At 45.6% G+C, this 71213-nt stretch overlaps 2 protein-coding genes and 1 long non-coding RNA gene across 6 annotated transcripts; 1 reads left to right on the top strand and 2 right to left on the bottom strand.

Annotated features, from left to right (window-relative positions):
- Positions 1 to 16867: 16867 nt before the first annotated feature.
- Positions 16868 to 23954, top strand: LOC135446454 (uncharacterized). The gene is made up of 3 exons (XR_010439816.1): positions 16868 to 17005; positions 21757 to 21870; positions 23641 to 23954. It is a non-coding gene; the product is annotated as an uncharacterized LOC135446454 (long non-coding RNA).
- A 5214-nt stretch (positions 23955 to 29168) lies between these two features.
- POU3F3 (POU class 3 homeobox 3) lies at positions 29169 to 32611 on the bottom strand. Its single transcript, XM_064710224.1, has one exon. It carries the CDS (start codon positions 32578 to 32580, stop codon positions 31261 to 31263), a length of 1320 nt encoding a protein of 439 aa, XP_064566294.1. The 5' UTR covers positions 32581 to 32611; the 3' UTR covers positions 29169 to 31260.
- A 3799-nt stretch (positions 32612 to 36410) lies between these two features.
- LOC135446514 (insulinoma-associated protein 1) lies at positions 36411 to 45566 on the bottom strand. 4 transcript variants are annotated; one of them, XM_064710362.1, is made up of 5 exons: positions 44202 to 44408; positions 42644 to 42761; positions 40109 to 40175; positions 39952 to 40018; positions 36411 to 37908 (listed from the first exon to the last, which is right to left on the bottom strand). In XM_064710362.1, the coding sequence occupies exons 4-5, from the start codon at positions 39965 to 39967 to the stop codon at positions 37622 to 37624; spliced, it is 303 nt and encodes a 100-aa protein (XP_064566432.1). In that variant the 5' UTR covers positions 39968 to 40018; positions 40109 to 40175; positions 42644 to 42761; positions 44202 to 44408; the 3' UTR covers positions 36411 to 37621. The 4 variants fall into 4 exon arrangements, 1 of the variants encoding a protein (XP_064566432.1); XR_010439832.1 differs by lacking the exon at positions 36411 to 37908 and adding an exon at positions 38110 to 38867; XR_010439831.1 differs by lacking the exons at positions 36411 to 37908; positions 44202 to 44408 and adding an exon at positions 45346 to 45566 and having other exon boundaries at positions 39680 to 40018.
- Positions 45567 to 71213: the final 25647 nt, after the last annotated feature.

Consider the following 71213-nt stretch of genomic DNA (forward strand, 5'->3'; position numbering starts at 1 on the left):
GGACACAGCAAGCTAAGTATGTCACTGAAGCCAATAAGAAATCCCAGTAAGAGGAGTTTTGCCCCACATCAGAGCTGCAGTTAAATGTGCCTTCGAATGTCAGCTTCTACACAAAGCTGTCCTGTCTTCAGCTATCTTACTTGCATATTTGAAGGCAGGTGGCTTGTTTCTTTTTCCTTTGGGATGAGGTTCATAATGATACCACTCTTAGCTAATAACCAGTTGAATATGAGCCCCAGAAGTGGGACTCAAGCTCTATCTCAGCAGACTGTGCAATAATGCAGAGATAGTGGTTTCATCAGAAGGATAGAGGTGAGACTGGCAATAGTGACGAGAGAGTGCTTCTGTTTTCTCTGCTGTCTGGGTAACTATGCAGCAGAACGCACAGACTGTAGAGCCAGAGGTAGCAGAAAGGAGTGCCATGAGTGGTGCAGGTAATAAGTATTCCCACTGAGAATGAGAGGCTCTGAACCCTTAAGTTTGGCCCTCCCTATCTACACACAATGTTAAAACAGTGCCTCGCCTTTGCTCTATTTAGCTCTGCAGCTATAGACTGACTCCTTGACTGCACTGCTGCTCACTTCAGAGCAAAGTAGAATGTAGTCCTCTTCCTTGCTACCTCCTCTTTTTCAGTGAGAGTCTCCTTAAGGGACCTTCAAAATCAAGAGAACTGAAAACTTTTGTTTCCCAAAGCATTCAAGCTGCCAGGCAATTACACAAAGAGCAGACAGTGGCTGTCATGTTTGAAAGGAAGTGGCTGAGAACACTGAGACGCAGAGTATATGAGACTATGCTGACATGGTCTTTTGCAGATGGAGGTGAGCCTGTTTTGTCCTTTTTCCAAGCCAGATGGGGAACTGCTTTACTGTAAGCTGATCCTGAGTAATGAAACTACACTCCTTCATGTTCAAAAGCTTCTAGTTAGCACCATGTGCCCCCAAAAGCAAGCAGGAGGGCTCTCTGTTGCTGCCAAAACCCAGAATAGTCCTACATTGCGGACTTGTGTACCTTTGAGGCAAACCCCATAGGTTCTGACTCAACAGAGTATGAGGTAGGGAGGCCCAGCTTGTGGAAGGAAATAGGAATTGTTTAACTATGTAACTGTAGCAGGGCCAGTTCAAAATGTAAAACAAGTAGGCTGTTGCTTTTTCTGCCACATGTTGCAAAAAAAACCTCCAAACCTAACCCAAAGCAAACAAAAACATGACAGCACTACTTTGCTTCCAACAGAGACCAGGAAAATGAGGCACAAGCCTGTGTCTTGGGGTAGCAGTTGGTGCCTCTTATGCTTTATTTCTCTGGCAAAAGCGAGAGTCTTGCTCTTCTGAATCCTTAGGACCTGCTCCAGGCTTTGTCCTTCCTTTCACTGTACCTTAGCACTTTCTGCTACATAGGAAAGCAGGCCCCAAACTCCTCTGCCTGCAGGAGAGTTACACACTCCTTTTTACTTGAGCTTGCTGTGGGTGGCAGTGGCTGGACTCATACAGCGGAACTGTACTGGGCACCTAAGGAAGTAACAACAGCAACATGCATGCCTTAGAGACACCTAATTCAGATTGGCAGGATTTTCTGTGTGACCCTCAGTATGCCCCTACATTTTGCCTGAGTTGTATTTTAGGCACATAAGAGACTGTTTGGGATTGTGCTCAGGTTCATCTTAGGGCGCCTTGAAGTTCTACCCACTTACCTGCAAAAAGGAGATTTTATGCCTCCTCCTCTCTTGGTGAGGGAGGCAAGGAAGAGGGGAGTATTCTGTGTTGTTTGTCCCTGCAAAAGTTCCACAGACTTCAACAACTTTCTATTCTATGGCCGCATGTGCTTGTGTCTCACTGCAGATCACTTTCAATGACACAGTTTTAATAAGTTGTATGACTGCTGCAAAGGCTGAAATGCGACCTTCACCTTTTTTATTCGGGTGCTACTCTGACTAGCATGCAGCATCTCTTTACATCAGACCTGAATCTGGTAATACAGGAAGAGTATTGTATAATCAAGAAAGTTTTTCTCTCACAATATAGAATGACTGGCATTTAATCTCTTCCCTTGCTATTCTGTCATGTTCCTCTTTGTTCTATTCTATATTGGTCCATACACACACTGGGTTCAGTGAAGATTCCCATATTCAGCCTCACTTACTTTTGTTTAGATGCATGCCTAAAGATATTGGAGAAGAAGTGTGGTGGACTGTATTTATAATTACAGCTCAGATATTTATCCATTCAAAAATAACACAATAAAATTTTGAGCAAAAATAATATTCAGTATTTTTCCAAGAGAGTCTATTGTTTTTCAGCAGTCACATGCCAGTGAAAATTCCACACATTATCTTTCTCATGAGTTCAGAGGGCAGTTACCAAGTGAAATTTCCACCTGTAGGCACTGATTTAGTCTTCTTTTTATGATTCCTCTTCCAGATTTGTAAGAACATTTAATTAGGCTTCTTATAGATTTCTTTGGCAATTTTTGAATATATATATCTATCTCCTTCTTGATTACCATCCCCTTTAACTCACTGGATATCCCAAATTGCAAGCTTTGCATGGAATCAGTTGCCTTTGGCTATGTTTGGTATTATGTTACCTTCTGTTCAGTTAACGGTGTGGAGATAGACCATAAGCACTGGAAAAACCTCAAAGCTCTTTTCTGCTGTTTTGAAATTGAGAAAGCAGAAACATAATTGCTTTTATTGGATCACAATCCTGAATAGCAAAAGACTTTTTAAACATCTGCCCTTCCTTTGATTGGCTTTACATCTTCTCTCTTTTTTGTCTACTGTTCATTATTCTGCATTTTATTCACTAATGAAAAATTCTATCCATGACAATATTTTCATATGCTGTAAGATGACTGTGATTCAATGCATTTAATCTGATCTAGCCCTACAGAAACCCTTAATAGAATGTGACAATATATGTTAATTCTGTGAGGTTTGTATTTCCTTCTTGCTTGTGTAATATCTGATCTGTCCTGCCTACAATCTCAGGGCAATCTCCTGCAACTCTGACTTTTAGCAGAGCCAGAGTCTAACTCCCAGCATGTATTTGCAACACCTATTGAAGTCGAACAGCACCATGTAGCTATGTGGAAAGTAAATTTTGCTTTCTTTGTCATTGAAGCCCTTCTCCCATGCAGATCTGTGACAAATCAGCACTGACTTTCATTCTGCCAAGATCAGGTGTCAGAATTATTACATTTTACATGGGATTCTCTCTGATGGGAGAACTTGCATGTGTTTCCAGGTGCTGATCTCCTGCTCGCTCTTTATCGCTAACTGAATGACTTGATATGTCTCTCTCCTTTCTTACTTTTTTAATACCACTGTCAAATACCTATCATGACATTGCTATGCATTCCTAGGGAAATGTAGCAGCCAGAAATAATGCTCATCCCTGAGTGGAATGGAATAATCCATTCATTCTGCAGGGAATAGCTACCCTATTCAATAATAATATTGAAATTAAGAAATCACATTCGGTCTTTTAACATGGGAAGACAATACAAATAATTGGGGAATTTCCTAATGAGTCTGTTATTAAAACAGTATCTAGAGGAAACCTGAGCACTCAGACAACTGAAATGTGTCCTTTTCTTTTTTTCCTGGTTTGAGCATAATGCCTGACATCAATACCACAAGTATTTTCAGTGCTACCTGGGAATAAGAGGAAATGAAGGCAGGAGACTTTTGAAAAATCACTTCTGATTTTGCTCATTTAAGAGCTACGTATTTCAAAAGAAATGAGGGCCAAACTTCCAAGTGCCAATAGTCCCCTGTTGGATCCAGATTTTCAGAAAGATTCCATTCTCATTTACACTTCTCAATAGAGCATTTTTCCACAAGCGCTCAGCAGCCAGCAATTCTTTCTGGCCAGGAAGCCATTGAGAAAGCTGGCCTTTTTTTTTCTTTTTCTTTTTTTTTTACCCTTCTGTGCCTAAAAGGGAATGGGGAGCTCTTTTGTGAATAAGGTTCTTCAGACAAGTTATGCTTGATGAGCCTGGCTCTGAGGGAAGAAGTGAAGTACAACTTTCCTCTCTGAAGCCTCCAGAGGCTGTGGGCGCTAGAAAGACCCAGTCTACTGATGGGCAGAGGTAGTTCTGAGAGAGCTAGCTTGGAGACTGGAAGCAATGGAGAAACACCCATAATTCCTGCTGGAGCTTCGCAGTATGTGAGGGAACAAGTATTTCCATGAATACCAGAATTATTCCGGGAGCCTAGTTTCCAATGGAGTTAGTGTTTCATGGCTGACTGACATTTTAAATGAATTATACTATTGCTGCACTGTGAATTCTGCCCTTATCAGGCACTGGAGAATCCATGGGGGAGAGAAGCCTTGGCTGTGGAGTGGATTCCCTTATATCTAATAAGGTATAAGCTCTGACTGAAGCTTTCCTTCACATACATCCATTCTCTTTCCCAGGTGGATTCTCTCTGTGTCAAACGAGAACCAAGCGTGGGCTGCAGCCTTTCCATCAGTAGAAAAACTCTTCAGTTTTCTGTATTCGCAAAAACTTACCAACTTGATTATCTCTGGAACCTCTGCCTTTCTGCCAGGTTCAGCTACAATTACCCAATGGGTACAAAAGTACAAAAGTTTTTAGGCAACTGTGTGTGCACATACACACACAGAGCAATTAAATGAGCTGTGCTTCCTCATGGAGCCAGGCTAGAAACACCCACTGATAAACTCTAAATGACTGAAGTCTGCTGTGTCTCTGAGTGAGTTGGGCAGGCTGTAATAAAGGGCTGAGTGGAAAGAGAAATAAATTATTCTGTATCTCCTGTCCTGTATGGCAATCAGGCACGTCTCCCTCCTCTGCTAGCCATAGGGTCTCCCCATCAGCTGGGACCACTGCTCAGCCCCTTTGGCACGGAGCGCACTGCGGGGGCAGTCAGGGGGCTGGAAGTGTTCCTGGCTGGTCTGCCAGTGTGAAGGATTGGCAGTGTTTCTTGCAGTTTCCTTTCCCATGAGCAACTAGCAGCAATCAAATACAATCTAGCTGTTATTATTTGCCGTTAGTTTCTTTGATTGTGATTTGGAAATACGTTGCTAAGGAAAGCAAAAACCGTGGTTAACTGATTGATAGAAAATAAGAGTCATAGAAAACATCTGGAGAGCCAGATGAGTACAAGTCATTGTTTGGTTTAATACCCTTATAATATTTGCTGCAAACAGCCAAGCTGAAGGGTGGATTCTTCATCATTTTTATTATGTGCTTATTCCAAAATATTAGAGAATGGGCTTTGGCAGCAATGTTTGATTTGTGCCCTTTTGCCCAGATACTACCGTGTTTGGCTTCCTGAGTCTGTGTAAAGCCAAATTATCAGAACATAATATCAAAATATAAGAATGGTCATACTGGATAATACCAACATCTCTCTAGACTATTGCTTCTGATGGTGACAAATAGCAGACATTTAGGAAAAATTACAAAGCCAAAAAATGCAGACATTTTTCACCAACACTCTTGTATCTTCTAGCCATTAGCAGCTAGAGAGCAAGCTGAGCCAGAAGGACTACCTTTGTGGTTAAGATGCATGGATGGATGCATGGATGGATTTTTTTATTTCTGCTTGATTGCTCCTTCTTGGCCTTTAAATGTAAAAATAGGTAGTTACATTCTGCCTAGGAAAATATGCTGAGGGAAATCCTGCAGCTGGAAACTTTTGGGGCCACCCGTAGGAATTAAATTTCATCAAGCTGCAGTGGCATGTCTTAGCTAAAGTAGGAGAGAGAGTCAGCCTCTCTGAACTTCTGATCTTTGCCCTTCAGCTTAACCATACCTTTGTTGAGCAGAGGAAAGCAGGGTGGGGGAATGGGGTGGGGGCTGGGGGTTGAAGCTGACTGCAGATGTCCAGAGCCTCCCTTCAGGTGGGCTGGAAGAGATAAGACCAGCGCAGCACCTGGCTGACCATCCAGCCCTTCAGCTGCAGCCTTGGGAGCTAACACCCTGGCTGAAACATGCTCTTCAAACCCCTTTGAGGAAAGAGGTGTCTGAGTAGACAGAGGTAGTTGACTGAAATGTGGTTAATGGCCAACTTACTTCAAGTTTTCACAGGTCCATTTCCATGCTGATCACAGTTATTTAACAGCTGTGATTTACACATGCTGTGGATTTTTCTAAGAACCCTCTGTGGGCCCAGGAGGACAGAAAAATATTAGCACATTTCTGATTTTACAGATACTGAGAGTTAAAATCACTATTCTGAAGTTCAAAGTGAACTGGTAACTAGACCAGATATAGAAACTACTCACTCCTAAGACTCTGTTTTCAATGGCTAGCCAGCACTTCCTTTCACTTAATTTACTGTTGAACCTAGAGGCATAACTCAGAGATCCATATACCAAGGGGACTGTTTCCTCACAGAACTTTATTCAATATTTATAGCATGTGCTTATTATGGTGATTGTATACAAAATTACATTGTTTTGACTCTTTGTATGGTATTTTAACTAACAGGAATTGTTGCATTACCAAAAAAAAACCAGGAGAGGGAAGGGAAGGGAAGGGAAGGGAAGGGAAGGGAAGGGAAGGGAAGGGAAGGGAAGGGAAGGGAAGGGAAGGGAAGGGAAGGGAAGGAGGAAGGGAAGGGAAGGGAAGGGAAGGGAAGGGAAGGAAGGGAAGGGAAGGGAAGGGAAGGGAAGGGAAGGGAAGGGAAGGGAAGGGAAGGGAAGGAAGGGAAGGGAAGGGAAGGGAAGGGAAGGGAAGGGAAGGGAAGGGAAGGGAAGGGAAGGGAAGGGAAGGGAAGGGAAATCCTTGAATGTGTTTTGTCTCCCCAAGTCAAGTGGCGACCTTGCTTCTTCAGGTTCCCTTACAATTACATGAGTTGTTTCCTTACCTGTTTATCCTTGTTATGAAACCACTCATATTCTAAGTAGTTTTTTAATGGTTTATCATGAGCAAAATATTAGCTTGTCAGAAGTGGTTGCTGAGTTTGTTGAGCCTGTGGCTCAGGAATGCTGATATCTGAGGAAGTTCTGTGAGCAGAGAACATCCATGAGGGCATCCACTGCAGTCTTTTTTAATTCTCTGGAGGCAATTCCTGCCCTTTCTCACATCACATTCATTTCTAACCAAAACTGATGTGGTTCTAAAGCCACCCCTGAAGAATCATCCTCCAGGGATATGGAGTAGCCCGTGCCCTCTGCTACTCCATTAGACCTTGCTATTACCTGTGAAAGGGTTTTCCAGCAAACCTTCACTAAAATAATGCCAGCAGAACCACCTCAGTGGAACTGTTTTGATGAACAAAATAATAAACCAGCAAAAGGACTTTTTTCCCTGATATTTTTCTGTCCACCTCAGGCAATTGTTCTCCTGCTTCTGACAGACAAAGAAGGATGGCAAAACTTTCTGTGTAGACAAGAAATCCTGAGGGGTGTGGAACAGAATATTCACTGTTGGTTGTGGTTGCTGCTCAGTTTTCTGTCTGGGCTGCCTTATTGCATGGGGGAATTTACTTTCAGAACTGGAAATTAATGGAGATTTTGGGTTGATGCCATTATATTTTTTAATTTTCCCTTCTTAATGTGGCTTATTTAAAGAGAGCACTAGGGTTTAGCACTGACTGGTACTATAGGAAATAAAAACAAGGCAAAAAATAAGAGTGCTTTAAGGAAGATCAACAGATAGCCAAAAGGCTGGAAATGTTTGACCATTGGGATGCATTTATTGGAAGAAGACCCTTTTTGAAGGACAGACTCTGCCTAAGCAGCTGTGGAAACAGCCTTCTGAAAGCAAGTCTGGCAGAACTGATAAGCAGAGCTTTGAACTGAGAAAGGAAGGGTACAGAGTGAAAGACTTGAATAATCTCCACACGCCCATAGGGCACCAGAGGAGAAAGTGTAGGCACACCAGGGTATGCCAAAGGATAAAGAAATTTAAGTGATCAGAATGGCAGGAAATAAGAATAAAGAAAGCTCTAAGTGTGAAGAGAGCTGCGTCCAAGGTGGCAATACAGGGAGTGTTAGGTTCAGCTCTTGACAAAACTGTGTTTATGGGATAGAGAAATTTTTAAGAACAATATATGTACCAAAAAAGGGAAGAGCATAAACTAAGCTGTCAGGGCACTAGATGGGACAGGTATACATTCATAACAGAACAGAATAGCAATCACAGCTGGAACTCTGGTCTCCAAGCACATGCATTATTCAGTAAAGCAGAGGTAAAGGTGAAGGTGGTGGCAGAGAACTGTGCATTAATGATATGAAACACTGCAAAGAAGTATGTGCAGAAATGATAGAATGCAAAAAGCAGAATTTATTCCAGTTAAAATCATTTTGGGGAAAGCTGGTAAAGGAGAGTACTTGGACAATGCAAGCCCCCTTATTTTACTCCTGTTATGTGTAAAGTCATAAAGGCATCGGTGATGCCATTAGAGACACAAATTCTATTGAGTTTGTATCATGCAGGCAAATTTTTACCTCCCCAAATGTGGATCAAGAACAACCACCACTAAAAATTACAGACTCCAGATATTTATGGATGTACTAGTCAGCAAATGTCTTAAAATTCTCACAGAACCATTAAAAATTAATGCTGGTTGAGACTTGGTTTTGGTAACTGATAACTGCAGCAAAAAAAGAAAAAGGACCTTGGTTCAAGTGATCAGGGTCTGACACTTCCTAATTAAATGGAACAAGTAAATGACTGCTAATAAGATTTTGCATTTCAAAAGGGCAGATTTTGGTAAACTTTTGGAATTGATTATTAAAGTCAGATGGATTGCAGAGTGTGGGCAATAAAACGTGAGGGGCCTGGAGTTTCTACAGGTCTGAGCAACTAAAGGTTTTGGGAATCTGTGTACCAGACAAAAGAGAAAGCCTCGTTGTGTAACCACTTCAAGAGATGTGCTAGTACATTAGGTTATGTCTTTTAAAAGAAAGACCAGATCTTAGGCAAGGAATGGACTTAAATGTGACAGGAAAGATCACACCAAAGTCTTCCTAAGCTTTCTTGGAAGATATCCTACACAGGAGGAACAGTGTAATACTCTTCACTTGTGTTTCAATACAGGGTTTGGCACAGCAGTGCAGAGGATGTTATTTGCTAGCTGGAGCTCTGCAGAAAAACTGTGTGTGTAATAAGGATGTGGCTCATAGCATACAGACACCACTGAAAAAAAAATCATCACAAGGCTGGACAGAAGCAATTAGGAAGGCACATCAAAATAACTGTAGGGACAAATCTTGTTTCATATTTTCATAAACTATCATGACACTAGCAATGACTTCTAAATTTTTAAGCATGCAGCATTTAGAAGTATCATTAATTGAATAAAAAGTGTGTCAAGACTCTGGAAACCATTAAAGATTAAACAAAAACTGTAAATGCAAAGTTACTACAACCAGTATAATTTTCCCTAGGTGCTCCAAGCTTATAAATAAACACAAATACCTGGCCATGCTATGCAAAGTAATTCTTATCCTACAGTATGACACGCACATGAGAACAGGCAAATAAAATCCAGTGAGGCAGATATCAGAAAGTGTTAATACTTTAGCATTAACATTTACAAAAGCATTTAGCATTTCTGCTTTAGCAGAAAACCTGAGGAGACCTTGTGTGCAGCTCTGAGCTCCCATGCTCAGGAAAGCTCGATTTCAGCCATGCAGAAGCACGACTACACTGAGGTTGCAGGCTTGATCCTTCTACATACACATCCCTATACTTAAGATTAGGATTCAATGACCCTTGTAGGTCTCTTCCAACAAAGGATATTCTGTGAATGACATAACTTAGAATCATAGGATCATCACAGAATATCCTGAGTTGGAAGGGTCCCACAAGGATCACTGAAGTCCAACTCCTGATCCTGCACAGAACAATCCCAGGAACCACACCATGTGCCTCAGAGTGTTGTCCAAATGCTTCTTGAACTCTGTCAGACTTGGTGATGTGACAAATCCCCTGAGGAGCCTATTCCAGTGCCCAACCACCTTCTGGGTGAAAAACCTTTCCATAATATCCACCTTGACTAGTAGGAAACAAGAAGAGGCCTAAATAACTTGGATTGTTAAACTGGAAAAAAAGAAAAACAAAAAGAAATTAAAAAAAAAAAAAAAGAAGAAAGATACAAGCCAACCATAAGAAATCAACAAAAGCAGGAAAATGTTTTCTAGCTGTTAAAGTCATCAGTTGAAAGCAAATCTGGGTGTTTGTGGCAAGAAGAGGTCTTGCTAGTCCAAGTTAGTCTTGTGTGCTCAACCATGGCTGAATATCTGAGGGAGAAATTAAAGGGAGATATTTCCATAATGAAAGAAGACTGCAGATCTCTTTCAGTGTTTAATAAATCTTTTCTCAGCTTTTTAGTTCCCAACTATTGCTAGTTTGCCAAACATGAACTGAAAGACACAAACCTTGAAAAAACTTTTCCTTTCCGTTTGGAGCCATATTTTGAAGCTTGAGTCAAATAAGAGGAAGAATGTGGGTTTTCATGGAAAATTTAAAACATCTTTCTCAGACTTGTTTGACTACTCAGCTGAACTTTCCTATCTGAAACATTCAGACTGGCTATGTCCTACATAGAGAAAAAGCCCCATTCACTACCTACCTCCTACTCAAACACCATCAAGAATGAAAATAAAGTTGTCTAGGATATTTGTCTATTTCCATTTCATGTGTATGCAGTGCTGCTCTTTGCCAGTTTGAAGCTAAACCTACTTGCAGACCTAAAGACTTGCTCTTCCTCTTGCAAGAGGCCATGGGAAATTACCCATTGGCTTCACTGGGATCATATATATGGAGTCCTTACAGATGAGCAAGCAGGTATTTTCTTCTCTGCCCACAGGGTCCATCTGCTTCTGCTGTTTCTCCAGAGAGGTTCTTGGAGTGACATTTTCAATAATAGTAACAGTTCCCTTCCTGTTTTCCCCAGATATGTTATTCTGAATGTGCTTGGTCATGCTCCTGCCACTGTTAGCCAGACATTCTCTGTCATGCCCTGCTCTTGAGGTTCACCTGTCTGGTCTCCACCATGACTCTGACAACTTTGTTTGTTCCAACCCAGTGCTGCAGACTGACTCAGCCTAATGCCCTCCCAAGCTAAATGTGACTGATCCCATCACCACCACCACCTGGCTCCAGCTGATGCCTGAGCCCTTGGACTGTAACACACACAAAATGCTTTGGTGGATGCATGTTTCTTCTACCAATTCCCAGTCCATCATCTCCCTTGCCTTCATACCTCCTGCTTGATGGGGTCTCTCTAACTGGAAAGTGAGAGAAAAATTTGAGTTTATCATGATGTAGATTCAACACTATACAAGTTCTGTGTGCCAGACATGGGTAAAGGGTTATATTTCAACCCATTGAATCCACATGAAGAGGTGTTCCTACATTCATTCCTGCCTGGTTTTGGTTTGGGTTTTGGAAGTCTTTGTTTTGTTTATTGCCTGGCTCCTAGATTCACATTTTTATGCAGAAGATGTTTGAACAAAAGAGAGGGTTCAATTTAGCCTGTCATGAAAAACTGTAAGACCTGCTTCTAAGAATTGCTCCAGCTTGGGTTGCAAATAAAGGGTAAAAGAATAAAAATGCATTTAGTTGGCATCACTATAAATTGAGCAAATGTGCTACAGGCTGGGGTCATTTTTCCTGAACCTGTTTGAGAGGTATTATTTGTTATGGGCAAAACACATTGACACTCAGGAATAACAGCTCATCTTGACTAGTCCTGAAGCCTGAGCCAGTGCTGAATGCAGCACGTCCTCATTGGCACTGCCTACAGACAGGTAGAACAGGACCCATCTACCCTAACTTCAACCATCTGGCCAGGTACACTCTAACTAAGCTGGCTGCCTGTCTGCCTGCTGTAATTGACTGAGCCCTGCAGGCAACTTCAAAAGCTGACTCATCCCTCCCTTAGTAGGTGCCTAAGCGAGCTGGCACAGATTGCCCTCTGCCTTTCTCCATTGAATGCAGAGGGAGCTGAGACTTGGCCTACACACTAACTAGTATATGGCTAAAGTTAGTGAAGATAAATCCCATCTGCAGTTAGTGCTGGATCTGATAACTCAACTGCTAAAGCTCCATTTGAACTGCAGGCATTGCTTTTAGAAATAGGTATCATGAACTTATTGGTATCAGATGTTGCCCATAAATGGGCAGTTCTAAAGGGAGGCCGGGGTGGGGGGAGGGATAGTAACCCCTTGATTGTGAAATTACATGATTACTAAATGAATATGATTCTTCAGCAGGCTGTTTTTAATGTTGGGGTTGTGTTTCTAATGAAGAAAAACATGTTGTATCACTGATCCATATCACAGTCCTCATGCTGTCTGCTATCAAGAGAAAGCAAGCTCTAAACTCAAGATCTATCAGATTTTTATTCATACCTGCAGAAATAAAACCATAAGGTTGTTCTTTTTAAAAATCAAAATAGTCTCTGTGCAGTGTATCTGATTCAAACCATATTGCTAGCAAGGTGGAACCTTGAAAACATTAAGATTTTTCTATGGTAAAAGTTAAAGATTAGAGGGCCCTGAGGAAACAGAACACATGGGCCAAAAGTTTTAAACCCAAATATTAAAGATAGCCAGCCAAGTCAAAACATTGGCATCTACATGAAGGGATTGTGAATTGCAGTGTGACTGCGCACCAACTGAGTCTACTTATTCCCTAGCACTTCTGAAAACTACTCCAATTTTAATTAAATAACTTCATGTGGATGAAGTTGCTTCAGTTTTGTACAAAGGAATATTTATGCTCCTTGCATTACTAGAAGAATCCCAAAAGGGTTTGGCCCCTTGTCTTTCTGCACCAGAATGGGAAGAACAATGAGAGAAGTCTTTGGATCTGACAGAGGGTTTTTTTTCAGTTGAATCAGAACTAACCCCTCAAAAAACAAAACAAAACCAAGCAAACAAACAAATGAAACCACCAAAAAACAGAGTCCCATCACATAAGCCACAAGTGACTGATCAAAAGGACTTTGGAGAAACAGAAACCTACCACCATAGCTTCAGAAAATTTGAACTCAAAAGCTTATGATGGGCTCAGCCCCATCAGTTGCATAGTGAGATACCTCTGATTGCCACAGCTTCTGCCTCTTCACAATCCTGCCCCCCTCCCCCCCCCCCCCCCCCCCCCCCGGGGCTGACTTGGGAAATGCATTGTGTTAAATTAGCTCAAGGAACTGTTCTCATTTTTGAAGTATGAGAAAATTCTCAACACTAAAGTAATTTAGAAACCAAAGCTTGACTCCTTTGAGTAATAGGGAAGCCCCAAAGATTATATAGTAAGAGAAAATAGGTGTCATGTTTTACGTTGAATCTTTATAGATTCACCCCAACAGACACAAATTAATATCTGCTACTGTAGAGCTCAAAGCAGGTCTCCATCACCAATACCAGGAGGACCTTTCCTAAGCTAGAAGCTGTGACAGCAAAATATGTCATGTGCCATTCTTCTAGATTTGCAGTCCTTGTGAGGTAAAGCATGAGAAATCCTCCATTTGAAAGGCATTGGGCAGCTGCTCTTCCATTACTGTTCATGTAGAAGTGGAGGGAAAACTTTTACTTCCTTAGTTTAAAAAACTTTCTCAGCTGAAACCAGTAATTGTTATTTCTCAATATAACCACAATCCTGGGCTTCCCTGCTGTTCCTGTCATTTGCTGGCCAGTATGGCTTTGGATAAGGCACAAAAGACTTGTCTGTACACACCTGCTCAATTCACAGTATAGCGAGCCCGTGATGCCAAACACAACATCAAGGATGCCAGTCTTAGCAAAAGACACTTGAAATTCAAATACTGAGGCAGCTAACTTTTAAAACATGTAAATCCTTCAGGAACTAGCCATAAACCTTTTTAGCCTGACTCTTCCTAGGTGGCTAACAAACTGGAGTGTGTCTCATTTTTCATGCCTACTCTCAGACATCCTAGCCTGACTATTAGAGGCTGTGTACTGCCCATAAAGCCAAAAATGCATTTTCCTTTCAGCACAGATAGAAATTGCCTTTCTTCACAATCATTGAAGAAGAGGAGCATTCCCAGAGCCAGGAATGAAAATCTATTCCTGTCTGTTGCTATACACGCTATCTTTTCTTGTCGATCAAACCAGTTCAATGATGGTATGCTATTTCATTTTTTTCATGTGAAGTTTAGTTTTTATTTACAAGCCTTATTTTGATATTGGAATAAACTTGTGCTATTTTTAATTGCTGGTGCTCACAGGGTGTCAGGAAATTACATGGGACAGGAGTTACAAATCACACTTTCACCTCTGAAAATGCAAACCCTGATGAAATTTGACCAAGCAGCAGTATATTGAACAAGCAGTTGTTACTGTTGCTTGATTGTCTGGTATATGTAGTGGCCTGCGGCACAGCAGAATTAGAAAGGATAAAGTCCTGGTCACCTTTCACTTAAAATTCCTTCTGCTGTGGAGGAAGTTTTTGGTCCATACAATAAACCAGGAAAGAGCATATTAAAATGCTGGTTTCTGGCTATCTGGGGACTTCAGAGTTGAATTTTAAGGTCTAGGTTTTTCAAAACAATTAGTTGTTCCTCTGTTAAGAAGGCATAGGTAATGCAGGTGGATGAATCCAATTTCCAAACTATGCATGTGACATCAAAAGCATTTCAGATGTTACACCAAAATAAAGAGGGAGTTAGAATCTGAATGTTTCAGTATGGGCTTTAGGAATGAGGTCTTAAATCTACAACAAAAAATTTAGACTGGTAACTCTAGTTTAAGCCCTTATTTCCCCACTGGTGTCTGAAAGAAGTCATAATCCCATGCAGGACTTGATAGCCTAAACCCTCTCTTTTTGGCCTGGGCCTTAGAGTGGCAATTCAGACTCAATTAATGTCAGCAACGCTTGGATACCTAATCTGCCAAAACTACTTGGGCAAATTTAGCCTGGCCATTTGAGTCACATAGGATTTGCCACACACAGAAGTGGCCTCCAAAGGCATTGGACAATCTGCACTGAAAAAATAAATACAGTTTGAATGGCTCATGCAAATACAGTTTTTACTAGCCAAAGGCTACAGTACCATTCCATGACTTGAGGTATGGACAGAAAGATTTCTGTGCTTCTTTGGTACTCCCTGCCAACATGCATGTACAGAAGACCTGAGTAAACACAATAAAATTGGTACGTGCACTTGAAGACTTAGCTCACATTCTGTACCTGAAAAGAAATGCAGAAGCAGAAATAAGGAAAACTTCAACCCTAAAGAAAAACTTACATCCTGTTTAGCAGAAATGCCTGCATTGTCTAATTCTAACTTGAAGCCCTAGAGGTAGCAAGACCTGAAGTGAGGCAGGCACCTGTAGAGACTGGATGTAACCTTCAATGAGCTCAAACATTGTGGAGAGTCTCTTTTTCTTTTTGCTGCTCGTGCCACAGGCCTGGGGTGCACAGTCTCCTACTAATCTGGGCAACTAATGCAGTGAGTTAACAGAACTGGGGTGGCCAAGTCAGATGCCTCCCATCTGGATGAGGACAGACGTGTGACTGGAGTGCCCTGTCAAAAGGGCAGCATCATAATTTAATGTTAAAAATTAGCATATGCTCAAAAATTTTGGAAACAAAAAGCTTCCTGGGATACTAAAGGTTCTAAAGCAGCAGAACGGGGGCCCTGTTCACTTAAAAGACATAGCAGCTGGCTGGGACCCTCCCTGACCTCCCTGCAAAGGGAAAGAAGTCAAACTTGCTGGGCTAAGAGGTCCTCTCCTTCCACTCTCAACCCTGTCAGACTCTGCTGGAATTTATTCATTCCCCCTCCCTAAAAAATAGCGGTAGCTCTTCCAGATCTTCACAGCTACAGCGACACAATAAAACCGCAAAGCTGGGGGGAGCTCCTGCAGGATAGCCCCGGCCGGGTTTCAGAGCACCTTTCGGGCCGGTTTCATGCACAGGATGTGCTCCCTTCCCCATGCGGGGGCACCCCCTCGCTGCCCGGAGCGCAGCCCAGCCCAGCCCAGCCGCGGTGCCCTGCGCCCGGCCCGGCCCCCTCCTCCCGTTAGATGGCGCTACAGACTTTGCAACCACGTGTGAGGAGGAGAGGGGGGAGAATCGCAACACTAATAAAAGGAATAACCTTCGTTCTGTCCGAAACGCGAGGATCGGCCTGGGGGAAGCGGCGCCCAGGGTCGGGATGCCCCTTTCCCTTTCCTGCCCGGGGTTGCCGGCAGCCCCGCGGCGGCTGCCTGGGCTCGGCTCTCGGGAGCCACCAGGGCAGAGCAGGGGGCTCGGGAGCCAGCAGGGCGAAGCTGGAGGCTCGTGGCGGAGCGGTCCTTCCTACCCGGAGAACATCCTGTCAGGAACGGGGAGGAAGCGCCGGCCGGCTCCCAGCCGGGGAGCTGAGCGAAACCCACGGGTAGTCTCCCATCCGTTCCCTGTATTATTTCTCCTTTCCAGAAAGATGCTCTTGCAATGTCCGCAGCCTGCTTGGGTTCTGATGGCCGGGTGTTTGATCAGTCCCACTCTTCCCCCCCAACACTTTTTTTTCTTATGGTAGTCCTGCATTTCCTCTCGGTGTAGAACCCCGCAAGTTTCGGGCAGCCTGCCAGTGGCTGTCACGGGGCTCCGCCGCAGGGAGGCTGCCCAAGGTACTGGGTCCGTCCCTCGCCCATCCCGGCCGAGCACAGGAGGGACAGGACCGTGTATGAAACTGCATGTCCTGAACTCACTAAGTTCAGGACTTATGAGGCAACGCTTCTCCGCCCGGTGCCCAGCCGAAAGGGGGCTGGTTGTCCCCAGCCCTGCCGCTTAGGCGATCACCTTAAGAAGGGGTTAGGGCTGTCCCGGCGGAAAGGCCACCGCCGCGCCCTCCTCCCGTGCCTGCCATCGGGCTGCGAACTTCCCGGTGGGGTAAGTTCTCCTTTAAGAAAGCGAACTGTTACTTATGCATATTTAAGGCTGTTTGCGGTGCCCAGCTGACACGGGTCTGGAGGCTCACACGCGGGACCCGAGCTCTGGAGGAGTAAATCATCCCCACTTTAAACCCACCCTCTGCCAGGGCTCCAGTTGGGAACTCTTTGCGTTGCTCTGAACACATGTAAGTCATGGAGGGGGGAAGGGGGGATGGGGGGGTCTGGGGAGATGGAAGAGGGAGACTGAGTCTATTTAGGGAGATTAGTAGGGTATTTTGGTAATTTCCATCACCAATACCCCCCCTCCGAGTCACCCCCCCCCAACAAAAAAGGAAAAAAATCTTGTCCTTGAATTTAAAAAACAACTGAAAACAATTTATTATTATTATTTTTCGCCCAGCCTAGGGGCTCCTGCCCCCCTCAGCATGCCTGGATCCCTAAGATCAGTGAGGTTTCCAGACTTCCTCCCTCTTTTTGTCCTGCACGAGAGCGCTTTGCTGGGCGCGCAAGTGTGCGTGTGAGGAGCGGAGAGCGGCGCCGGGAGGGTGCGCGGAGCCCTCGCTGCAGCCGGGGGCAGGAGGGGACCTCTCACGTCACCCGCGGATCAGAGGACTCCTCCGTCGCGCCGGGGGTGGCATCCCGGGCAGCCTCTTCAGCCCACAGAGAGCGGGGGAAGCCTTCCGGGCATGCGAGTGCCTCGGAAAAGCCCCCTCCGCAGCCAGGCACCCTGCCACCTCCGCGCGGGTGTGCTTCTGTACGGGTGTCAGAAACGCCACAGCGTATGAGAAGGTCAGGCTGGTGAGCTTCCACTGCAGCTCAAATGAGAAGGAGCAACTTTCAGTGCTCTGCTCTTAGTGGTTTCCTGCCTTTTAAAGTGAACTTGTTCGAGTGTGTTATTCAAAATGTGGTTCAGTAGTTATGCCTTCAAATTAAGTTGCTTCTCGGTCCTCATCGGGAAAAGCAGACATGTGTCCTCAATTGTATAGTATATATATATATAAAAAATCTACTAGGTACTTTATGATTCCATCTGGAGAAATTAAAAGCCCAGAGCTGTAATGTTTATTCTTACATAGTTTACAAAAAAAGGGGGAAATGTGTGAGACACATGTCTCCAAATATAACCAAAGTGCTTTCCCTTCTGGTTAAAAAGTTGCATGCAAATGTTTTCATTTTAACACTCCCTGCCACCTGTACTTCTCAGGGAAACTTTTCTTGGCGTTAGTGACGAAGCACCAATAGTACTTATTAATGAATTAATTATTATTATGGCTGCTGAATTGACTTAAAGTGCTTTGGAGGCGAAACTGATCCATGTTAATCAGTTACAATTAATTGTGTTTCAGCTGCTGTGTCAAGCAGAGTTTCAAAGACGAAGGCGAGACGGCTGTGCATGGGGTGTAGGGAAGGGGGTGGTCCGGAGACTTCCCGGCCCCTTGCTCAGAGATGTCCTCTTGGATTGCAGAAACCGGCGTAATGTTGTCCCGGTGCCCGCGTCAGGTCACACAAAGGTGCGAAGGGCAACTTAGGTGACAAACTCCTCTTTCTCCTACCAAAAGCTGCAAAGATTAAGAGGGTCTAGGATTGAGGAGCGCAGCCCCGCAGGGAGATTTCCCTCAGGAGTTCGCATTACGGGGAGGGCAGCGGGCGTGGGCTTTGCTTGGCCACTTTGCTCAGGGCTTTTGTGTCGGCGTCGGAGACAAGGAGGCAGCGGTGGGCAGCGAGGGATCCGCAGAGTCCTCTCGCGGGGGGGCGACTGCATCCCGCGGCCAGGAGCATCTGGGGAGAGGGAAGCGGGGGAAGAGGAGAAAATAGCTCCCCGAGGGGACAAGCGACAGCTGGGCAGGGCTCTGTGAATGCCAGGGAGGCCAGAGGGACGGCCGCAGGGCCGAGGGCAGGAGAAGCCAGGTCGCGCACACGGGCAGCCGAGGGGAGGGCTATTCCCTGCGGGGACCGGGGTGCTGGGGGTGCCGGGCGGGCTCAGTGGGGAGAGCTGGGGACGAGGAAGGCCAGGGAGAGGCGCTGAGGCAGCCGGGCAGAGCCTGGTGGAGTTCCGCGGGCCCCCGTGGAGAGGGGAGGCCCCAGGGCCGCTGTTGGGGCAGCGGGGCACAGGGGCGGCCCGGCCGTGCGTGCCCAGCGCTGAGACTGCCGGGCAGCGTCCCCTCCGCGGGGCAGGAACGCGAAAGCCGAGCGGGCACCGCCTCAGCTGCACCGGGCCATGGTTGGGGGCGACCTGGCTGGGCCGGGGGCCGCGCACCGGCTGCCCGCACCCCCAGTGGGAGCTGGTGGCGAGGAGGGGGCTGCAGACAAACTTGCCGTCTTTTGCCAGGGAGATGGGATTTTCTACAATGATAACGACCCCTCTTCACAAAAGTTAGGGGCGGGAGAGAGGGAGAACTGGAGGTTCTCCCCGAGCTGGGCGCCTCACCCTTGCCCTGCCTGCCCCTTGGCCTCCGGCCGTGGCGGGGGGTGAGCCCGTCCCGGGCGGCACCAGGCATCATCAAGTACTGCTTGTCCTTAGAGATTTACACTTCGCAAAAGTAAAGCTCTCCCCCGCCTCAGCTTCAATATGACTCTTTTTTTTTTTTTTTTTTTTTTTTTTTTTTTTTTTTTTTATGTCAGTCCGCAGAAAGGCAATTGGGAAACTCTATTCCCTCCCATCCTCTCTGGAATTGTGTTGCTGGGATTTTTTTGCGGCCTGATTTTTTTTTTCCTTCTCTCACTCCAACTCTCTCAAAGACTCCCCCTTTCCTCCCTCCCTCTCTCTCTCTCTTTTTCTCTTTTTTTTTTTTATTATTCCCCTTCATCATCCCATTGACTCTACTCAGCTTTTGCTTAACATGAGCAAGGGAAAAAACAAACCACTCCACCCTGTATGTGCAAACGGACCTTTCTTGGAGAAGAGTAAAACAAACAAAACCCCTTTTACCTGCAATAGAAGATAGTGCACAAAATTATGCGCCCTCCCCCCCTCCCTCCCCGTCCTATATAGAATGCAGCTAAAATTAATTGAAAACTGTGGGAAGAGATGCGGTTTCCACTTGTGAACGTAACAGCTAAGGTCGATCGGGTGGACAGGACACCTCGTTCCTGCTCCTCACGGGTGGGATCGTTCTCTCCAGCTGGGATAGGTAGTGTTGCAGGTCTCACAGAGGTGCAGGATGCAAATCTTCGGTTTTCGTGTATCACAAAAGCAGGCTTCGTTGGATGAAACACCCATATTAACCAACTTTCTCCCTCTCCCTCCCTAGTTTTATTTCTTTTCCTTGGATGCGGGACCGAGGTGGTAAAAACCAAACAAAAGCACTTGCGTTTGTGCCGGCACTTTGTCGTCGGGGCAGCACCCGCATTAGATTATTGCCGGGGATTTATTTGCATGCAGCTGCAAACCCACAACCCGGCTGCTGACCGCTGCGCATAAAGGGCTGCCGGGGCCGGCCCCTGCCCGGCCGCCGCGGTTCCCGGTGGGAACACGGCCCGGGGGCCGGGGCTGGGGGAGGATTTGGGAGTGGGATTGCTCCCGACACGGCCCGGGGGGATGGTGGCAGAGCCGACAGCAGCAGGGTCCCCAGCGCAGGCAGAGGCTGCAGGTGCGGGGGATGGGGGAGGCGGGGGCGGCGCTGCCCGCAGCCCCCTCCCGCCACCCGGCTCGCCCCAAAGGCAGCCTCAGCTCCCACTGGCCTTGCTCACAAGCACATCCGAGAAAAGCTTTTCCTAATGCCTCTGTCCCGGGGACAAAAAAGGACCGGTGGCGGATCCTCGGGATTTCTCAGAGCTATTTTCAATGCTTTGAAATTTGTAGTAATGTTGATGTTCTTTTTTTTCCCCCGTCTTCTCCCCTTTCTTCGGCCCAGTAGCGTTTGGCAGCGTTTGACGAGGGAGCTATTAACCTTTGAAGCAAGGGCTTTAGCTTCAAACTACCTCCTTCGCAACCCGCTGTATGCCTCTCCCCTCCCCACACAGAGGCACGATGCGAGGATGGATTTGGCTGTATGGGATCGATGTAAATGTCTCCTCAGGCCTCCTTCTACCTCAGGCTGTGCTACCAAGACTCCTTCATCTTCTCCCGGAGAACCCGGTGAAGGCGCAGGGTTCCTGGAGCTTGAACTGGGCCCCCTCCGAGCATAGCGGGAGCAAAACCTGCCTCCGAAGCGGGACCTGCTCGGGAACGAGCCCCACGGCAGCGCTGCCGTGGTCTGGCCCGTGTCTCCCTCCGTGAGGGGAATGAGGGGGTCAAACCAGCCATCCACAAACTTAGGGGGACTTCTGCCCATCCCTCCCTCTGCTCCGACGGCCAGCATGGGACTGTAGGAGAAGGGCAAGAAAAACTGAGTTCGGGGAACTTAATTATTTGTCAGAGGAAAAAGCTGTTCCCACTCCATGCAGCTCCCTCGACTGGGCGTGAGCAGGAGAGGCCCCTCCGGGCTTTTCTGCCAAAGACAGGGGGCTACAGAGCGGGAGCTGCCAGGCAGGGAGGGCAAGGTCGGGAAACCTGCCCCGAGGGAGAGGCTGGAAGAGCACTGGGGATGCACACAGACACACAGAGGGTAGCGTTCGCCCCTCGCATCCCCACAGTGGTTCACGGAGATGCGCTGAGGGGCCGGGGGCGGGCGCGGCCGGAGGGCAGCACACCCCACCGAGCTCCCCCAGGGCGGCCCGGTCGCGGTAGGGGCCCTGCCGGACTGCACTGCCACAGGCGGGGGTGCCTCCAACCCCATGCCCCCAGAAAACTGGGGAATAGCAGGCTGGAGTGCCTGCGCAAATTGGGATGCACCTGTGGACTGCAGTGGGCAGCGTTTGTGGGGAGCAGGTCAGTAACACGAGTGGCCAGGGAAAGCGCAGGGAAAGGCAGGAAGGGATGAAACCATTCGCTGACTCCTTGCGGAGCGAGGGAGTGTTGTCATCTTTGTTTTGGTTGTGTTGTTTTGTTTTGCAGGAGATTGGGACAATAGCTGGAGTGGATTATTCATTCCTGTAGGGCAATACTCCCCTGTATGGGCTTCAGGATGCAGTTGGAAGCTTGGGAACAAAGCGGGCATCGAATGTCAAGGTAACTGGTCCCCTTCCTTTGTTTATGCTATTGTTAATGACGGGGCTTACTCAGCCCTGGCCTCAGCCGTGCTGTATGGCATTAATATTGACTTGAGAGAATAGGCAGGGCAATTAAAACCCAAACCCAGAACAACAGCAGCATCCAGCCCAAGCCCAGTTCTTCAGGTAAAACATGCCTCTTCTGGGCCTCTGAGAATGATATAGTAGTCTTGCCTGGTATTCACAGAAACACACACACCGTTCATAAAATTAAACACATCCCTATACAGCATTAACACGTAGGGGAGACACTGTAACCCTGTCCTTCAGTACCAAATCAAAAGGGAAAGGGCACTATTTTCAAATACACACTTATTAGCATAAGGGAATTCTCATCGAGATAAAAAAAATCAAAGAAACTAATAAAATATAATTTTAATTATGATAATCTAAAACTAGTAGAAACCTGAGCATTTATTGACTAATTTTCTTCTTCTCAAGCTAGTGGATGGTATTTAAAGTTCAACATTTCACACAGCTCCTTGTTTAGTTTAATTTTCTCAACAATCTAGGCAATTTCAGCAATGCGGGTTAAAAATCTTGGTACACATCTGAATATGGATCTGCATAAAATAGAGAAGGTGAGAGAACTGGGGAGAGGATGTTTTATTATTTTAAGAAGAGAAGGGAGTGCCTGTTTGCATGTGTGTGTGGATGCATGTGTGTGAGAGAGAGTAAGAAACAAATGGAGAGATTTGCACCTTGCATTTGATCTGTAGCTTTAGTGTGGACTCTGAAACAAATATCTATTAGATTTCTCTGAAAAATATACCACTCAGGCAGACAGACCCCTGTTTTGAATGAGAGCTCCAGGTGATGAAAGAAATTTATGTTATTCCAGAACAATTCTTTATCAACTCTTTTATTTTTTTTTTCTAGAAAGATTAATTTCATCTCCCCTATCCTAGGCCCATTTTCTGTCAGTGTAGAGGTATAATAATGATCAATGCCCAGCACTTCTCATATCTTTTGTACTTGGTAAATATTTGTAATGTTTTGAATGTAGAAGGGAGGTGAAGAGATGAGCCCAATCTCAGTTTCAGAGGATCCTCATGAGTACTCACACAGAGGGAGGAAAAATCCAAACAACCAAGCCAACCTGTTCAGAAGACCCTCCAGCCCAAAATTCTACAGTCATGCAGTTAGTTTTTGTATTTTATCTGCCTGCTTGGTGAAAGGGTCTGCATACATCAGGCTATCTGGGTTTATGCGACCAGCTCCAGGTGTACACTAGTACTCCAGTTGAAAAGGGAACCTGGAGCTGTTGAGCAAACAACTCCTGTTTGACTGTAGTGAGGACTGAATGCTGTCTAGTCAGCTGTATGGAGCAGTGGCAGGGAAGTAGCTCCAAGTATTTCCAAAACTAATAACAAAAAGGTTACTATATATAAAATGTTTATACAGCCCACATTCCCTCAAGTTGTTTAAATTTCGGTTTGATGCATACAAATATAGCAGACATACCCAGTTTCCCATTAGCCAGTCCCTGCTTTTTAAAATCAATTCATTTCAGTTTGAAAGAATGGCCCCATACTCAAGACAGTCAACAACCCTTTGACTTTCTCCACTCAGTGTGGACCTCAGGAAGAAACAGCATCTGTCTTTGTCGTTTCACATGCGTACCGCAGTGCCTTGACATTGTGCTTTAAGAGCAGGCCTACTACCAGGGAAAGGAACAGTCCCCAGCTGGTTCCCCCTTTCTAATCCATTTTCCCCCTTCTCATCTTAGGATCCTTTTGAGGAAGAAATAGTTCTGCTAGCACCCCATGCTTGGACTTTGGAGGGCATGGGGCAGTGGTCTGATATGAAAGCCCTGTCCCTGCAGATGGAAACTCTCCTCTGTATCCTGCGCCTTGCAAGAGAAGCAGCGAAGGGACACTCGAAGTAACCAAGCATCTGGCATCAAGCCTGACAACCCACTTCACACTATGTGAAGGAAAGTTTGTTCCAAACCACATACTTTGTGGTGCTCAATACTAGTGTCAAACTGGTTTGAACTGTCCCAGGTCTAAAATAAAGATCTCTATTGTGGTGTGACAGTGAGCTTGTCTTGCTAAACTTTCCCTGTTTATGTTGGAGGTACAGAGCTGGTGTAATGCTGTCTTTTCACCCATGGATGGGCACAATAGGAACAATTCAGAAAAGTTCTGTTTAGTTTTCCCCCCCTTGTAGTTGAAAAAATGCAAGATATCAGAAACAAGCCTATGTTTGAAGGTACAGTTTTCAGCATGTGAGTGGGAAACATATGTACTGGCACTATTCAACAGCTCTGTAAGGGCTGTGCTTGAATTTTGGCTTTTAATCTCAACTTTGTTAGAGAGTGATGCAAAATGGAACGGAACCTTATTATTTGTGCTATAGCCTTGTGATGCTCATCCTATAACTGTTGGGGAGAGAAGCAAAACACTCTGCTAAAGCTTTGGGTGAGCCTGAGTTTCAGGGGGATTCTAGTCTTCACAGGTTCTCACTTCACTGCCTTTCTTCCCCCAGTATTTGTTATACGGGATTTTTTTTTCTGCTGTTCTACATTTTAAAGTGAGTACAGACTCAATCCTGCTAAGAGAAAGAGCACCCTCCATCACAAGCTCACGTTTGGCAAATGCCTACCCACTTCGACTGCCCCGCATTAGGTCATCGTCCCCTTTTCAGGGGAAAAAAGAAAATCTTAAAAGAGAAAGAGAGAAGCGGTGGTGGGGGGAAGGGGGAGAACCCCCTGATTCCTCAATGACCTGCACAGCTCGGACAGACCTCCAAGGTCCCTTCCGCCTCCTGCAGACAAGCCCCGACGGAGAGAAAAACCCCACATGTCTAAACTTTTAACGTGGCTTGGAGTTTATACAATTCAGGCTCAATTTTTAACAATCCCTGAGGGGGGGCGGGGGAGCGACAAGGGAGCAGAAAGTTTGGATTTAACTCTTCGTCGCTAAAGCATCACCACAACCCAAACCCCCAGGCACCAGCAGGAGCGCCCGGCGTGCCCGGCAGCCGGTGCCCTTCCCGCACACACGGGCCGTGGCGGGCAGGCAGGGGCAGCCCCGGCGCTGGCTGCCGGCACCCTGCGTGCAGCCCTGCCCCGGGAGGGGGCAGTCCCCCTCCGAACGCCCAGAGGGGAAAGCGGCCCTGCCCGGGCTCTGCGGGGCTGGCGGGGAAGTTTTTTGGTACTGCTAAAGGCACACACACACACACACACACACACACACACACACAAATATATATATATATATATATAATACACACACGTCTTTATATATAGATTTATATGTAGGTGTCTAGTCTATGTTTAAATTATTCTATCTATACACACAGTCCTCCTCTGATGAGGTCATTCTCCCATATATATGAGACTGGGTGTAAGATGCCAGATTCTAACGCCAAGATCTTATCACTGCCGATCTAAAAGCAATATAAAGTAAATGTTAGCAGAAGGGGAAATAAATTTTGGAGAGAAACATTCAACAAGGTGTCCCTGAAGGCTTTTCCCCCGCCCTCCCCAGCCGATGTGCCCACGCACTTTATGCCAAAGAGAGCCACTTCTGCACAAGAGACTCCTGCTTCAGAGCGAGGACAGACTGCACCTCTCATCGTGGGTGTGTGCCTGGCAGGGGCTGCACCTTGACATTTTTAATCCCCTCTTCCCTTTCCCGAGCAATGTTCTCCTCTCTAATGCGCTAATCGGCTGCAGCTTATTTATTTTTATTTTTTTCCCTTGTGGCTCCAAATGTCTTAATTTTTTTTTTTTTTTTAATTTCAGGAAACTCAAAACGGAAGAGGGGATGCTACTTGAAAGTGTGACTCAAAAAAAAGGTTTTGCTTTGCAGCCATCAGTAGCACCAGGAGACAGCTCCATTAAAAAAGTAGTTTTCCACTGCTCTTGAAAAGCCGTTATTTTTTACATCGCTTTTAGGAAGATAGATTAACAAAACATCACATTTCAAGCCACTCTGATCTGTAATTAAATGGAGGAGCCGGTTTGTATTCTCCTATGGCTTTTACAGAAGTTGCAGTGATCCAAAGTCAGGTTGCTGTGTCAGAGTGGCATTTTTATTAATGAGAATACAAAAAGCTTGCATATTCTTAGCCCGGCTTGAATTTAGTTGCTAAGCAACCGCTGTATGGTAATTCATCCGCGAAATTTAAATCTTGGAGAAAGGATCCTGCGTTTTGCTGAATGGTCGCCACGAGGAAAACAACTTGTGGGACCCGCGGCAGCTGCGGCCGCGGCACCGCGCCGCCCGCCCGCCGCTCCCCTGGGCCGGCCCGCCGGGCACCGGGGGCACCGCCGGGCACCGGGGCTGGGCGGGCAGCGGCGGCCGCGCCGTCGGCGCTGTCCCGGCCCAGCTCCCCGCGGGCGGAGGAGCGTGGCAGCGCCAGGAGCCCGGGCCCGCCGAGCCAGCCCGGCCCGGCCGTGGGGCGAGCGGGACGCGGGCCCCGCCGCAGCCCCGTGGGCACCGCCGCCGACCCCGCTGCTCCTTTGGGGTCGGGCAGCACGGGATGGGCGGCGAGCCTTCCCCCGTTCGGCCTTCACCCCTCAGCTTTTTGTGCCGCCAAAGGCTCTCAAGCTAAGAACTCCCTACTGCTGTGTCATTGACACTGCGGGGCCGCTCGCCGCCCTCCTCTCCCCTCGCTCCGCCGCCTATTGAAGGCTGCGCCCGCTCCATTGTGCCAAACTGCAACTGAAAACACCGATGGGGCAATAACCACCTCCCTGCATCTCCTCCGACCGCTCCATCCAGCCACCCATTCCTCTCGCCAGAGGCGACCGAGCCCCTCGTCAACCCTGGCAGTAGCAAAATGAATCCCTGTCCTCAAGCGCTCGCCCCACGCCTGCCTCCGAGGTCGGGACTTGTTGCGTCCCTTTTAGAGTTTGATTAATTACCCTGGAACTTAGGCAAACTAAAGTACATGTGGCGAAGTAGCTCACGCCTACAGTTTGTCCTGCAGCTTGCCAGTTACAGAGGTAATCTTTACACTCGCTTCCAAATCGGAATGTGCATCTCTGGGCTTCAGAAAGGTATCCCTGCATAAATATATAGAAGTATCGATTTGGCTGTAGCTTGAAGATGTTGATCATTTATTACAAAAATAAACGAATAAATACAACAATGTATTGTTGCTTTCAACAGGATAAATATTTTACAAATATATAATTTAAAAAAACCCAAATGTAATTGTTAAAGTTATTTAAAATAGTACACTTATTGATAAAATTATCAATAGTATATACTGCATTTCATATTAGAACCAATTATTCTCTAAACGTTCCATTTAAAACCATTCATACAAAACAAGTTATGAGCATTGTAATGTGCAAACACGAGTCACTACATTAAAGCATAAGGATTCTGTAAAGATCACTTTCCGATAGGAACTGCTGCGTTTTTAAACCAAAGTAGAGCTCTCTGCTAAATTTCGGAATATACGCAGACCAACAGCAGTGACATGACTATTTTAAATACACCTGAAAATGATATATTGTGTACAGACTCGACGGGGGAAAGATGGGATGTGAGTGAGAAGACTGGGGCGTAATAGAGGACCGCAGGATATGAAAATGTAAACTATAAATAATCACATCTCGGGATTACCCAGTCTGATCAAACATAACTTTGTAAAACATTTGGCTTTCCTTTAGGCAGGGGGAAAAAAAAAAGAAGATTAAAAAAAAAAAAAGAGTAAGGAAAACGATGCCGACTCTATTGCCAACCACAGAACACTGATATTATAAATGAATACAATTACTAAATTCATTAAGAGATCTGGCGATATATAACAATATTTTCATTATTTACACGTGTAACAATATAACCCTTAGCGCAAACCCTCTCACTTATTATCTACCTCTTGCTATCTCAGAGACTCACAACCCTGAAATTCCTAAATACATTCAAAGGATTCAGTTTCTCGGGGGCGGGGGAGGGGGCGGAGGGGCGGAGGGGGGAGCGCCCATGGCCTCACTTTTTGTGCATAACAAGTCCACGGAACGGGCACATTTTGCCGGTCCCTCCGACCACACGTTACTCCTCCAGCCTAACCCCCAGCTTTTCGGAGGCAGCAACCCGCAAAGGTTGCCTTTTAATAGAAACCAGCGTGAAGCCTAACGTTAGGTCTTTGTTGCCATCCAAATCGAGTAACCAAATACCGCTCCGAAATTTAAATAGACTTTCTCCGCGGCTGACACAACTGCTCCCCTTCGTGTGTGAAAGCAGGATCCCACCTCGCGTGTCAGCGGTACCCGGCCCCGGAGCGGAGCCCGGCCGGGCCGCCCGCACGCCGGCCCCCGCCCGGCCCTGCTTCCCTCCCCAGCTGCAAAATCAGCCGCAGCTTCTGCTACAACGAACAAAAGAAATAGCGTCCTTTACCCTTTCGGGTTCTCTTTCCCTTTGTTGGGTTGGCTTCTTCCCCCACCCCCCCTCTTATTTCCTCCGTGTCAGTAGGGCCTTTCGGATTTCACAAATCAAACCGACGGTGATATTTACTACGAGCTGGACTTAAAATAATGCATCCCGGTGCGCGGCTTCCAGGTTGGCTTTGATTTATGGACTTACACAAGGCCTATCTGAAAGGAAGAAATGCTTGCTGTTCCTACAGCAGTTTTCTGGGGGTTTAACCCCTGCCTCAATAGCACGTAGAGAAGCAAGGCAGGAGGGAGGGGGCGCGGAGGAGGGGAGGAAGAGGAAGGTGAGGAAGGAGCCACAGACGAGCTGGATCATAAAAGAAAACCTTATTCTCCAGCAGACTATCAATGGGGGCGGGTGGATGCATTAGATGCAGCTCTCTACTTCCCACAACCTCCCCGCTGCAAAATGAAGAGAGTTGAGGCGGTCGTTCACTTGTCCCCACATTGCAATAAATTCTAGTGGATAAATATGACAGGTCAGCTAGTGCATCTACTGGCATCTCCAACGTTACTGACACGCGCGTGTGTTTGCAAAGAAGGCATGGCAGCGCTATGGCAAAGTGGAGGAGAAAACTAGACTACACCACTTCACACCCCATAGAAAAATCTTAAAACAACAACAACAGCCACAGCAACAGCAACAACAGAAACGGTGAACTAGGCAGACCGCACGTGGGATGCTAAAAGTATTATTCTATATATTCGGTCAGGAAAAAAATGATAAAATATAATTTCCTTTAAATTATAAAGATAAATTAAATACAAATATTAATACATACATAAAATGAGCCAAAATAAATTATAGGTCAGCCCCCCTTCTCCCTCTTTGCCCCCCCTCCCTCCCCGCACCTCCCCCCCGTCTAGCCTCAGTTTGGAAAGAGAGGAAACAAGGCTGAACTTTTGGAAACATCCCTCTCAGCAGCGGCCACGCGGGACCTGAGGACGCGCTCAGGTGCCGCCCGCGCCCGGGTGCCAGCCCAAACCGAGGCGCCGCAGCCCTTTCGGGACAAGGTGGCGTGTGGCGAGCTCTAATGCCGCCGTCCTTCCCGGTGACACAGCGTCCCGGCGCTGAGGGACGCAGCGAGAACGGGCCCGGCGGAGCGGCGGGCAGGGCACAGCCCCGCGCCGGGCGCGCAGCAGCGAGGGCGAGGCGGGGGCACTGCCGGGAGCAGGGGCCGGGCAGCCCGCAGGTCGCACCCTCCGGATTCCCCTCACTTTAGCAGTATGTCCCTTCAGAGAACTTTTTCGTTTGTTTGTTTTTCGACACAGTGTTTATGCATCAGACACAGACTATTTCATTCTAACAAATTTATTTTCTCAATCAGCTCTTACGGAATCACTACTCAAATTAAATTACAATCAAATTATCACATCAAAAGATACCCTTATTACCTAACAACTGTCCATATTTTCATTTCATTTTGATTTGTGCTCGTCTGAAAAAAACACGTAATACAAGATCTGGGGAAAAAATAAATTACCGTTTTGCAGCAGTTCATAGGTATTCTGAATAAAATATTAAAAGAAGTCATTTAATGAAAATATAAAGCAAATTTTTTTTTTAGATCAACAACGGATCTAACAATTCTATATTGCCGTCTTTTTGAAAAGTCTGTTTATTAAAACCTACCAAAAACACTGCTTGGAAATGGCAGTATTATATAATCACATCCACAGCACCCATTCAATCAAAGTTGGCAACGGATTTAGGAGAGGAGAAGTTCAGATAAGTGCAGCTGCAGATGCTCAGTCCTTCTAAATCCCTTTATCTGAATCAGTCCAGAAATAAAAAATAAAAATATTAATAAAAAAAATATTAGCAGTGGATTTTTTTTATGACTCTTCCATGATGATTGGCAGCCGTCAGGAGCAGGACTTTGACAGCCCTAAATTATTTCCCTTTCTTTCCCTGGTTCCTTTAATTCATGCAAAGTCCTTCTACAGAGCTCGAACTTTAGGGACCAACAACATCTCCTTCTCTCACCCTCCCCCTGGCGTCTGTCCCTCCCCCCTTTATCCTCAGGGTCAGTTTTCTCCGCGTGCGGGCATTTATTTCCATATTTTTGTTCTATAGCTATACCTATATATATAGATAAATATATATATATGTATTTGCTTCCCTATTCAGCCTGCTTGTTTTTAGTGCTGTGTGCATATTTTTTTTTTCCTGGAAAAAGTGGACCCTTTCATTTTGCAGAATATATAGATATATAGATATATATGTTTTCAGAGTGGATATCTGCCTTGCACCAAAATTCTACGGTTTGGCCAAGAAAAACAGGGTGCTGGAATGCAGCAGGCACCCTCTGATTAACCAGATTATTTTTCTTCTGCTTCCCATTTTTTTGACTGCTCCCATTGGAAAAAAAAATTAAAAAGAGGGAGAGAGAAAGGAGAAAAAAAGTTTCTGTGATTCATAGAAGAGAGCCCTTTTGGGGATGGGGGGAAGAGTGCGGGGGGTGGGGGGGAGGAGGAGGGGAGAGAAGAAGCGCAGACAGTGGTGTTCCTTACTGCGAGAAGGGGATAATTTGGAGAAAAATAAAAATAAAAATAAAATTTAAAAAGCCCAAGCCCACCCCCCAAGCCCTTTCCCCACAACCAACCAACCAACCCCCCGGCACATCTGCAGTTTTGGTGCATTATGCATCTCCACCCCGTCTTCCCAACACGGTCTAAACGCTCTCGCTCGGATCGACCTTCTCCACCGCTCCCTATTGGTATCGATCTTATATATATATAGATGCACGCATATATCCATATATATATAAACACAAGCAGTCTGAACGAGCCTGGATCGTGTGTGTGTGTGTGTGTGTGTGTGTGCGCGCGTGTGTGTCGGTGTGAGCGTGCGGCTGTGCGCGGCGGTGCCGGGGCCGGTGGCGGTGCCGGCGGCGGTGCCCGGCCCGGCCTGGCCCGCGCTGCCCCGCGCTGCCCGGCCCGCCCGCGGTGCCCTCACTGCACGCTGGTCTGCAGTCCGTGGTGAGGGGGCGGCGTGTCGGAGTTGACGGTGCCGACCTGGGAGTAGACATCGTCGGGGGTCTGCTGCTGGATCCCCGGGGGGGTCATCCGTTTCTCTTTCTGCCTCCGATTGCAAAACCAAACCCTGACCACCTCCTTCTCCAGCTGCAGGCTGTCCGCTAGGTTCGTAATCTCCTGGGCGGAGGGCTTGGGGCATTTCAGAAAGTGGCTCTCCAAGGCCCCCTTGACACTCACCTCGATGGAGGTCCGCTTCTTCCTCTTCCTGCCCTGGGCGGCGATCTTGTCGATGCTGGTGGGACTGCCCGTGGAAGAGTCGGCTTCCTCCAGCCACTTGTTCAACAAAGGCTTCAGCTTGCACATGTTCTTGAAGCTGAGCTGCAGGGCCTCGAAGCGGCAGATGGTGGTCTGCGAGAAGACGTTGCCGTACAGGGTGCCCAGCGCCAGCCCCACGTCGGCCTGGGTGAAGCCCAGCTTAATCCGCCGCTGCTTGAACTGCTTGGCGAACTGCTCCAGGTCGTCGGAGGTCGGCGTGTCCTCGTCCGAGTGCGGGTCGTGGCTGTTGACGCCGCCGTGGTGCGGCGGGTGGTGCCCGGGGTGCTGGTGGTGGTGGTGGTGGTGATGCCCGGGGTGCTCGCCCAGCTCCGGCGTCTCGCCGCGCACAAGCCCCGGGTGCACCAGGCTCTGACCGCCGGGGGGGGGGCTCAGCATGCCGTTCACTGTGAAACCCCCGGGCTGCGAGTAGAGGAGCGACTGCTGCTGCTGCTGCCCGCCGGCCATGGAGGGTAGGTGGGCGGCCGCCGCCGCCCCCCAGGCCGCCGGGTGCCCCTGGTGCGGGGGGCCCAGGTGGGGCGGCCGGTGGTGCAGCGCCGCGCCCGAGTGCAGGTCGTCGCGTCCGCCGCTGCCCTTGACGTCGGGCGGCGGCGGCGGCTGCTGGGGGCTGCCCGTCATGCCCACGGGGCTGCCGGACCAGGGCGAGCCCGCTTCGGCGGCAGCGGCGGCGGCGGCGGCGGCGGCGGCGGCGGCGTGGGGCAGGGCTGTCACCCACTGGTGGGCATGGCTCAGCATATGGCCGCCGTTGCTGGCGGCCATGGCGCCCGGCATGAAGTCGCTCTGGACCATCTTGGCCGCCGGGTCGCCGCGGTAGCCGCCCGCCACCGAGGTGACGGCCACGCTCCCCGGCTGCATGCCGCCGCCGCCGCCGCCGCCGCCGCCGCCCGAGTCCGCGTGGACGATGGAGCCGGCCGCCAGGATGCCGTTGCCGGGGAGGTAGGGGTTAGAGGTGGCCGCGGCCATCCCGCGCCCGCCGCCCGCCGCTCGCCCCCGCCGCGCCGCAGACGCCGCTGCGCCGCCGCCGCCGGCTGCCGGGCGCCCGCCGCGAGCGCCCTTGCCCGGCGCTGCCGGGGCCGCTGCCGGGGCCGCCGCCCGCGCCGCCGCCGCCGCCGCCGCCTTCCCAGCCTCGCCGGGGCGCCGGGGCGCGGGGTTCACCTGCTAGCGCTCCGCTGCGCGCTCTCCGCCGCCCGTCCGCCGGCCGTCCTGCCTCCGCTCCGCGGCGCGCTCGTTGCGGTCGCCGGCTCTCGCTTCGCCTTTTATATTTTTTTTAGCCTTTCTTTTTTTTTTTTCCAAAAAAAGAGAAATATTTAGCTGTACATGTAGTTTTCCTCCGCCTTCTTCTCGCCCGGGTTTGCTGCTCGCAGGGAGGAAACCAAACAAAGGCTAAAAAGCGAAAAAAGGGGGGGGGGGATCAAAAAGCCCCCGTGCCTTCTCCCCTCCGCTCCCCTAGGAGTACATCTCCTTCTCTCAGCCTTCCCCTCTCAGAGTGAAACTTTTCCTTTTCTTCTTCCTTTAAGGCTTTGTGTGTGGGTATATTTTCCTTTTTTTCTGCCTCTCTGTCTTTCTCTCCTCGGTTCCTCGATCTCCTTTTGCTCTGTTAATTGCAAGTTTTGTTGGTGTCCTAAGAAAACTTCCTGTGATGATGATGGTGGTGATGGTGGTGATGATGCATTTCTCAAAGTTGTGCTGTTGCTGAAGCACTTTGTCCCCTTTGAAACAAGAGTCCTGCCGGAGCCTTCTTAGAGTCACGCTCTGGATAAGACATTTTTTTTCTCTCTACCTCTCCTTTTGGCGGTCGGAAAAAAAAAAAGTAAAAAGAAATTTTAAAAGTTGAATTTTCTCGTTACCTCGCGAATTGTTTCTTTCCCTCTCCCGCTCTCTCTCTCGCTCGGTTTGTTGTCTTTTTTTTTTTTTTTGGTTGTGTTTGTTTTGCTTTTTATTTTAATTCCAGCAGTTGGTCGAGGGAGGAGGCGGAGGAGGAGCGCCTTGGTGGAGAGGTGTGTGTATGTGTGTGTGCATATATGGTATCCTTTATACACTAACTCCAGCGGGGAAGTTGGCTGCCGGGCTGGCAGCGCGCACTGGCGGTGCCGGAGTCCCGCCGCTCGCCTCTCCCCGCCTCCCTCTCCCGGGCCGTGCCCGCGCCCTCCCTCCTCCCTCCGCCCTCCCCCCTCCAGTCCGTCCGTCCGTCCGTCGGTCCCTCCCTCTCTCTCCTCCCTCCCGCCGCCGCCGCCGCCCGCGCCGCCAGCGCCCGGCCCCGCCGCGAGGAAGCGGCCGCCGCCGCCCCCGCCGATTGGCTGCGCGCCCCGTGACGGACAGCGCGCCGCCGGCCGCGCGGCCCCCCTTCCGGCCGTTCCGATTGGCTGCTTTTTAATTTAGGCGAAGTGGCGTCGGAGATGGAAGTTGCCCCCCCTTGCCTGTATCCCTCCTCCCTCTCCCCTTCCTCCTTCCTCCTCCCTCCATCCCTCCCTCCCTCCGCCTCTTAACTCTTCCTGCCCGGCGGACACACGCACCTCGGAGCTCTCCCGCCGTCGCCGCTCGGGCAGGGGCGAGCGCGGGCCGTAATAATTAATACCAACACTAATAACGACAATAATAACGACGCCAGCACCGGGCTGGATTCGGAAAAGCGTTGGTGCGAAGGTGTCACCACCGGGCACACGCACCCGCTTCTCTCCCGCCGGCAGTGCCCGTACCGGCATTCGGAGCTGCCCCCCCGTCCCCCGCGCTCAGCCCCGGAGGCGCCCGCCCCCCGCCCGCCCCCTCCTCCCTTTGTCCGCCCCCGCACCCCGGGGTGCGCCTCGGAGCCCGGCAGCCCGTCCGCAGCCGTCACGCCGGGGGGCTGGCCCGGCAGCGCCGGAGGAGGGCCGCCCCGTCGGCGGGGGAGGTGGCAAGGGGAGCCGGCGTCCGGGCTTGCCCTGCGCGCTGCGGTCTGCTCGCAGGGAGCCAGCCCCGCGGCATGAAATGCTGTATTATTTCTCGTCCAGCGGAAAGAGTTAAGGGGGGCGGGGGAAGGCGGGGGGCGCGGGGGAGAGATGCGACCGAGCGGAAACACTGCGCGCAGGCAACCTCAGTGAACCACGGAGAAAGAGAAAGTGGCAACAAAAACAAGGGCAAATTGAACGCTCCTCGGGGACTGCCGGTGCAATAACATCGCTCGGACACGGAGGGGACACGGCGCTGCTGGTGACCGCCCCGCCGTCCCACGCGCGCTCCTGCCCCGGGTGGCGGGGGCCGCGCCAGGAGAACGCGCGGTGCGGGCATGGGAATGGGCAGCCCCGTCCCCGCCCGGCCCTGCCCGCCCCGCTCCCCTCCTCCGCTGAGCAAGCCGGCCCTGCGAGGCGGGGAGCTGCGCCCCGCTGGCAGCGCCCTCCGCGCCGTCCCGCTCCCGCCGCGCTCGGCAGCCGGTGCTCGGGGCTCCCTCCGGCCCCCGGCTGGCGCGGCACGAAATACCATGGCAGGTCGGGTTAGAAAAACCATTCAAGTGAAGCGTACGGATCTTAAGGGCGGTGGTAAATAACACCAAACATAATAATTATAAATATATATATGTATGTATATATATGTGTATATATATATGTATATATATATATATATACACACATGCATATATATATAGGTATATATATTTGTTCCCATGCGTCCTCCAAAGGTTTCTTTTTTTATATATAAAAGATCCAACACAGATTTCATTGAATAAATCTGAGATCTCCAGGTGCAGACGTTTGAATAGTCAGTGCCAGAACCCCATGTTTTCCTTTCCAGCCGATTTTGCTTGGATCAGGCTCAAAAACCGAGTGAGTCTCGTGGTTTTGTTTACACTGAATGGGGAGGATAGGAACGGTGCCATGGGGCCGTCTTTCATTAATATACAGTGAGGATTTTGTCTAAATTACTGCTATGAATTTCACAGTACACGCTTTCAAAAGCCGTCTCAGGTGGCCTGATGAAACGTGATAGCGCCTCTGCAAACAGATCTACTTTCTTAATAAAAAAGGAAGGTGTGTGGGGGGGTGGAGAAATCCCTCAAAAATACAGAAAAAAACCCCAAACCACCGTACACCCTCATAACAGCGACAACAAAAAATAAAGCTCAAGCTGGAGTATGGTCTTTTATTTTAAAAAATATCCCAACAAAAAACAAACAACCAACTTCGTTCCCCAACTCTTCCCACCCCCTCCCTTGCAGAGTGAGATTGTTTTGTCTGGAAAAAAATCCAAAGTATAACAAGGGGAGAACAGTTAGTGCTGATTTTCATTTGCATAAATTTTCATATATTTTGGTGAAAATAATAGACTAGTGGAGAGCGGGGCTTAGTGGAGTCAGTGCAAAGGAAAATCTTAACATGGATCGTTTCGCTGGAGTTGAGAACATGCTTTTTCCCCCCTGTCACCTTATTAAAATCAAAAATTAAAAAAAAATTCTCTAAATCCTGGGAGTTTGATCGGTAAGTGTTTTACATTTTTTTATCTACTTTTGTTTTCTTTAAAATCTTCTGGATATATATTTTCAAAAGCTTAGGACAAGACAAGGAAACCCATGGCAACTGCCTTGAAGGAAACAGGCTGGAAAAAAAAGGGAAAGGGAAAAAAATCCCACCAGCAACAAAAAGCACCTTAGTGAAATATTACATAAAAAGCATGGATTCATTCCAAAGCTCAAGGCAGCAAAGCAATTCTTCAGCGCTGGAAAGTCTTTCTGGTTACTACTTCACTTTTCTGGGCACTGTTAATTATTGTAGCACCGAGACTCGGGGAGGCTGGGCCGGGGCGGGGGGGGTGGGGGGGCGAGGAAAGCTCTCGAAAATATTACAGATTTGTGAAGGGGAGGCGAGGCAGAGATGCGGGCTGTGTTCAAACGCTGCTTCGGGGGGGCGGGGGGTCGCCCGGCGGGCGGGGAGGGGGCCCGGCCGGTGCAGCGGGCGGGAGAGGGGCCGGGGCCGAGCTGACCCGAGCACCTGCCGGCGGAGGGACGGACGGACGGACGGACGGACGGACGGGAGCGGGGGAGGCCGGGGAAGGTGTGGAGCGGCGGTGCACGCACAGGGTTAATATTGTAACTAGGGAACAGACGGTTAAGCACAACATCTAGAGCTCTGTAGTGAAAGTCCATCAGAAAGAGTATAATCAATCAAAACTAACCAGGACATCCCTTCATTTTATTCTCCAAGGAGATTGGGGCTGGAGGATTACAGACCAGATTTCACTTTGTTTCTCTCTCTTGACAATCTTGCCTGTCTCTCGGCTTTCGCCGAATCCCATGCAATTGCAAGGTGTAGTCTAATGATCTGAAACTCTTCTATAGCGTTTGGGTCAGTGTGATAAATAATGTGATAAACAATGTAGGATTAAATTAACAGGCCAGATACCGCTCCCGAAAACTTTACCGAACCTTAAATATCCCATTAAGTGACTTTAATTTGTTTTAATTTTACCTTGTTTTTTTGCATTCATTTTTCCTTGCCACCTCTGTTGCTGCTCTTTTGGATACACAATAGCTGGTGATCATTGTAATTTCCTAGAATTAGTTACTTCTTTGGAAACGGTCGATAGCCAAATCAATAAAATGGCTTGTAAAACTACGGAGGTATAGGTTTCAATTTGGGGGGGAGAAGAATCGCTCATTTTCCACTTCTTGTTGACGTGCCCAGCGTCTCTTTTGACTGGGGTTAACTCTGTGTGCTCCATCGGAACAGATGCCGTATAGAGCTGCTCCCTCAAGATCATTTGTTTCCTTGATGGGGGAACATTTCTGAGCAGAACATATTGGTTGCCATAGAGAAAGAAATAAAAGGAAGAACACTAGTCACATTAAGCTATATGTTTGTGCACTGGGCTTTAGATAAAAGGACCCCAGTTCAAGCCAGAGAGAACGGGGCCAAAGCAGAGCTTCTTAGCTTCACTAAAACTAGCTTTATTTTGTTTTGGACTTTTACGGTTGAAACATGTAAGCTAATTTTATTGGCTGTCGTTAATTTTATACGATACGGCTTGCTGAACAAAATCAACTTTGGGCGCGCTCCGCCTGGCCCCGGCCGGCCGCCAGGGGGCGCCCCGCGACGCCCCCTCCCCGCGCGCGGGCGGACGGGCGGGCGGGGGCTGAGGGCGGCTGAGGGGGCTGCGGGCCCGGCCCCGCCGCCGGCGCTGCCCGCACACCGGCGCTCCCCGCCGCCGGCACAGCGCCCCGCGACCCCCGGGGCCGGCGGGTGGGGGCACAGCAGCGGGGGCTGCCGGTGCAGGGGCCGCCCGAAAGTGTCCCAGGCGGTGCGGTGCCTCCAACGGACCCGAGGCCTGCAAGGAGTGAGAGCGGTAATTAAACACAGGCACGGGCACCGCAGCTCGGGGCAACCCGGAGTGCCACGCGGGGCTTTTTTTGTGGTTTTCTTCCTGTCCAAATAAGGCGCCTAAGCCTCCGGAGATGCAATAAAACGGCTCGGGTTTTTTACATTATTTAATATTTAATCGCTGTATTAAACCTGGAAAAGTGGCTAGTTTTCTTTTTCTTTTTTTTCTTTCGTTTTTCCCTCCTTCCCCCTCAAGCTGGCCACTCCTCCCCCCGATCCCTTCAGACTTAGCTGTGTGCGGGAGCCAGCGACAGAGGTAGCGCCGGGTTCCCCCCGCCTCCCGCCCTGCCCGCACCGGCCGCACACCCGGCACAACTTTCGCCGTCCGGGACACTCAGATTAACGACCTCAACTAAGCACAGCATCGGCAGCGACCGCAGTTTAGCTCCACACAGCCCGGGTCTCAGTCCCTTCCCGAGCGCGCCTGCCCTCAGCCCTTACTCCTTTCCTCTGCTTCCCTCGCTAAGAGGGGACAGAACTGAGAAATTTAGTTGGTGGCTTTTAGTTTTCGGGATTTTTGTGGGGGAGCGGGTTGTTTTGTTTTTTTGTTTGTTTGGGTTTTTTTGGTTTTTTTGGGTTTTTTTTGGGTGGAATTCCTGCTCAAACACGGCGGCTTCTCAGCCCCGCGCCCCCGTCCGCGGGCAGGACACAGGGCACGGGCGGATCCCCGTGGCTGCAGCATCCTGCAAGGCACCTGCGTCCTCCCGGGACGGGCGGGGAGCCGTGGCCGCGGGGGCGGGAGCTTGGAGCCACTTTGTTTCCCCGTGGTGGAGCCCCAGCAGTTTCCGTGCTACAAGGAAAGTTTTATTTCTCGCCTCCATAAAGGAAAGACCAATTGGAACCCTGGAAATCACACAGCCCATAAATATGATAGAACCAGGCAAGATGAACTCCCCGCCTAAAAGCCTAACAAAAGCATAGCAAAAAAAAAAAAAAAAAAAAAAAAAAAAAAAAAAAGAGAGAGAGAAAAAAGTAATCAAAGACAGAAAACGACCTACAAGAAATTACACTTTTCTACACTTTCCATTTAAAGTGTTCGTGGGGCTTCATTTGGATAACGGAGTCAAGTCTCTGTGTGTATTGACCGTGAGGTAAAATGGTTGAGATATTTACATGAACAAAACTTTCCACCTACCGCGTTTGGCTCAATGAGCGCTAGGAATATTCCAGACTATTAAAACATATTTCCAGAGCTCAATTCTCCTCAGAAACATGGTCACTTTCTTGAGATTTGCAGTTTAGTGAACATTTCCCTCGCCTTGGAAGCTGGGGGGGGTTTGGAGTTGAAAGAGCCAGCAAAGTTCATCATCCCGGGGTCGGGATTGAGCGGATTTCCCCCAGCTTTCCTCTGCCCCCCCCTACCCCCGATCCTCCAAGCGTAACCTGCGTTATATTTTAAACAAAACAGGGTTTAGAAGCGCAGCTCCTCTGCTGTGTGCCTGCACCAGTTAGCAGCAGCAGGCGACTAGGTACCGCAAGCGAGAGAAAAACTAACGCTAAAACGAGCAACAAGTTAATTCGGCAAAAGTAAACTTTTCTAGCTGCCTTTGGAGGACTCCGGTCCGGCCAGGATTGCCGGCTCTATGCCTGCCGTGGGACCCCAATCGTAAGAGTGCTACAGAGTGCATTTTTTTCCTCCCCCTTTTTAAAATAAATGCCTATTTTGTCCTAATGGACGCCTTTGGAAAATGGATGTAGAAGAGATACTGTCATGGAAATAGTGAAAAGAAAGTGTTTACTGTATTTAGTATTCATTTACTTATAGTGGGAAATGATTAGGTATGTACTAATATAACCGTGGAGACCAACTGCCTAATTAGCATTTACAAATTAAAATGTTAAACATAAAGACATATTCCGTATACAGTCTGCTATATGTAAAACACATTCGTGCATAATACAGCAGTCAGCTGCAAACGTGAAGTTGACTGGCTTCCAGATATGTAGCGTTCTTGGCTAATGCGATCTGCTCTGGGTTTTGCAAGCTTACCCACGCTGTAGTTCATAGTTCTTATGACCACGTTGATAGCTGCACTAGGGATATTACACTAACCAATCTGGAGAAAATAGGAAAATACACAGATTACTTTTAAAGGCTGACGATAATAACGATAAACACAATAGGCAGGAGGATCATTTATCCATACCTTTTATTCTGAAGGCTTCACTCGGAACCTTATTTATTGTTTTGAGCATAACAAAGCATTTCGGCTTCTGTAATAAATTAGAACAATAATACAGAACTGCACATGCAAGGCAAGATTCCTTTATTTCCCAGCTGCATAATTTTGATATTACCCAACGTGTCTTGCTCAGGGTTCACCTCACACGGACTGTAATGAGAGTTGCCAAATGAATGGAACAATCTATCTGTTGACTTGAGCCCAACGTAGACACATTACATATGATGGAAACCTAATGCTCCCACCGATGTTAAAATCAGAGGGATACATAGTTTCAATCCAGACCCTTGAACATGTAGATTTTTATTAATAAGAATAATTGTGCATGTAGCGACATTAAAAGGGGATTTACAAGTTGGAGTCTTTTAAAAGAGACTGTGAAAACCTTAGCCCTGCTTTTATTAGACATGATATCATTCCGATTTGCGTGCTTGCCATCTCAATGGCGTTTCACATGTGATAAAAAAAAAATCCATATGCATTACATAGATTTTCTTTTACACGCATAAGGACTGGAAGTCTTTTAGTGGATATGAGGGTGAATAATTGTGATACACCAGAAAACAGTTCGTGCAGTTTGGCAGCTCTGATTATTATTATTAGATTTTTTGACATTTGAACTTGTCTATTGTCTGAGGAGCTCAGTGCAGATTGCAGTAGGTCAGCCTTAAGGCTGCTCTTTTTGGCATTGCACACAAACATGCACACGCTGTCTGTTCTCCTTGTGTGAATGCAGCAGCTAGAGTTTTATCGTGCTTTTTTTTTTTTTTTTTTTTAATGCACATCTATTTATATTTATCTAATCCTCTTGGGGTTTTCACGGTCCTGTGATTAGTTTGTACGTGCCTTCATTTTACACCCATTCCTCCAATCTATACATTTGCCTGATGTTGGATACTTTTAAGTACTCAGTCGCTTTTACAGCAGTATAATTCCAGCATCACGACGTTTGATAAAAGGGACTTCAGTAGCCCTGGGATTAAATGACATATTTCCCCGCAGCTTCGCTCAACTCCATCATGACTCCTACAGTCAAAAGTTAAAGTTATTCATCATCTCCTTGCATTTGTTCCCTCCTCCCCTCTCTAAATTCAGCCCCACCGCCCGACTTCTGAAACAATTTCTCGCCGCCTGCCAAGAGTTAGGGGGGCAGCAGTGTGGGGGGCGGAGGCTGGAACCCGAAAGCCCGCAGCCACCCCACGTCCCCGGGGGGCGACCCCCCTCCCGGCCTTTCCGCGGGCGCGGAACCGGCCGCGGCCACGCCAAGGTCCCGGCAAACGCCCTCCCGGGCGGGGCGGCAGGAGCCACTTCTGAGAAGGAGAACGCGAAATAGGGGTGGATCCCCCCCGGGGTGGGAGAGGGAAGAGGAGCAGGAAAACTGGATCAAACCCGATAGGAAAGTCAGTTTGCACTGGGAAAATCTAGAGATTGTGTCTAAATAACTTTTCCCTGGAGTGATTTGTGCGTTTTGCTTTCCTCTCTAGTTTGGTTGGTGTTTTAAATTGAGGCTCTTTCCTCATCTGCTGGGGTGAAGACACTCGGTCCGAACAACGGCCCATCTCTTCTTGTAGCAGTCTGTCATTTAAATATGTATCTATATAGGTATGCATACATCCAGGCATATACCTCTGGATTTGTTCCCCCCTTCACTTCCCTCTTCCCTTTTTAACAAGAGCCTGATAACGCGTTTAAGGCTTGTTATTTGAACTCTCTGATCAGCATGCAGAAATGTAATTGCAACGTTTTTCATCAGGAAAGAAAAGAAAGGGAAAAGGGGGAGGAAATCCCCCCGCTCCCCTTCACACCCTTACACACGCAGGCACCCAGTGCTCTGTAATCGCTGAGTCACCGTATTGGGGGTCAGTGGGTAAACACGAAGGAGAGAGCAGCAGCTTATTGAAAACCCTGGCGCAAACCGCATCCCTCCTTATCTCCAGACGGTAGATCCCTCCCCTCCTTCTTCCCCTGGATTTATTACTCCGGACTTGGGAAAGAGTGGCCCGAGTGCTGCCAGAGCCCTTTTTGTGACACTGCATGTCCTCCTCAGGCGCAGAGGGACCTGCTTTGTTCCGGCAGGGTGGAAGGAAGAAATTCAACATTAAACTGCTATTTGGGCTGCCGGGAATAGGCGTTGTTTTGTGGGCGAGAGGGGAGAAGGAGGAAAAGGGGGAACAACGGCCAGTTCACCTAGTGATATAAAGAAATCTTTCCCTTTCTCTGGGGCTGGGCTCTGATCTGGGCATATTTACTTCTGTTTAAACGCTATTGTTCCTGCCAGCCTTTGACACAAACAGAAGGGGGGGGGAGCCGCGGGGGGGGGAGGTGGTGGTGGTGTCTGGAACAAAGATGCTCAAACCCCAGCAACCCCCAAAGGCAGAGGAATACTTCTTTTTTTCCCTTTAAAAACGTATGTGACAAGTCTTTCTCTTTGATGTTGCTTTCTGGGTTCCCCCACTAGCCCTGTGAGCTGAGTAGAGTGCCTAGCTGTGATTCACTTACCAGGGCCCGTTTAGAGAGGTACATGTCCCCCCCAGTAGGTGCCAGGGAGCCTTGGAGGGACAGCTTCTCCAGCCCCTGGGTCTGAAGGAGAAGACTTGAAATCGGTTTGTGGCAAGCCCTGCAGTGGGAAACAAAGAGGCAGAAATGTTGGGAGCCCAAGGAGGGCCTGGAACACAGAGAAGCATTGAGCTTCCCAGAGATGCTTCAGCTTCTCAGCGGGGGACAGAGCAGAATCCTTTTTGGGCCGTCTCTATGCATTTGAGGGCTGGACTGTACAGCCCACATTGAATCAGAGTCATTGTGTGTAAATGAATAAGTGCACATTGTTTTGAGATGCTGCTATTGTATTTGGGGTTGGGGGGAGGAGAAGGTTATATTTTGTGTCTGTGTGTGCATGTGGGTCTATGTGCTTGCGAAAGGTGAGTGCAGATTGCAATAGTTGCTGCTCTATTTTTGTTTGTCAAACAAGGCCCTTCTCTTGGGAGAGGGGCATGTGGCGGATCCCAGCCCAGGATTACATTAATCAAAGCATTATTTCCCCAGGGATGTGCAGCACAAATGATAGTAAATCCTAATAAAATTGGATCGCTGAGAAATTGAACGCTTAAAGTAATCTGCTCTGCCTGATAAAAACTTCAAATTTATAAGATATTATGCATCCCCACCCCCAAACACCTTAGGTATCATCACTATGTGTGTATTATACAACTATCTGTAGGAGAGAAATCACTGTTCAGTTTAACAGGCCCATCACTATTGAATATATACATAGATATAAATGTGTTTGTATGAGCATGTACACAGATATTGCCCACACACACATGTGCAGAGTCATAAAAGAAGCTAAAATATTTATGCACGTAACAATAATGACTATGGTCAATATTGTCAGGACTTCACAAGCAAGCAACAGCTTTGCTGTGGCAGGTGCTGTAGAAGGCTTGGACAAGGCTGTACATGGTTGTGTACCAGCACTATAATCTGGCCTGGGGACTTAATTCTCTCTTGCTTTTTACTGATACTCATTATGGACCTCCATGATAGCACCTGTGGTCTCAAGCCACTGAGCAGCTTTGCTTTTTAAACATGGGACCTCAGGGATGGTATGAAAATAATAAAAAAAAAATTAAAAATATGTGAACATGAGTATTTGAAGCTGACTTTAGAAAGCTTTTGAGGGGATGAGCTTCAGAAGGAAAATGTGTTGGACTGGATGGGAAAAGTTGAAGGAAGGAAAGGTATTCCCAGGCCGGTTATTAAGTCTCAGACATGCAGCATACTGTGCCCTCAGTCTTTCAGCACAGGGCCAGGCCACCACCCTGCTGGCATGGGCCAGAAAAGATCAGGGTAGCTGCTGGCCACTCGATAGCTTCAGACCCTCAGTCTCTGCTACTTCCTCTCCGCAGAAAGAAAGTTTATTTTTAATTGCTGCCAAAGGACATAACAATAGGCTCAAAGAGATCCACTGTCCAGCAGAAAATTTGCTTTCTCTCCCCCCCCCCCCCCCAAGATCTCTGTGCTTCCGTATGTGTAAGGGGCAGAAGGCATTTCCACTCACCCAGCTGAAACTCTTTGAAAGGCTGTGAGCCTCCCCCGGCGTTATAAATGCCGATCATTCTTCCTACCCTCGCCGTCCCGGGACCCTGTCACCCCGCGGGAGCTGGCCCTGCCTCGGGCCCCGTTCGTCTCGCCCCCCCCCCCACACCCGTCCTGCCTACTGCTTTGTGGCCGACGAGTCCCGGAGTCCTCTCCTTGCCCCTGTCTTTTCTGGCATCGCTAGGCAGACTGAAGGCGGCTTATCCCTTTTCCCAGCGTGGGGTTTTCCTTTCCCGTCCCGGCCCCGGGGGCTTGAGGAGAAGGGCGGCCGGAGGTGGTCCCAACCCCGCCCTGCCCTGGCCTGCTGGTATCTGTCCTCCCTGCCTGCAGACAGGGAAGCGACGGAGGGGAGCTGAGCCCTCTCCCAACCCCGAAATGACGCAGCCCCTGTTCCAGCATCGTCTCCCGTTTGGGCTGGCTCCATTTCAGAAGCCGTCTCCCTCCACCCCCTTCTTCCCAGCCTTCCTCCTTCCTCCTCCTCCTCGCCTCACCGTCACTCTCAAACAACCCCCCCTCCCCACGCCTCGCTTCCCCCCGCCGCCCCAAACTCCTTCCTCAGGACCGTGGGATGCGGGTGAGCTCTGGTGAGAGTTGCCGGTCTCCATTTCTAAGCGGGGAGCCGCCGGGAGCGGTGAGGCAGCCGTGACGGGGGGGCGAACGGTCGGGGGGTTAGGGAGGCGATGACTGACGGAAGGAGGGGGGGTCCGCATCCCCTCTCTCCCCATCTGGAGCGGCCGCTGCTCCCGGGAAGGCGCAGCCCCCGCGCCCGCCGCCCCGGCCCCGCGCCCCTCGGGGGGCAGCGCTGCCCCGCGCCGGCGCTCCCGCACGACTCCCCTCGCCCTCCCCCGCGCGTGTGCGGACGGTGCGGGGACCCACTCACCTCGCCGCTGACGGTGCCTTTTCTCACACCCCCCACCGCCCCAAAAAAATAAAACGACAAACAAAGACCAACTATTTGCATAGCGTTCGGCACCCTCGCTCAGTATTTAGCCCCACTTTTTTTATCACCCGTCTACCTCCGCCCAGACCGACCCTTCTGCCCCACCCCACTCCCCCGCATCCCGGGTGCAACCGGATGGCAAAAATCAAAGCTGGCTCCAATTTACCCCAGTTGTCTTCCTTTGAACACTCATAAGGTAGGTATGGTGGGATGCTGCGCTCCCACTCCCCATGTGCTCAGTGAGGTGCCTTCCTCTCCACCCTCTCCCCCCGCTCTCTATTCCTTAATTGGCTGTATCTTGATGTGCACTTGTTTTGTTTAGCCTGTTTTACCATTGCGGACGAGATAGGCAGGAAAAGGAGTGTTTGACTTGGTATGTCTCTGATTTTTTTTCCCCTCTCCCTGCCTTCCGAAGTTAATTTGCATTTGAGGTCTAATCCATGTTTCAAAATTCTGCCATTTGAGGACCGTATAGGAACAGGGCATTCGTTTCTATTTTTGAGGAGGAGCCTCTCCTGCATTTGCTCCTTTCTGTATAATTTCATTGTGTTCACAAGTGACAGGGATTTGCATCAGCTGTTTTGCAATTTATTTTTTGAAAGAGTTGGATCAAATTTTCTTATTTTTAAAATTGCCGAGGGAGCAAATACTAGGCATTAGAAAAGGAGCATACATTATTAACAATGTTGCAAACTTAGTCACAGACTATATATTCATATATATGTATTAATCTGCATTCCTTGGAGTTGGATTTCTGCCTCCTGAACATCTGACTTTGATGAGAGAAATCAGTCAGAGAAAGTCAACTATACAAATGCTAAAGTGTATTTATAGTTCCTCACATCTATTTACAGGTGATTTTACTGCTGTTTGCTACTTTTGCTACAGCACTTAGTAATTATTCTCTTCAGCAAGGCATTTCATGGGATTAGATGCTGCATTACTCATTAAAGTTTTCATTTTATCCAGGTGTAACTTTCATCCCTGGAAATAGCTATGAGGCCACGTGGACTTTATGTAAAAAGTATAAAATATAAATGAACATATAAAAAGATTGGATTTATCCATGGTTCTTTCAGTTCTTTGGATGTGATGAAGAATCCATCTATGTTTAGGACTTTATGGGTCCTTTAAGGACTTCTTTAGCATATTTTATTTGTATCTATAAAATGAATTTTCTTTTTGTATGTAGTGAATACATGAATGGCATATGTTGCATAATATGCATATGAGGCCTTTCAAGTATTTCTGTATGCACACAAATTTATTTTTCACAAATGTATGTGTGTGTATATGTATGTGTTTATACATGTGTGTGATAAAAAACATGCTGGAAGAGAAAACTGCCCAAAACAAAAAATATTCATAAAGGAAAAATCATTAAGGTAGTTCACTGGGAGTTGGTATCTGGTACATTGCAAAAATCACTTTAGTTTCAAACATTACAGTAAATACCTTCATACACCCCCATCTCAGCATAAAAATCCCTCTGTGTGTATTTGCCCTTCTAGAACTAACTAAATGGGACTGTGAATTATGCCTAAAAAGATGCCACTGATATAAAAAACTTATAAAATAGTAATGGAATATGGAATTTTATATAGTGCCAACAACTTTAGCACGATTCTTGGCATAAGCAATTTAGAGCAATTTTATTTGTCTGAACCAGAATGATATTACAAAGTGAATTAATAGAACATTAGTACTGAAAAAAAGAAACAGTTCTTCCTTTGAAATATGAAGTGCCACTAACTTGAGATGAAACCTGAAAGTCAGTGAATAATATATGGGAAATATTAATATTTTAAATGTATCATATTTAAAATTGCTGTGAACTTAAACAAGATTTCATATCAAGAAAAACCAAGTAATTCATTTTAGGTTCTAATCTTATATGCAGTGTTTTACAAATGAAGCAACTCACTAAAGGAGAGAAGTCAGGTATGTAAGCATATCTTGTTATTTTGCACATGAAATATGGTCATTATGGAATATAAATTTAATTTTGGAAATGATAAAAAAGAACACTTATTTTATTTTTTCTACTATGATTCAAGAAAAACATTTTTAAGCAGATGATTAATTAGATGAAATGGACTGATATGGCCCATAATACCTGTATGGGCTTTTATACCTTGTGAAACCCCACCACAATGGGACCTTTATAAAAAGTATGAAGTCAAGTAATGCAATCATATTTTATATTTAGAATGGGAGCTGATGTGATTCAGTTTAATGTTGTGAAAAAGTGGGCCCTCTGGCACTTGGCATTAAATTATTTTAAAATTACTCCTTCAAGTAAAGTTAGTAGAAAGACTGTACCATGGTTGAAGCCCAGCACTAAAGCTCAGGGGCAAATTGGGTGCTACTCCTTGCCTTGCCATCCGTTCAAGTGCAGACAAGGTGTTACCCTTGGTCCTCTCCTTAGTTAAAGGTCTATTGGCTCCAGTGTTTCACTGTCCTTCTCCAACGAGTGGGTACAGCTCAGCATCTGGAAGGCAAACCTGTGCTGCTCAAGATGGGCCAAATCTTGCTTGTCCCATTCATTGAAGCTACGTGGAGTTTTGTTTGATTGGAATGAGCAGGACCTAGCTCTCATTCTGCTCCCTGAAATATTTCTGTTAGGCCTTAATGTCAATGGAGAGATTATTATTACATTTATATGACGTGAATGGAGTTAGGTATGAGTGCCACACATATCTTGCTTGCCCTTATGCCTCGCCTGTCTAAGGGTTACATCCTACACACTTTGGCTAGTGAATCAGGCCAGCAATAATTGTGGTCACTACATACTGATAAGTAGGACATGCATTACTGAGCATTTTGAACGATCAAAACCCCCTTACCTGCGTCTTTGCATCGATGGGAAGTGCTGGATGTGTGTGAGTTTAGCAGAAAGGGCAGTTGTGTGTTCTTGGAAAGACTTAAGGCTGCCATGAGGACTGTCAGCACTTGTGAGGTGTCTTGTTGAAGGACAGCAAAAGCCTGGTTAGTCTGTAGACTGGTCCCCACAGAGCCAGTTGCTCCCACCATGAGCTGGCTGCAGGTGCCACAGACAACAGAGTGGTGTTGGTAGGGAGGGCACGCAGTTATCACTTGCTACACAAGCGGATCTTTTTCTGTCCAGTTTTGGCCAAAGCTCTGGGACATTTGCTATGGTTCTCTCAATTATCTCTCATTAATTTCAGTAGCTTGTGTTTTCATTACAAATGCCCAGTGTCCTTTGGAAACTTACTATGGGTATTTTAAATTCAGAATAACTGTGGTGAGAAAAAACCCATGCTTTTCCTTTCTAAGCAGCTTTACCATTTAATCACAGTTTGTTTAAATATGCTTTTCTCTGCTGTGAAATAACCTTTCTTTCCACATTTATGCGCACAATCCTAACTCATAGCAGGAAAAAACATTTTAAAACACTGTGTCATGCTTATAGGATAATTATTAATCTTGTCAGAATAAAAAGCATACTAAAAGTATTTCATACAAAGGTTTGTGCCTTAACATTTTTGAAAGTTTTTTTTTTTTTTATAATCAGAGATGTCATAACAGGGGGAGAAACCACATATAGCATGTAGTAGAAGTATAAGACTCCTAGAGGACTGTTTAGAAATACACAAAGCTTTTTTTTTCTCCTTTTGGTTAGCATACTACTTGATGATAAGGTATGTTTTTATTTTTATTCCTGCTTGTATCTTACAGTTCTATGAGGGTGACGGGAAGGTACAAATTCCAGGCTTTAGTTGTTATATATGATATAAAACTAAGAAAGAAAAATGTTCATGATACATATCTGGAGGAAGAAATACACAATAATGCAATCCGAAAGAATAATTATTTGACAATAAACTCAATGTTAAATACAAGCAGAGTAATATTGTCCTAGTGAGAAATATAGCAAATAAAATGATACTACAAAAAGACACTTATGAAACTTCCTCTATGTTTAGAACTCTTCCAGTTGAATTTTCCTTTTTAATCATTTGTTACTATTGAGATATGATTAGTGAACAAGCCAGTCAAAACTTTTCTGTCTTGATTTTCTTATCCCATATCTACAAATCCAAAAATGCAACTTGTAGTAAATTCACTTGATGTTAGGAGGGTCATTTTGCTGCTTGTTTGCTTGGATTTTACTTGGGACTTGATTTTGCATACTCTAACTCATGCTGAAATTTCTGGTGCATGTGAGCAGTGTTTATTTGGTCATCTACTTATTGCAAGAAGGACAGCTTTTTCATACTGGGGATTCTGATAGAAACAGAGAAGGGATACTGCAGGAAAGTGACTATTTTTCAAGGGTATTGGGCATTCATGCCTTCATTTAACTTCAGTGATAACTGTGAAAACAGTATTTAAAAAAAGTGGCAATTTTTCTTCAGAAAGTCAAATGTCATGGAAATTTGACTTGTGTAAGTCTGGCTATAATAAATAGTAAAATTCTATAGCTGGAAATGTCTGTTTTTATCTTTGCGTGGGTTTAGCATTAGCTATACATATATAAAATGAAAATGTACCTTTCCTCATGTGATAACTGTTTGCTTTGCCTTTTTCTTCTATGAGGTAGAAAAAAATTATTAAAACACTACTGCCCTGAAAAAAAAAAAAAGACAGAAACAATAGAAATCATTGTTCACTGCTCAGTTAAGAAAATAAGAAGTCTATAAACCGGAGAGGGTGAATTATGATTTTGTAAACTGCTGATTTGCCTTTCTGAAATTAGGATTCTTGTACTAAAATCTCTTAGCTATTTTCATAACTATTAGGAAAGAATAGGATGCAGATTTCACACACCTGTTAGAGGGACAGCTTTTTGCACTGTGACACTCTGAAACCTAAGGAAAATATACCAAACTTTTCGGGGAGCCATCAATGGCTGGGGAGAGGAGGGTATCTGTACATGCTTCTGTGCCAGTGAATGCTGTAGCAGGTTGTGTGCACCGGGGGCTATGGGTTTTCTTTTCAGAAGAGGACTAGCAGAAGAACCAAAACCCATGACTAGTTATTGATCAAAGTCCCCTCAGCGCAGAACTTTCAAGTTTTGGGATCTGTTTTGACTGCATAGTATTGAGCTGCAACTGGGAAAGGAACATTCCAAAGCTCTTTACACCCCTTGTGCCCACACTTGAGAAATAATTCCGTTGTCTGAAAGTGGTGGTTGAAGCTGTGACCTCCTCCCAGCAATGCCCAAGACAAGCTGGCCCCACAGCCCTCAGCAGGAGCTGGGGTCTCTGGGATGGGAGGGCTGCTCTGTTGTGCGGAGCCCATAGGGACATGGCTTCCCTCCACATCCCAACGCCAACTTTGCGCTTTGGTTTTGTCTCTAATCTTTCTATTGCAGTTTTTAAAATTTTAAATCCTGGCTTCAGTTAGAGATGATTGGACTGTGCTCAGCACTGACTGTCTTGATAGGTTTGAAATTCCTGGAAAACCTCAATACTGGCATTTTCTAAAAACAGTAAGCAAAGCACACTGGAATATTAATAGGTGAAACATTTTAAAGGGGCAACATCACATTGTAATTTTGTGAGTTAAAACATGTTGGCTAGGGGCAGCTTGGGGGAGTTGCGGTAAAGCCACAAGTGTTCTTCACAATTTAAAGCTTTTGCATTTTAATTATTTCTTTTTTTTCTGTCAGTGTAAAAGATCCCTGGAGACAATGGGGCTGTGACACTTAGCAACAGGTTATCCTCAATGTGCAGGGAGCACCATAAAAACCACAAAATGGACACACAGAATAAAAAACAACACCCGCTTCCCCTCTTCCTGGTTTCTTTACTTTCTGGTGTTAGAGTAGTTACACTGCATCGGCGGTGGGTAAAAAGGAAAAAAACCCAACCAAACAGATGGAAATGTTGTCTCTAAGCTGACAGAGCCTCTGCAAATTTGCTTGAAGGACTATCTTAAAATAATTATAATAATACAACATTCTACACTGTTCTGGAATTTATTTATTTAAACACAAATTTATGGAGCTGGTCACACACTAAAAATTGGATAGTTTGGTACTGTAAGTTGCTTTGGTATATTTTTCACCATTGTAATGAGCTGCAGGGAAACAAAGGAGGATGTGAATATAGGGCAGTTGGTATTTAGATTTGGGTGGCACTTTCACGCATTGAAAATGTCTTTTAAAAAAAATCTGCTTATCTTCTATCATGCTATTGAATTGTAGAAGGTGTTGAGATAGAGTTGGAATTATTTAATAACCAAAACTAAGAGTGTTTTCTTGCAGTATATTTCCTATATTTCTCATTGCCAACCTCTTGACCGATAAGGAATTCTAAGGTCCAGGCTAAATTCACCCATAGGGTAGAACGGGCTGTTGGAGAGTGAGATGATAGATGGATCTATTCCTCACCTTCCAAACCCAGTTTCTTTATAAAGCAGTAGAAAACAAACCTTTTCATAGTGCATCAAAAAGCAAGCTCAAGAACAACACTACAATCACACCTTTCACGGTATTTTTTTTCAGGCATCTGCCCCTGATTTTAATCCAAAGGAGCTGCTTTTGGAACTGGCGTGTCCGGCTTTGGTGTTTGCCTGCTGAGGAAGAGGTATGCCCTTTGTCCCTCACCTGCAGATGGCTTGGATGCTTTTACTTTACCGAGGCAAGCACTTCCCAGTGGGCAGCATTCAGAAAGTGCTTTTCATAGCATTAGTACAGAACCAAGTTACAAAAGAATATTAATCTAATACATTCCAAAATTCAAATATGTGTGATTAATAAGCATTATTATCTATAAATAAGGCTCTAATGATACTTTGGCAATGTTGTAAACACAAGAATCAGAAGCAATTATTGTCATTATTGTTCTGCAAGTACCTTCCATGAATACCAAATGGATATTACTGTCCAGCTCTTTGGCACATAGAAATCCTGTAAAGAACAGTTGTCAGTCAGTAAGGCCTGGCCGGCTGCTGTTAACTACATTTGTTTAAAATGTAGTGTACCTAAAGACAAAGCCGGCGAGTTATTGAAAGCAAGATGACTGATTTAAAAAATTATTCTTTGTCCTTTGCAATACCCAAAATTATGTTAAATAAAGCCTATGACAAAGTTTTCCCATCCTATGAGATTAACTGTCTGTGTGATGGTTGTGATTAAAAATGGAAATGGATTCTCTGACAAAAACACTGCCCTTCTTTGTGTGAAAGACACAAAGGTGAGGATGTCCCAGCTGAAAGGTGGTGTGTAAATAATGACAACATCCCCCCACTCTCCAGCTGTAAGAGGTAACTCAGGTCTAGTTTTCAAGGACACAAGATGAAAGGGGTCTTGATCCTCGTCACATTTACCTCTCCCCAGTTTGTACAGGTCCCATAGACTGGAGTCACGCTGGCGGCCGGGTCCCACTCTCTGTGACTCCCCCACTCTCCTGCCTTTGGCAGTCTCACCTCCCTCACCAAACCTTGCTGCTTTAGACGGCGCCAGCCAGCAGTAGCATTTTGTGGTGGGTGTTATGTTGTTCTTCGGATGCCAGGGTGTCATTGCGAGCGGGAACAGTGTGGGTCTGACTCTCCGAATATGCAGAAAGAAAAAGTAAAAAAAAAACCCAACCAAATCCCAAACAGTAAGCTTTACTTTCCAAATGTGTTCAATTCTTCTTATCTCTCCTTGATATTTGGGGCGTGCAGCACCCTATACCATGTGGTTTAACATTTTGTTCTCTATTTGTAGGTCAACATTTCCATGATTAAACTTCATCCTTTATTCAGCCTGTTCTGGCTAGGCTTTGCAGCACATGTGATATAAGCTGTTTTCACAGCTAGTAGGCCAAATCTTACTCTGAATAAGGGAGCCAAACATATGTGACTGAGTCAGACACTTAAATCAACTCCTTGGTAAATGGGAGATAACTCCAGGTGCAGTGATGAACACTGAGAACCAAAAAAGTGGGAAGGGCGGCCAGCGTTCCTCTGTGTAGGAAAGGAGACATCCTATGCACACCGGCAGTGAAATCATAGCCCTACCCAAATTTTGCTCTCCTGCCTTTGTCTGATGACACAGAGCCCTCTTCACTGAAGTAATTGGGAATTTTTCCATTCAGGGTCAGGCCAGCCTGGGGTAGGCTCAGCTGCAGCTGGGCATGGAACAGGCTGTGCAGGAGGGGGACGAGGCAGCAGGAAGCGAGCCCACCTTACATTCGTATCACACACAAGGTTGCTGGGGGAACATGGAGCACTTCACCTACAGCATTATGTTTCCTTCATTGCCCTCCCCTCATCTCCCTTACTGATCTCATTTACAGACCAAGGCTGGTGGCTCTTCTTTCGCCTGGTGGCAGGTATCGGTTGCTCTAAGTCCATGAAGTTGGACTGGGCAACCTATCCACTTAAATCAGTGGAACAATTCCCAGAAGCACTGCCATCCAGAGTGAGTGTGACCTACCAGTAACCCTTGGTGCAGAGGATTTTTGTTAAAGGACTCTGCCTGCAGGGCCAGCAGCCCTCCTCCTGTCCTTCTTTGCCATTGCCTGGTAATTCTGTTAAGTTCTGGGAAGCCTAAAAGGTTCATCAGGCACAAACAGAAGTGTCGGAGGAGGAAGGGATGTCATAAATTATCCAGACCTGCTGTGTGGTTGCTGTGTGATGTTACAGCCTTCACCAGAGCTGGACTGGTCTAGGCTGTTGGGTTGCTCTGCAGCAAGTACCAGAGTGAATAGCAGGAGAGCTCCTGCAGGAGGTCCAGAGAGGACCTATATTCCTCAAATGGACATAGCTGTACCCATAATATTATAGAGAGAGGACTGTGCTTCATATATAATTTGGTGATGAATTGCAGCATCACAGAGAGGACTTGACAACAAACCATTTCTGTAGGAACAAGCACTTCCAGAGCTACACTGGGGCTGCTTCCCTCAGCTAAAGGAAATACAGGCAACATAGCAGGACTTGCAGTGACTTTTGTTTTTCTTTTTTTTTTTTTTTTTTTTGTTTTAATGGCACCCATTCTTTAGGTTTTGTTCATTTGCTTAGGTTTTTTCAAATAGCTTTTTTTTTCATTTAGGAAGAAAATCATATCCTGCCCAAAACTAAATCTGCTTGCAAGATCTTCAGTGAAAAAGGTCAAATGGTGATTACTGTGGCCTTTTGAGTACTGTGTTATTCATAGTTTAGAAAGTCCTGTCCTGATAAGACGCACAGTAGACAACACATATAAGAAGAAGTTTATGCACTAGTCTGAGGTTTTGAGGACATGCCTCATGGCTGGGCAAATCCCTGGGCATTCATGTGGACATCGGATCCACTTCCCTACCATTACATGGGAAGAAAAGCCTGCTGGCTACAAGATGTTGCCAAGGACTTCATAGAAGGCAGGTGCCTTCTGTGCTTGTCATGCTGTTAAGGGATGCTGTGCAGAATGAGGCACAGAAGTAGATGATCTGCTCCAGTGTGCCCTGGGGACATGGAATGGTGCAAGGCAGAGGTAGGAAGAACTGCACACTCCTGGAAAGCAAGAGGGAGAGTACCATGATTCTGTTCTCACTGGAGTGAAAGTTAATCAAGAATATGCTGGAATAAATCACTATGTGCATCAAAGATACATTGGTATCAAATTAATGGAAAGGAGAAGGGAATTTAGGACAGCTAAGATCTTCTGATAGGGTCAGGTGACCTCCCTGTCCTTAGGTCTACATTTTGGAAAGACAAATTGTACTTTGGTTTCACTTTTAAATGTGTAAGCCAAATTGTGATGCTTATAGAGACCAAGAAGATTGGAAGAAGATGGGGAAGTCCTGTAATCAGGGAGCGAAACGATTGCAGCAGGGTACGGTGAAGTTAAGCAAAAGAAAATTAGAATTTTTCTCTCCAGTTATTTAGACAAAAGAAGTAAAATCTCCATTTTCTTATGCTTAAATAACAGTCTCCCTCTTCCATGGTATAAAAGATCCCAAGATCATGCAGGAATGAATTAAGACTGTGGTAACAGACATGATTTCAAGTTAATGAAGAGACAGTATGTTTTGTATTATCTTTTCTCTTGTTTTTGATTGCCGTTTTTGGGGGGTTGATATTACTGTAAGTAAATACATTTGTCTTTTGTTTCATTTTCCCCCTGTGACCTATTTCATTTAATTAGAAGGAAATGCATAATAGGAAATGAGTATCATCACACTGGGCTCCATCCAAAGCCCATGAAATCATCAGGAACCTTTCCCGGGCTTTTCACTATTGCTGCGTCCAGCCCAGCAGAAAAGAGGGGCTATTTCCACCTTATCTGGAAGAATGTATGCTGTCAGTGTAAAAATATTACAGTTCTTATTTTAAGGTCTGGCCCCAATACTAGGGAAGGATTTTGCTACTGCATGTGCCTCTCTGTGCCACATGTTTCACATCTGTGGCAGCACATTAAAGGATAAAGGTTCCTAAAACTTTACCTCTGAATATACATATAAAAAGAAGATAGAAATTAAGGAAAAGATAAAAGATATTGATGGAAGTACAGGAGATGCTCTTTAACATGCATATTATTGACTCAATAGATTGTTACGGCTTCAGAGCTATTAGGGTCTGCTGTGTCAATGTGTACTTAGGGACTGTTTAATATGCAGATGGTTGACATGACAGACTGGAACCATTACAGTCTATCATGTCAGGGGGGATACATGAATACGCACTTTGCCAACACTGTAAAAAGTCCCTTTAAAATGCAGTAGCTGTTTTTTACAATAATTTAATAGGTTTGGTTCTTTGGATGCCCGGAGACTTGAGAGTCTGGATTTATCAGCAACAAAATTTATTTCCAAATTAAGTCATTTTCCATGTGGAATGTGCAGTCTGGAGGACAGGGTGTAATCTCAGATACACAGCTCCTATCAAATCTTGTAAAATTAGCTACTGCACTTGTGCATGGGTAGAAGAGATCAGAATCTATCTGTCGGCATGTGTCTTTTTGAAGAATATAGTTTTGTCTTTTTGAGGGGTAAGGGAGAATGTCGTCTCATTTTTCATTCAAATAATCTTCAGTAGCAATTAAATAGCTTATGCTACCTAAGAGATCAGTTATTACAAGATAAGCAGCATGACAGTTTGGAAAACTGAATAAGTCTTTGATTATTTACTAAGTTTTGATATCTGCTATTTGCCTCAAAATGCTAAAAAGTGAAGTATAAGATACAAACATGAAAGGCTCATTTGATCATCATAAGGAAAGGAATCAGTAGTTTTGCTTTTCTTTTCCTCAACAACTTATTTTTTATTAAAATAGCAAAGCCAAGTGTTGTGTTTAATAAGATATATTTTTTTCATTTGAATATCAAATGGAAAAATACAATTAAAATATTTCTGCTTTTACATTAATCATAGGCTATATTTCAGCAATGCATATATCTAAGAAGCTCAGCATACACATTTGGTATATATTAGATTCTTCTAACAGATGCCCAGACCTCTTCCCCTGATTTTTAATGTTCTTTCTTATGGCACTGGTCCAGGGACATTTTAATTTGCAAGCCTGTGAACTTGGAAATAATACTTGTAGTGGGGCATTATGTCTAGTCCATTCCCTCTAAGTTTATTGTCCTGTGTCACCTAGCTCTGATTTTAGCTGATTTGCTGAACTGGGTTGTATGGTGCAATTACAGCACAAAATTCACTGAGAAAAAGCACTCCGCCTTGCAAATAATAGTAATTGTGCAATATTATAAAGACCTTTCCTCTTATCTGTGAGAGAATTGGGGAACAAATTCCACAAAAATTTGCAATTTTAGGCAAATGTGATGGCTGATTTCTGACAGCTCCTTTTACTGCCTGGTGCTAACGGGGAGACCATAGGGGCAGTCTGGATGTGGTGGTGATGGGCGAGTGTGAGGAGGTAGAAGGTGCAGAGAGCACATTTTCCATAACCTATTACTCAAGTGCTCCTGGGTCTTCTGTGAGATTTCTGCAATGACACAGGAAAGCCAGGAAAAGCTTAGGAAAAAAGAGAGGTCTGGAAAAGCCCAGGAGGTGGCTTCTTCTTATGCTGAATTCGCCCTGTGCTGACAGAGAGGTCCCTAACAGAGATACCTCTCCCTGGTGCTGAGTTACCTCTGCAGCAAGGGAGGACCAAGCAGCAGAAGCCTGAGCTGCAGGAAAATGTGTCGTAGCTTCAAACCGCATCAGTACCTGTGGGGAAGGTGAGCTTTGCTCCCTCCCCAGCTCTGGGACGGTGGGCACATCCTTATGGCAGTGGGTTGTGACCATGGCTGTGGGAGTGGCAGCTCCCCCAGCCCTTCTGCCCCCACCTCTGGCCTCATGTGACTCTCCAGGCCCCTCTGCCCTTCTCCTTCCCCAGAGCAGCCCCAGGGAAGTTCCATATCCCTCTCTGTGTTGCCCATGTGCAGAGAAACATCATCAGCTGAAAGAGGCACATATGAAGGTATTATGTGAAGCACTGTGATACCTGGTGCTAATCAATAAAGCAAAAATGTAGCTTTTTGACAGCACTTGTAATTTTGACTATTGCAATGGTGTGCCATTTCTTTGAATGCAGTACGCTTCTGTGCCCCATTAAAGCATGGCTGGCATCGCTTTCAACTATTCACAAATGCTGAGATGTTGAAAAATGTAACATTTACAAAAGATACATCTGGTGTATATTTACGAGGCTCAGGAATCATTTAAATAGTGCCTGTGCCATCACCATATTAGGAGAAAAGTTAGTCCCAGCCACATATGTGAAATCAGTAGTCAAATGTGTGCTGGTTGAAAGTCCATTGCTGTGATATGGTATTTTGGGGTATTAAACGTGAAAATATCAACCTGAGTAAAATGCTCAAATTAGATAAATATAGACCTGCATAACATATGTGACAGCTACCTATAGGCACCTGTATAAACAGTGTGGTCAGAAGAGGGTTATGGGTTTTGAGGGATAAATGCTTAAATTTTTTTTTAAGTAAAGCACAATCTTTGGCTTCTCATTGTCAAGTGTCATCATACCTTTGTTCCTGCTCTTCAGTGGGAATTGTAAGACCTACCTTGGAATCGAGGAAAAAGCTATTGAACAGCTTCCTTTATATCACATAACATGTCAAGGACAAAAAGGTGTTTGTCTCCTCCTGCCAGTGCAATACCACTTAAGTTACATTTGTAAACTATTTTTTAATTAATGTGACGGGTCATGTTTTCACCACACTAAGGCAGGAAATTCAAGGTAAACCAGATACTCCCTTTCTCAGTCACACAAACATGAATTAAGCATGTAGCATGAGACTTAATTTCAATTTCTAGGTCTGTAATTGAATCTAGCTCAATGTGAACTCTTTTTTCTGTACCATCACATTGATATCTGGATGTTAGTGACATTATTTAAAGCAACAAATCAACCTATAGGACTGTGTTCAACTATATGTCGTTTGACATTAAATGGAATAAAAAAATGTTACTTTTCTCTAGGGGCAAATTTGTTAAAGGGTTTTCATCTTTTGTCAAGATATTTAATCTTGGAATGTTACAAAAAAAATGCACAGTTTGTACAAGTGCAGATTTCTGCATGCACAATTTGCTTGATTGCTAATTTGGCTGAACACACTTAGCTTTAGCACACACAAATGAGAGAGGAAAGATAATTTTTGTATATATCCTTCTGAGTCAAGTGTGAGTCGCTGGACTCTAAGGGAAGTAGGTATCCACTTTTGGGGCTGAAGGCTGTCACTCTGGATCACCCTGTACATCAGTCTCAGTTCCTGCATGCCAATGAGTACAAATCCTAACAATGAGCTGTTGAGTGATGCCAGCAGAAATGAATGTTTCTGAAAGCTTCAGGGTTTTTGGAGAAAGCAGCTGAAGCCAACTCTGTGGCACTCACCACTGCTGCCTAACTGAAGGAGGGCAAGATTTTGGCACAAGCCTCCCATGTAATGGACAGATTTGAACACACCTTTGTTTTTAAACAGGCTGAGTAAAGCTGCTATGGGACTATAGAATTAAGCCAAAATGCCCAACCATGTTATTTCCTCAGAGGGGTTCACTAAAGAACAATTTCAACTAAATTATTAACACTACTAGTAATTATTATTATTAATTCCTTTTGGTAAGCCTGTCCTTCCATCACAGTAGCAATCACGTGCTGGGATGTCTACTGCTTAGGACATCATACTCCTTTGGAAGTGGATGCTTGTTTAATTGATAGATTGCAAAGAAGGTCTGACCTATTGCCTTTTCATGTTTTGCTTTGTTTCAATTGCCCGGACTCTCACAGCTCCTTAGTAGCTTTTCTGATCCATCATGTCAGGCTGGCAGCTGTGCCTCTGCACTGAGCCTGCCTGCCCACCGTGAGCCAGATTTCACTCTCAGATGCTTGGCATACCCTCCACCCTCACAGTTCTCTCACTGGAGAGCTGATTTTGCCTTCACCTCTATTAAACACCTTGGTTTTAATGGGAACAACTGCTTTCTCTCATGGGCCCTCAGTCCTGTGCTCTAGGTGTGCAAGGACAGAGGAGGAGGGCACATTTCCAGATGGCCCTAGGTGTGTGCTACGCATGCGGGATCAGGCTTCTTCCCGACATCTGCAGACCCAGCCCTCTACCCGTCCCAGAAAATGGTCCCACTCAGAACCATGAGCATTTTAATTTGGAGATGTTTTCCCCAGGCTGTGTAACTTTTGCCCTCACTGTGGATTCCCCACTTCTCTTGAGCCTAATTTTCTTGGGTCATGCAAACCCACAAAGGATGGCATCTCAAATGAATAAACTCCATTTTACATCAGTCCACCCGAAAAATTGTCCTCAGAGGTTTCCACCCCGTCCCCAACATCAGGAAAAAAAGGTTGAAATTTTATAAGCAGATTTCCAAGTAGGAACAGATTTTTTTTTTACTGCCAAGCTGTATAATAGGTGTTTTTGAGAGGTCGTTAACTTGAACAGTATAGTCAGAAACACTGTTACACCCCACACTGCATCCATCGTTAAGCAATTAAGTTACTGATGGGCTTTTACATTTATTTACCTTGATGGAAAGATATGTTTACTGAACCTGAGTACAAATCAACATGAGGAGGTGGAAGTTCAGAGTAAATTTGACTAATGATGTTGTGTTTTCATCCTTAAAAGAAAGAAAAAAAAACCTCTCTGCTTTTGATGCTATTTTATCTCAATTGGAAGGGATCCGAAATGATCCCAACTGTCATGTGAGTGCTCAGTTAGGCTTAGATCCTCTTTGATTGCAGCTGAACATCTCTCTCCGTTGGCTCATACCTTTCCTTATATGAATACAGCATACAGCACTTCAGGTTGTTTACTGAACAGCACTTTAACTCTTCCTCTGTGAATGCCCTCACGATTATATCTTTAAGCAAAATTTGTGCTGTGGCCACCTTTGCCTGAGAAGATATTAATGCGTCCTCATTGCTGATGTGAAGGAACTTCTGAAATACAAATAAGAAATATTTCTTTCATGAAGCTTAATTCTCTCTCCTTTTTTTCAGGCCCACTCTTTTCTCCAGTCTTGGTATGTGGATTTCTCTCTCTCCAAGTAATTCCTTAGCATACCCTTGAATGGCATCTACCACACGTGAGCATCCTCCACAGTCTCTAAGATACTTTTGTTGTTTTTCTTCTTTGAACATTTGTTTTTTTGAGATGACATTGACAGACATGAGGCCTAAGTCTGGAGATGTTCTGTGGGTAGAACTCACATTTATTTCAGTATGTCGAGCAGTTTTAAGATCTGATCCATATTGAAGACTAGCATGGCGTAATGAGGCCTGGGCATATACAACAATATGTATTCTAACACAGCTCACTCAAAACAAATATGTTCCCTTCTCTTTGGCTGGTATAAACAAACAATCTCCATTGTGTTCTGCATGGCTCTGCTGCGCCGCCTTGCACATGGCAAGAGCTTGGCTTCCCTGTTCACAGAAACAGCGTCTCCGTTCTGCGACGCGGTGTGTGCCCAGACAGACCTGCAGCTTAGGACGCTGGTCCCAAACTGATTGCTGCTCTGGTGTTAAGTCCTAGGTGAGGGAATGAGGGAATTTTTCTTGTGACAGATGTACTTACACAGGGTCTTATTTCTGAGTCCTGTGCACTTCAGTCAGACAATACCGACTCTGGATTCCACAGCTGGAAAGCAGAGAATCCGTTGTTGCAAGATTCCCTCACCTTGACGCGCAAAATCTTATATCCTTGCAATAAAAATCGTCAGCTTTGTGAAAAATTCGTGATGACTCGAGGTGGAAACATTAGCAGGGGTGAGCTCAAAACTCATGTGTGAGACCCATTGTCTGTGTGAAGCAGAGTGAGTTTGAACCCAGGTGTTCCTTCTGTGATTGAGCTCAGACTTTTATGCCATTTTACAAAGCCATTACCCTCTCCTGTAACTTGTGCTGGAAGCAGAGAGAGCTGTTTTGGCACTGAAATGATTTCATTGTTAGGCTAAGTGTTACACAGATGGCATTCTTAAATGTAAAATTCTTTTTATGATTCTTTCTATTTCATATTTATTTCATTAGATCATTATTTATGTTAAAGAGTCACTATTAATCTGAAACGTGCTCAGCTTGAAAGAAAATGTTGAGAGGAGTTTCAGGTATCTGATCCTCAATCCTTTAGTTTTTGTGTTTTGCATTTTCCTACTTAAAATGGTTTTTTCTGTCTCTAGGTGCTATGTGACAGATCCACACAAGCAACAGAGGGGAAAGAGCCTCACTTAACTGATTAGAGGAGAGAAGCAGTGAAAGGGAATATGCACAAAGCACTGCCAAATTCACAGAGCAAAGGAAAAGATAAAAAATAGAATAATTTCACCGGCCTTTTTTTTTTCTCCATAGAGTAATGTAAGGTATTTTTTATACTAGTACCAGGGAAAGAATTTTCAGGAAAAAAATGTGATTTCTTAATTAAGGATCTCTAATTCAAAATATATTCATTTAATAAAGACTGATTATGATAGAAGCAACTACTCATTCATATCAATAATTCATTCAGAAGTAAACAATATCAACATATTAGCATTTATTTTTCCATTTAATAGGCTGTGATTTAAAATAAATCTAAATCATCATAATCATTCTGCTCCATATGCTGGGAAAGAAAAAGTCACCTTAAACCAGATGCATATTGTGGAAAAAAAGGAAAAAAAAGAAAAAGAGGAAGACAAGTTGTTCTAAAGAAACAGCATATGGGGGAAAATCTTAAGCCTCAGTAAAGATGCTCTGCTTTGTAGATGGCAATTTAGTTTTGAACTGAAAGAGGGTATGTTTAGATTAGATATTAGGAAGAAATCCTTCACTGAGAAGCTGGCGAGGCACTGGAACAGATATCCACAGCTTCTCTGGAAGCTGTGGATACCCTATCTCTGGAATTGTTTAAGCCCAAGTAAGATGGGACTTTGAGCATCCTAGTCTAGTGGAAGGTGTCGCTGTGCAAGGCAGAGGAGTTGGACTAGTTGGTCTTTAAAGTCCCTTCCAACCCAAAGAATTCTGTGATAACTATGATTCTATGATAGCAAAGCTGAGTTATGCCAAACAAGATTCTGGTCAATAATTTTCAAGAGCTAGAAGTCAAATACTGATTTCTTTCTTTTAGAAAATTAAGGGAAAAAAAAGGGATTTCTGTAATTTCCTTTTAATCAGGAAAAGGCAATAAATGTGATCAAGAAAAATTCAAGTTCGAAGATGTTGATGTATGGAAACAATAGTCTGTTTGCAAATCCTTATGTATGGAAACAATAGGCTGTTTACAAGTTCCAAGTTGGCTCTGCACGTGTACCTGCTTGTGTGCTTGGAGCTGCATTTATTTTTGCTGTTGCTAATTACATAGCCAATGCCTCTCCTAACTTGTATCCTTAACTACCCACATCATTTTGTCAGCTGACAGCTCTTTTTCAGCTCCCAAACACATCAGCATTCCTGAAGCAAGCTCTGTTAAAAACTTTTATTTCTGTCACCTGTCTGAAGTCCAGAGAGTGGCATTTGGAGCCTGTGGATCAGGGATGTACTTCGAATTTTTTTACTTTTGACATACTGAAAAAGGAATGAAGGGCTCAAGGCCTGGTCAGCCTGTGCTTCCCTGCTACAGCATCTTGAGAAGTTGGTGTAGGTCTCCTCTTATTGCTTTTTTTGTTTTTGCTTTCAGTAGGTGAGGCCAGAAGCTGTAGTGGGGATTGGGGTGTCAGCGCTCTGCCTTATCTGCTCCCACCTCCAAGGCAGCACTGACAGCACACTCTTTGGGCCTCAGTGCAGCAATAGGGCCCTCTCGTCCTTGGATGAGCTCAGCAAAGCCCTTTCTCTCCCCCAGACAGAGAGCCCTGTATTCTGTCAGGGAAAATATGACTGTGCATCCCTTCTTCCCCAGAATTCCAGCAGTGATGCTCTCGGGGGCCTCTCAAAGTGGTGGCTGCAGTTGCAATGCTGTGAGCACTGCAGGTTAGCTCTGCAAAGAGGTGTTTTCTTAGCCTCTCGGGTGAGTTTTGTCACCTGTGTCATCATCCTGTTACTCTTCCAAGATTGTTGTTGCTGTCCCAGCAAAGGCTGCCCAGGGATGTATTGTCCCAGGGCAGGCAAGTTTAAAAGGTATCTGGCTTTTGTTCTTTTCCAATCTCTGTCATACTTTATGCTGTTAATATTCCTCCGACAATTTTTAAGGGGAAAAGTGAATCATGTTTGATTTTCCATATCCTAACAGAGAGGAGCCATGTATTTTCCACAAGCTATTGCATTATTTCTCTCTCCGGTGTGGCTCTGATTTAGTGCTGGATGAAACTCAAAAGGAGGATTAGTGTAGAGAGACTCCCATATGCTTGGATGCATTTCTGAACTGTGTACTATCCTCACTGCTTTTGATGAAAAAAGCTGGGCTATAAACCTGATGAGAACAGGCTTCCATGCAAGATGTTTAGTATTTCCTGCTTCCATTTGGGCCAGGAATACAGCACATCCAGCCACTTTTGGCCCTGTAGCTCTTGGTCACAGGCCTGCCTGAAATTTAGAAAATCACAGCGGTGGAAAAGGAATGAGAGAGTGAAAGGAAGTTGATTTTTCTCCACTTTAATAAAGATTAGATTAGCGTTTTGTTCCAGTTTTGGCAAAAGCTTTGCTGGGGGAAGGGCACAGGTAGAATGTTTTTATATTAACGGAATTTGTTCATCTGTCTATTAGACGGCTGCACTGGAGTGCAAGTCCCTTTTTATGGTCTTGAGTAAAATAACTTGGGCTGCTTTTTAAGGGCTGTCCTTCCTGGGAAAATTAAAGCTGAGTGTAAAACTCTGACTATATTGTATTTAAGGAAATTAGGAGCAGAAGAAGGAAGCAGGATGAAGAGAATAGTGAAAAAGGGAGAGAGGGAGGCCTCCCAAAGATAAGCTGCTACAGTGAGTTGTGCTACTGCTTGGTGCCACACATGGGGGCTTCACTATACCTAATACCTGATCATTTTTCTAGCTGGTAATTAAATTGTAAACAGTGAAACACAAAACAGCACTGAAATTGACTCTAAAACTGCTGGTACACTGCCATTTGTGGCTATCTTCTGTAGTATTTTCTTTTTTAAGAAAGAATTTCCCAATAGTACTGTTATCAGGCGATCATTTTTGCTGATTTTCCTCTCCATTACAAAAGTTTCTGAGTTTGTGAATGAAAGGCTATGAAGGGCCAAATCCTTTGCTCCTCAGTCTATTAGTAAACTAATGTTAACTTACAAGATTTGACTGAAACCTCAGGCTCTGCCAGCTGGATGTTTGAGGAGTCCAAGCTGGCTAGGTAAAGAAACACCTTTTTCACATGACCCAGCTCGGCTCCTGAGTTGCCCCACAAGTTTCTATCAGTACAAAGGCTGACTTTGTCTGCAAGGAGCAACTCAGATTACGGTCCCTTCCAGCTGCATTGCCCCTGACCCCAGTCCTGCCCCGGGCTGCCCACGCTCTGCCCTCCGTGCACACACGGAGGCTTCAGCTGCAGCTGACAGCGTTGAGTCTGCTCTTGAGGGTGGCCTTGGATGTGCTTTAAAAGGCAGTGCAGGCGCTCTGTGAGGATAACATGGAATGATTATTTTAGGGCAGATTTTTCCCTAAAAAAAAAATAGTCCTACATGTGCGCAGTTTGATCTTCACACAAAAGATTTATATAAGAACTCACTTCTCTCTGTCAGTTATAAAAAAAAAAAAAAAAAGCATGCTGGCAGGATTTAGGGAAGTGTGCAGGCTAAAGGATAGAAGCAGACAAAAGGGAGTTTTTCTTCTAAGAACATCTGCACAGCTGGAACCCTGGCAGTGCTGTGGTTTGAAAGCCTAGGTGTTGCCTGGCTGGGGCAAGGGACAATGTCTGTTTGGCACCCTCCTGACATGCAAATTTGACCAGAGATTCTTAGAGCAGTCCTCTGCCCTGTCCCTTGCTGTGCATACACAGATGCATGGACATTATTTTGCCATCAAATGCCTGTTCTGGGGGATCTTCCACACTGGAGGTAAACTGTACATAAATGATCTGAGGGTAAAGGTGAAGGGAGAAACTGTGATTTCTTTACATGCTAAAATAGATATAAACCAGGCACAGAGTTAACAGGAATAGAATATCTGCTGTGCCTCTAGATCAGCAAAAACCAAACATCCTTGACTCCTAGATGCCCAAAAACGTGCTTATAGCTCAGACTGGAGAAACATAACAATAGGTCTGTTAGAGAAACAGCCCTGAGAGCCTAGCAAGGATAGGAAGGCTCACTTGAGGCACCTGCATCCCAAATATCTTTGTAAGGTCAGATCACCACCTATGGGTAGAGCACTGGCTACCTCAGTCTGATCTGCTTTGTGCCATGAAGGAAATGCATGTGTGAGTCTGGCGTTGTCTGTCTCCAGTCTGGATTTTTGTCTGTCTCAGGCTGGCCCCATTCAGCCATCTCTGCCCTTGTTGGGGAGCGAGTCCCAGATCCAAAGACAGATTCTAACAATACAGCCTGTGTGCATGCCTCTAATATAACATGATGCTTATAACTGAATATAAACAGGGATGAGGCTTTAGATCTTCTTCAAATCTCACTGTAACTTTGAGATTGTCAGACAGTGCTGAAGTGAGAGATCTGGAGTAGGAAAATTAGTGAACACAAAAGTCATGATATTTACTCAGTTTATGCATTTTCTCTCTTTTTTTTCCATAAAACCTGCATAACTGGCATGTAATTGTTTTGCTAAGTGAGTCTTGAAAGCAAAAGTCTTGATAGCTGTCACATATCTTCTTTGTAGTACAGTGTGTTGTCCTCAGAAGATAATCAGTAGAACTTGCTCAGAAAAACTTAATCAGCAGAACTGAGCACATTGTCAGTGCTTAACAAATAATAAATTATAATAATAACTGCAGTTCCTTTTGACACAACCTATCAAACTTTTGCTTTATTTCTAGGAGTATCTTACTTACCTCTGTTTAAGATTTAATACCTTCTACAACTCTGCTTGTTATGGTTGAGAGAACTGGTAATACAACCTAACAGGGTGGAAGTATTGACTGCAATAAAATTTTGACAAAGGGCAGAGACAAAATACAAAGAAAATTCTTGAACTGTTCCTTTCTGCTTACTAGTGCTGCTTTACAAATCTTAAAATCTGAATTCAACAATAGATTTTATCTATTCTATTGTTAAAATGTTAAACACTATGCTTACAAGTTAATAGAATCACACTTAAATTTTCTGACAGTCTGTTTTTTAAAACACAGACTCATTAGGCTTTCTTTACAGAAAGGTGAATGTGTCCAGAAGCATATCTCTTATTATTAATTATTTTTATTATAAGGAACTTGGATGGCTCAGAAAGTTGTTAATATAGCTGGGGCTATCACTTTGCCACCATTGTAGTTTGGTCTTGGCTTGGAGTTACTAATAATCATATATTTTTCTGATCATTTGGCAGTTTTTATGCAATTTGTTGGTATGTTTTAATCACTTAGAACAAGACACATATTCACGTCATAGAGAAAACCATCGGGTCAGCTCTAAGCTGCTGCTAATTGTCACAGGCTTAAATGGACGCGTTTCAATTTAACCCAGTTGAGGATCTGACCAATGATCACAACTGGCATTAATTAGCAGATGTGTTATCAGACTCTGTGGAGATGTCCTGGGTTGAGTGACAAGAGAAGCGCTCAGCTGCTGCAGCCGGTGGAGCTGTGCCAGTTTGGCAGCTGATGGCACAGCGCCCGACGCTGGCAGGTGGAAAGGCCAGGTCACCCCTGACAGAGGCACGCTGGTGGTCTCTGTCACCAGTCTCCAAGTAGAAGGAGCTGCAGACAGAGACCAGAGCACCAGGCGTGTGGTTGTAGTAAAGCACAAACAACACAGGACTCCTGGGAGGAGGATAGCAGGCAGGAAATACAGGGAGGATAGGATGCTGAACTGCCTTGTCCCTGAAGCTGGATATGCACAAGACATTGCACTGCTCGAGAAGCAAAAGCCACTAGCAAATGTGTTGAGGCTCTGGCTTTCCATGTGTGCCATCTGATCTGACACTGTAATGCCAGTTGCTAGTGTGTGGCAGAAGGGTGAGGGAAACACATTTAAAAGCAGGGGATCCTGAAAAGCAATTGAATTTCACAGAGACAGCTACTGAAAGTCTCAGAGCTATTATCACTGTAAACTAGAGGTTTGGACCATGACTAGAAAAGTGTCTTGATCAGGTCATGGGGGTGAATGAAGAGCAGGAATGAGAGGCTGCAATTTTATCAGGGGAAAAGGGCATCCTCCCTTTGCAGTTATCTGAGTGCTGTGTGGGTTAAAACCAGGCCAGTAACCAGCCCAGATATTGCTCAGTAGCAGCCAGTTCCTCTTTCTCATGCCTACCTACCTTCACAGGATGGTGGCAGGAGCAGCCAATGGCATGGGGCCTTTGTAAAGACTTACGGTTTCTTAATATTTACAGGACAAAACTGGACATCAGGTAGCTCAGGGAGTAATTTTTTCAGCTCTTGACAGAGTTTGGAAATTAGCTTAACTGACCGAATGTATTTTGATGCACTGTGAAAAAAAAAATTATTTTAATTGTGAGATCTTTCTGTCATAACCCAGGAAAGGAAAACAGCAAGAGAGTGAGAGTTCAACAGTACTGGGACTGGAGAAGTTTTTAGACTGGTTGCAGACCTCTGACCCAGCTGATAGGAAAATGCAGACTATCCAAGGAAGGCACTACCACTTGCAAATTCTCTGTTACCCTTTCTGCCATTTCTCCCACCGCTCAAGGCAAGATATTAAAAGATGTTTATGTATCTATTTGCTGTGAAAAATCCTTCTCTGAATAGTTATCTTTGGGCCCAAGGCCATGATAGGGGATGACTGAGACTTGTGTGGGGTATAGATGTCCAAGTCCAGGTTCCCAATCTACTCATCCTTTGCATTTTTTATCACCTGCATTTTTGATACAAAAGTTCTTAAGACATCTAGAAGCTTTTTTCTGCTCATGTCTCTTTGACAGTCACCAGCTCAGCTAAGTTGAACTTCCTAGCAGTTAATCCTGATTCATCTCCTCAAACCGTCCACTGCTTCACCCATATGTCTTCCAAGAGTGTCGTGGTGAAGCACATGTAACACATGATGAGGACTGAGCAGTACACAAAGTACAGCAGCAGTGTTCACTGTCATTCAAAGGCATTAACTTCAAACTCCACCCAATCTTCAGGGACTTCAAGCCCTTATCTCTTATCTGCAGAGAGAGCAGGGCCCTTAGGTAGGAAGCTGCATGCTAAATATTCATGGGGGGAGAGATTTTTCATACTTCCTGCAGAAGTGGTGCTGACACATGTGAGGTTGCCTGGGAGGAGTTTAAGATAATGAGGTACAGAATACAATCTCCAGCCCTCCACTGCTGAATTAGCTTGGTGTTTTGGATTGATGCAAGATAGAGGATCTCTTTTGGTACACTCATTGCTGTGTAAGGTGTTTCTAAAACATTGTCTTCACAGCCTAATGAAAATACAGTGATTTTTCAGAAAAATCAGTAGAACATAACCTCAAAGGATATGATGATTATTGGAGTTTTAATTAAAATAGCAGGTAAAATAAGTATTATAGTGTGCTATTACTTCTAAAATAACAACAGAATAAAGATGCCCATTTCTTTTTTGAGTGCAATTTTCTAAATGAAAAAGTAAACATTAATATCTGCAGAGATCTTACTGATCTTGTACCATAATTTAGAAAAATATCCCTATTAGGGATAGTTATATATGCTTTTTGTTGGAAATGCAATCACAGGATATGCACATAGCTGCAATCTGTAGACAGATTAAGTAAATTAAATCACTCAATGTCTTTTTTCAATAGCTCTAAAGTTAAAAGTAATTTGCAAAGAAAATACTCAGTTTCAATTGGTTTGTAATATCTGTTAATGATCTTTGGAAAAATTTCTGATAACATGCAGGAATTCCCTCAGGGGCAGGGTTGTGAATAAGTGGATTTTTTAAAGTTTGAGATGTCATTAGCTAGTGATTTCTTTGAAGTAAAAAGCTGTTACAGAATAAATTGCAGAGGTATACAAGTGAACAGGACAATCATTTTTATGAATAATATACATTATTTCCACTGTGCTTTCTGGCCTCCAAAGAAATAATTTACAATCTAGCTTGCCATTACAAACATCCTGGAAGAACAACTGCACGAGCATTTTGTGCTTACTTTATGTGTATTCTTTGACTTTATGTAAAAGTACACCTTGATGGTATAAAATCACCAGTGTAAGGAGCTGATTTGTCCCTTTTAATTTTTTTTTTCTTTTTCCCCTAGGAGATAACTTTTTGAACCCACAAGACTGAAACAACTTCCCTTAACTGAAATGACCCCAGCAGAGCTATTCACTAGAAGACATCCTCCTTGATTTCTTGGGGGGCCCATAAGATGACTGAAGTTGTAGGTAAGTGCAATCATGTAAAAAAGTGCCTCTATTCTCTTGGTACCTTGTCAGCATGAACATATTCTTAACAGTTCAGGGATAAATCAGTTATCTATCATGCCCCACCACAGTAAGGTAATATAAGTCAATAACGACAAATGAGATCTCCTGGCGCTGCTCCCACCTTAGGATATCTCAAGTAGAAAAAAGTGCCAGAAACACCATAGAACACACTTGTCCAAGGGGAATGTTGTCCTGTTCCAAGGTTCAGTTAACAACTCAACCATGGGCACCTGAGGATGGACCTTCTTCTTCCACAGGTTCCTGTGGGTGGTTCTGGGTTTGGATGGGATAGAAGGGATGCAGATGTGGGTAATGGGGCACTGGGACTCCAGTGTGTGCTGTCACACCAGTCAAGAGATTGACCTTTTCATTTCCTCACCTTCCTCCAAACCTTTTTTGCCCTTTTTACCTTGTTGGACTTGGTCATCCTATGTCTGCAGACCTGCAGACAGAGCTGAAGACCCACCATGCTAGCATGAGTATGACTGATGCCTCCAAGGTTCCCATACAGGGCTGGAGGAGAAAGGATTTGTCCCATTCTAGAAAGAGATGAGACAGGTCACCAGTTTGAAAAGCCTCCTGGACTTTCCTGACCCTCTGATGACCCAGTGTGATGGTTTACCCTGTGTGAAGGTGCTGTCCTGACACTGCCTATTGATTGGCACGTACCATGAAGCACTGGGATGATTGGACATCATTGTACAGTAGCAGCTAGTAAAACACAGATTTTTTTAAGGCTACAAACAACCATTATTATAATCTAATCTGATCTTCTGCATAATGCTTTCAACTGAATTTAACCCAACCTGAGCTTTGTGTGAAGATTTGCTTTTATGCCTAAGATTGACTTCTTGTTTACAAATATGATGCTGTTTCTCTCAGTACTAACCATATGATAGCAAGTTCCATTAATTAGCTGTACATTGTTTGGAAAAGCAATTCCTTTCATCCATTTAAAATTCAATACCTTTTTGTATCACCTTGCAGGATAGGAAAGACTTTTTCCTCTGCTTCTAATTAAGTTCAAAGATCCTGAGGACAAAATGTTATTTATATTATAGTCATACTTAAGTAGAACTCTGTCGAAGCCTGAGGATCCCATCACACAATGTGAGGGAGACTGTGCAAGTCCTTTGGGACTGAGACTGTTTTAATAGACACATGGCACATTTTCAAGGA

Source organism: Zonotrichia leucophrys, chromosome 1 (assembly GCF_028769735.1).
Source record: "Zonotrichia leucophrys gambelii isolate GWCS_2022_RI chromosome 1, RI_Zleu_2.0, whole genome shotgun sequence".
Classification (NCBI taxonomy): domain Eukaryota; kingdom Metazoa; phylum Chordata; class Aves; order Passeriformes; family Passerellidae; genus Zonotrichia; species Zonotrichia leucophrys.

What these genes read in the sequence shown, in the direction of transcription:
- POU3F3 (XM_064710224.1), bottom strand. Translation starts at nt 32,580, where the DNA reads ATGGCCGCGGCCACCTCTAACCCCTACCTCCCCGGCAACGGCATCCTG.